The sequence below is a fragment of the Apodemus sylvaticus genome, chromosome 18 (genome assembly GCF_947179515.1).
Source record: "Apodemus sylvaticus chromosome 18, mApoSyl1.1, whole genome shotgun sequence".
In the NCBI taxonomy this organism is placed as follows: domain Eukaryota; kingdom Metazoa; phylum Chordata; class Mammalia; order Rodentia; family Muridae; genus Apodemus; species Apodemus sylvaticus.
This window is the reverse complement of record NC_067489.1, coordinates 18,562,809-18,634,897: the sequence shown is the minus strand read 5'-3', so window position 1 is coordinate 18,634,897 and position 72,089 is coordinate 18,562,809. Positions and strand designations below refer to the sequence as shown.

Sequence of the window (72,089 nt, the reverse complement as noted above, 5' to 3'; positions counted from 1 at the left end):
AATATACACTGAATACAGTTTATATCTATATACAGCTGAAGCAGCAAAATATATCTGTACTCATTCACTAGATTGTAATAATTCATAATACTCAAAACACGTAACTGACCTCAGTGTAGCTTGATTGAATAAGAAATAAGGAAAATGTGGATTACATATATACCAGAATACCATTCCAACACTAAAATTAATAGATTTCTGTCAGTGCCAAGCAGATGAATAGTTCTGGTGTATATTAATCTAAACAAAATCTACCAGACATCACACACACACACACGTGAAAATGTCACACTCATAGAAACAATAAATGAAAAAAGTTACTTACTAATTCATTGGCCAGGTACAATGTGAGAAGAAGCTAGTGGACATAAAATCTAAACTTTAAGTTAGACAGGAGGAATATTACAAAATATGTTGCATATGACTGAATACATGCAGTGATGATATACAAGACAATTGGGATAATGAATCTCACCAAACCCTAACCCTAACCCTAACAGTCTAGACAATGGTCATAGCTGCTACTGTAATTTTGATTTAATAATTATATTTTATAATGAATTTATATTAAATCGTTGCATTCTTTCAATCAAGTTTGCAATTCTGAACCTTTTAATTTAATACATGTATATTATAATATATGGTCACACCTACCCATATCCATCCACTTCTAACTGCACTATATCTGCAAATCTGATCCAATAGGAGATGTAAGACTGGAGGCAAATCTCTTCGGGGCAGACACTGAACATTACCAAACAGTTCCACAAATATTTACCTGGAAAGTGGGTTTTGTGAGTTGATGTTTTCAGATTCCCATTTTGACAAATGAGCTAGGAGTAGACCTCTACTCTTTTTACATTTGAAAAGTATTCCGAAGTCATGAGATACTTGGTCATCACATACTGACCTCCTTAAGGAATTACCAATGGCGAGGGCTCTGCACACTGCTAGGGTTATATCAGTTTTCCCTAGTGTCATTGACATTATGAATTCATCAAATATGGATAACTCCAGAATTTTTTTAGACAATACAGAAAATTCAACTGTAAACGATTAAGGGGAAATAATGGAACAGGAAGGTTTTAATTAGGTTAGAAAATATAGATTATGATAGATGAGGGATATGGAAAGGGATAAAGATTTTTCAGAGAACTCAGGTAAAAGCTGCTACTTTAGAAAAACCATTCTGCATATATCTATGGCTACAAGTTTATATATGGGTTATAGGAACTACAAAGAGAACGATGAAATGGTTAAAGAGAAGTTTCAAGGATGAGTGAAGGCTGATTAAAATGAAACACACTGAAAGTGAGTGGTGAGGGAAATATGAACATGAAAGGGTGTGAAGGAAAGAAAGGCAGAAGAGGTTCACGCAAAAAAGTCTGCAACCACTCTGGAAATCAGTCTGGCGGTTCCTCAGAAAACTGGGCATGACACTACTGGAGGACCCCGTTATACCACTCCTCGGGCTATACCTAGAAGATTCCCTAGTATATAATAAGGACACATGTTCCACTATGTTCATAGCAACCTTATTTATAATAGCCAGACCTGGAAAGGACCCAGATGTCCCTCAATGGAGGAATGGATACAGAAAATGTGGTATATTTACACTATGGAATACTACTCAGCCATTACAAACAATGAATTCATGAAATTCTTAGGTAAGTGGGTGGAACTGGAAAATATCATTCTAAGTGAGGTAACACAATTACCAAAGAACACACATGGTATGCACTCACTGATAAGTGAATATTAGATCAGAAGTTAGGAATACCAAAAAAAAAAAAAAAAAAAAAAAAAAAGCCAATCCACATATCAAATGATGCCCAAGAAGAAAGAAAGAAAGGCCCCTGGTCCTGGAAAGGCTCAGTGCAGCAGTGAAGGGGAATACCAGGACAGGGAAGCAGGAGGGGGTTGATTGGGGAAACAGGAGGGAAGAAGATTAATGGGACTTTTGGGGGGGGGTGAGATCTGGGAAAGGGGAAATCATTTGAAATGTAAATAAAGAATATATCTAAGAAAAAGAAAAAGAAAAAGAAAAAGAAAGTGTGCATGAAGATGGTGTCTTAGTTAGGGTTTTATTGATGCAAACAAACACCATGACCAAAAAGCACATTGGGAAGAAAAAGATGTATTTGGTTTATGCTTCCAAATCACTGGAGGAAGTCAAGACAGGAAATAAACAGGGCTGAAACCTGGAAAAAGGAGCTGATACAAAGGGCAACAATGGAGGGATGTTGCTTACTGACTTGCTGCTCAAGACTTGCTCAGCTTGCTTTCTTATACAACCCAGGACCACAAGCCCAAGAATGGTACCACCCACCATGAGCTGGCCCTCTCTAATTGATCAGTAATTGAGAAAATGCCTTACAACTGCATCTTGTGGAGGCATTTATTCATCTGAGACTCCTTCCTCTCTGATTACTCTAACTTGTATCAAGCTGACACACAAAAGCAGCCCCCTTGTCAACTTGAAACACAAATACATCACTGGTAAGCTACAACCCTACCTTTCTTATTCATCCCCAAGATCTAACATTAAAAACATAAAATAACCTTAAAAGTCTAACAGCCTTTACAAATTAAAGTATAGTAAAACTTCAATCTGTTTTAAATACCCAACCTTGCTAAAAATCCAAAATCTCTTAAAAGATCAAGCTGTGGACACCTGCAAATGTTAAGATTGAATTAAATACCTTCTTCAAGATGGAAGATCCAGGCCATAATCACAATCTAGACCAAGCAAAATTAAACTACAACTGTATAAATAAGTCAATGTCCAATGTCTGTAATCAGAATCCACACATCATCCTCTGGGCTCCTCAAAGGGCTTTCTCTACCTCTGTCCTCTGTAGCAAACACACCTTGTCTTCTAGGCTCCAGAATGTTCCACTCCACTGCTGCTGCTCTTTGGGTGATCATCCTATGGTACTTGCATCTCTGAAATACTGGGATCTTCTGCTACAACTAGGCTGCACTTTCACTAATATTCTCTCTTACATATGTGTCATGGTGCCAAGCCTCAAGTGACACTGAGACTGGAACTGAACCATTTGTCTAGCACGGCCTCTCCCCAGTGCCAAGGCTCCACTACTCTCCATGATAGCTTCAAAACCGTGACCACCCAGGAGATTCTTAAATCACCAGGCTTTGAAAAAGATGTTTATCTCTGGAACATAGCTTCTTTATGCTCTCAGATAACACTTTCCAGAAGATTTCACATCAATGATGCTCGTCTCTTCTTAATAAGTGCTAATTCCTTAGCTCCAGCTAACCAGCATAAATTGTCCCAGTAACCCCTTCTATGCTTGGCTCTAAAGCAAGAGCCACATGACTGAAACTGTCAAGTTCCCCTGCTTGCTGGGGCTGGAACAGGAAACACCTCCCCTTGGTCTATTGCATCTTCACCAGCTTGCTGTTTTCACTGACTTCTTCACTGCCTGAAGCTATGGTGCCCTGAAACTTGCATTATAGATTGACCTTCAACTCGCACTATAGACTGACCTTCAACTCACAGATTTCCATGCCTCTGTTTCATCAGTGTTGGGATTAAAGGTTCTTCACCTGAACCCAAACTTTCCTTTAATTTCTTTCCAAAAGGTCTTTATAAGCATGGCCACTGTGCTTCAAGGCATGGGTCACAATTTGGCCCTCCATTGCTGGATAGCAATTCATTCCAGATAGGGTCAAGTTGACAACCAAGACTATACATTGCAATATATACCTTGTCAATTTCACAGAAAATTATGTTTCCAAAAAAAATAAACAGGTCATGATAATGACTAACATGAAGTAACAATACCTCATAAAGCAGCAAAAAAACATGAATAATAAACTTATCTGGGACAGATCTTGCCCCCAAGGTAACATTCTCTCAGTTTTTACTATCCGAATGTTATCCTGCTCCAATCCACTTCCTGGTGTCCCATTAATACTTAAACCATTTATTATCTATTTTTGCTTTCTAAGCTTGCTATCCTGGAGCAAAATGCTTTTCATTAACAGGTCATGAGTCTAAACTTGGTTATTTTGAGATTCCCTGGGAGATTTCAATTAACTTAAACCTCTTCACCTTAGCTTCAGGCAGACTCTATGAACAAGGGCAAAAGCAGAAACATTTTTCAAGATTATCACAAGAACAATCTCTAGGCAACATATTAAAATACTTCTACTCAAAAACCTCTTGAGCCAGCCCACACACACACACACAATTCAAATTGCCCTCAAGACCACTGCCTTCCACATTCCTACTAAGATATCCCATTAAGCCCCACTTAAATCAATCAAGTGATTTATTTTTAAGATTTATTCTATGTAAGTACACTGTAGCTGTTTTCAGACACACCAAAAGAGGGCATCAGATCTCATTACAGATTGTTGTGAGCCACCATTTGGTTTCTGGGATTTGAACTCAGGACCTTCAAAAGAACAGTCAATGCTCTTAACTGCTGAGACATCTCTTCATGGTCTATATTCCTCCCAACAAAAACATGGTCATGCCTGTCACAGCAATACCCCAGTACCTGGTAATAACTTCTGTCTTAGGGTTTTATTGTTGGGAAGACACGATTGTAACTGGTTCTGTCTTACAGTTTCAGAGGTTTACTCCATTTTCCTCATAGTAGGAAATGGTATCATGCATGAAAACTTGGAATTGTGATAGTCAAGAGTTCTACATATTTGCCGGGAGCCATCCTCAGAACTCAGTGCCAAGAACTCTCCATACCAGGAGCCATCTCCACCTGGCTCTCAATGCCAGGAGACCTCGATACCAGGAGTCATCCTCACTTAGATCTCCATGCCAGGAACCATTCCTACGTAAATCTCAAAACCCCCTCCTTTTGATGTTCATCTGTAGATAGGTTACTATAGCAACCCCTTTCCACTTCACCGCCCCATGATCCCCCTTTTATCATGCCAACATTCCAACAGCAATAACTAGCTTTACCAGAAATTATGAGAAACTGTTCCTTAGAAATGATGCCAACCCCCTGAAATTGTTCCCCCTTTACCCCTCCCAAACCTTGTATGCTTCCCTTTATATTGACTTGTCTGAAAATTAAAGTTTGACAGCTTGATCAGAACTAGACAGGCTGTCCAGCCTCTCTCTTGTGTCTTGTCGCCCCATCACCTTTCCTCTAGGTGGCTTAAAGGAACCCTGTTGACTGTCCTGCGGGTCGGGACACTTTGGGGCCCAACAGTGTGGTACCTGTGGAGCGATCTAGAGAAAGGAGGTCGTGGATCAAGGAGGAGGGCCCTCCGGGTTCGGCTCCCCGAGAGGAGCAGCTCCCAGAGAGAACTGGATTTGGTCGAAGCACGGTTGACCCGCTGGTGCGCTCGGCCAGGGGAAAATCTCCAGGACAACTTCATCTCAGAAGGTGAGACCCCATGGGGCAAGCTTTTACTTAACAATCCCTGCTCATTTCAGGGATTCAGGAATCTCGCAAGACACGGGGCTGGGTTAAGAAAAGGAGATCTTAGGTACTTCTTTGAGAATGCTTAGGGTCTTAAGTATTATGTTGGACAAATTGTCCCTGGTTCCCAGAGAAAGGAACCATAGGTAAGAAAACATGGGCTACAGTAAGAGATTAATATGCAACTTTTGGTCAAGAAAAGGAAAAAAAAGTTCCGGTTACTGCCTTTAACTACTGGTCTCTGATTAATAACATTATTCAGAATTCTTCCTGTTTCCAAGATCTAGTTCTCTGAAAAAGCGCTCGCCCGGACACTGTCTCTGTGCTCTCTTATCCCTCCCGCCTCTGATAAATATGGAGGAGGGACATGTAAAACGGTTTCTGTCTATGTCAGATCTTTTCCCTAATTTCTCAAAAAGACCAAAGTCTATCTTTCTTTACAAATTCTGAAATCTAGTCATAATTCAGGTGCTGACACTCTATCTCCCGGGGAGGAAGCCAACTTGGAGGAGAAGCTGCCAGCAGGAGAGCCACTGAAAAAATTTCTTCACCAAATGATAGCCACAAGGAGCAAGTAGCCCTCTTAAAGGAGCTATGAGACTTAGAGGGACAAATGGTCACTCTAACTTCAAGATTTATTTCAAAGACAAATAGCTAGAAAAATCCAGAGCCAAAACAAGCCCCCTGACTTTAAAATTTTAGAAAAATTAAAGTCCATAGTCACAGCCTATGGGTGGACTGCTCCCTTCACTTTGGCACTTAGAATCTTCCACCGAGGGCTGGCTCACACCTGAGGAATTTTTGCAGCTTACCCAAGCTGAGTTCTCTGAGGGAGAATTTATTCTTTGGAAGTCAGAGGCAGCTAAAATGGCCAGAGAAATCGAAAGTAAAAACCACTCACGGGGCAGAATGTAAGTCCTGGACTATAAAGAAATTCCTGGGCTCTCCTCCCCTCCTACCTCTCGCCACATGGTCATGGCCAGTCTGTACTTATCTACACACACTCTCTCTCTGCCTTTCTCTGTCTCCACTACCCCATTAACTCTCATCCTCCATCCTGAATAAACTTTATTCTATACCATGTCTGTGTGTTTTCGCCTAGGCACTGCCCTTCTCTACCCTGCCATATATCACATTCTTTAAATCTTTCTCTTTTTATGAACCCAATAGGGGTTAAAAAACAGGGCACTATGGAGTAACTATCAGTGGATGCCACTGTGTTTCCCCTCCCTTCTCTGGCAGAATTCCCAGAAGAAAAAGAAGATAAGGAGTTAACTCTTAAACATGAGAAAAAGCAGGTTTCAGAAAAGCAGTTTTTTCCATGTGCAGGACGTGGTATCAGAAAAATTGGTTAAAAACTAATTCAAAACTCTCCTGAAAAAAAAAAAAGGAGACATCCTATTTCCTCTCTGAATCCTACTAGAGATATCCTTAGTTCTGGTTAAGATATTTGGATCTCTTTGGGACATCAAGTTCCATCTCTGTCTGTTGTCTGTCTTTGGTGCACCAAAACCTGTCCACATGTGTGTCAATTTGTTTGTCTATTGTTTGACTGGCTGAATGATTGTTGTGTTTATGTTATATGTTGAAAAGAAAAAAATGGTAAAAAAAAAATGCGTTATCTACTGGTAGTCTTGCCAGTCTGCAATTTACACAGAGGAAGATGATTAAAGGTGCCTCACATACTTAACTACGAGCTAAACACAGCTGGAAAAAAAGCTACTTCTTAAGGGGCCAGCAGCCTCAACCTCAATGGTTAAATTCTTCTAGAAAAATTTCTACCATGGTGATGACTGGGTTCAAAGTGCTTTATTCCCCTGAAATTACACCTGGAAAAAAAATGCTTGGCTTAAATTAATGAGATTTGTGTAATTGCTTCATCTTTATTTCTAATTGGTCTTAAAGGTATAAATGTTTTACATGCCTTGACTATAGAGTATTGGCTCATAAGTTATTGGACATGATTTAAAAAATATAATGATGGTAACAAAAGGTAAGTTTAAAACTGATAATTTAGGGTTAAAGCTATCTTAAGCAACACGTGGCATGACACAATCCAAGAACAACAGGTCTCTAAGATATTTCTAAATTGACACAATGTTTTATGTGACTCTTATCCTAGAAATCAGACTTATAAAAAATAAGATTTAAAATAATATCTCTTCAATAAGTTATACTGTCATACACTCAAACACACAAGCTGATAGACAAACTTTGCAATATGAAAGTAATGTGTTTGCCATTATTTTTAAGGAGAAAAGATTGCTTAAAATTGGGTTTTGCTTTAAAAAAATTGTAGTTATGCTTTGATATTACAAGTTCTTTTTGTTATTTGACCTTCATACAATGGGCTACTCCTTGCAAGACTGATGAGTGTAGGTCTAGCCTTATCTTACAGGCCTCACCTAGAGAGTTCTGGCCAAAAGAACATTTTTAACAGATTCATATAGGTGTGGTTCAAAATAAAGTTCAAACTTATATCTGTGAAAGGTTAAACATAAGCTAACTTAAAAAAAAAACAGTAAAAAATATTTCATTAGAAAGTTCTTCCTCAAGAAATGGCTTGCTTTTAACAATGGGCTTTTAAATTTTTTAAGTAAATAATTTAAAAAAAATGTTAAGATAAATTATTTGGCTAAGACACTGCTTTAAGTTTACCATAAGAAGATTTAAGCCTCTGATGTTCTCAAGGTAAATGCAAAATAAATATTGAGAGACATAACTTGGAGAAAACTACCATAAGTATTTGTTAACAGTTTATGATATATGTTTACTTCCATTCCTTGACAAAGAGAACATTAATGTAAAATCTCTCCAAATAAGGTTTTGACATCCTCCAATGAAGATTTGTTGTAATAATAAAGTGTTACAAAATAAAATCATAGAAATATTTTTAAAAAGAATGTTTTAAGAGCATGATGAAATGTTTGTTCCTTATTTTAAACAGCAATCAAATTGATTTATATTAATTGTTAATCTATTACATGGCAAGCCTCTTTAGACAAAATTAGTAATTGTTATTCAAAAGATAAATTGTTAAAAAATTTGCCTCCATACATGTTTTTAAATTTTTATAGATTTATACATACATCCTATAAAAATGCTTCTACTGTGGGAGTAAAGCTCATATAATTAAATCACATGTTTATTCTTTTGAGTGTCCCCTTGTTTCAGCACAGATAATTAAATTGGGTGCTGTAGCTGCTCTTTCTAAAATGTTAAAAATCAAACTTTTAATTTTTATATTAATAATATATATATATATATATATATCATGCCTTACAATTGCTTAAAATTGTTTCCTTTTTAATGCTACCTATTCTTAACTTTTACAATTATCTATACAAATGCAATTCAAAAGAATTAATTAAAAAATATGCATATGATTATTAACAGCTTCTCAAGCTTTCTAGTTATAAATGTTTTAACAGAAGAAACAACAACAACAACAACAACAAATAAAATTAGTCATCACATATGCTATTTTTCTATATTGGATGTTCCAAATCAGATTGAGACAAATTATAACTGATTATTACAGCCAGTTACTTGAGATGTTTTAACAATTTGATGTTGGTCATATTACTGAGATTCCTCATAATTCTCAAAGACAAGTTATTATGAAACAGGCCCATAGAACCTTAAAACAATATTTTTATAAACAAAAGAGGGGAAAAATCACTTCTCTATATACCACAAAAATTTTAAAATGTTAGTGCCATGGAACTCTCTGAGTGTAGAGAGAGGGCATGTTTGTGTTTTTTCTGCAGGATGCTGAAGGAACATGCTAGCTGCCAAAGTATGCTGATGCTGATTATAATCATTGAAAATGGCCACAGTCCTCAACACCTTTGGATGCCTCTTAATAATGCTGACACCACGGACATCTACGGACTTAACATCCCTCTTTGCATGGCAAATTTATTTAGCTAAAAATTGGACAAATTATAAACAGATTAAAGGGGAGATATTGGCTACTGCTGATTGCCCCCCTTTAGGGTGTCAAAAGGCCATATATTTACAGATTTCAAGTGTAGACCAGATAGAATGTGGCCTGCCATTTATTTTCTTTAAGACATCCACAGCATGTACTTTGGTTGTTTGGGGCCTTTAGGAGAGCCTCTGGACTTCTCCTGTGGGATTACATCTAAGTAAAACACAATGTTACAACCTCAGCTAGTTTTCTAACAGATGATGAGTCCTCAAGACCTCTAATCCTTCTACAAAGGGATGGTACACACCTTTACAAATTAAGTTTACCACCCATGCAAAATCTCCCAATCCACATTGGCAAATAGGCTATGAATGGGATCTTTGCCTCTATGTACTTGGGTTTGATGCAGGTATTATTTTCTCCATTAAGCTCCTTAAAGAGCCTTTATATCATGCTCAGCCAGTCCCAATGGGACCTAATTCTGTGTTAGTACCTCATCCTGTTCCTCCTAAAGGAATTGACCAGGACACCACCCGTACTCCTTCTATTAAAGACACTTCTCTACCTTCTGTATTTCCCCTCCAGCCACCAGCTAAGCCATCAGCTACTACACTGCCTGTAGAGCCAGCTCCCACTAAAAATCTTGTACTTTCTTTAGTTAATCAGACTTTTCTCACTTTAAATGAAACTTCCCCTGAACTTGTTGAAGATTGCTGGCTGTGCTACCATTCCCAACCACCCTTTTATGAAGGAATTGCTGTTCTTGGTGATCCCCCCCATGCTGACAATCCACAGCGCTGCCATTGGCAAAAGGGCGCTTGGCCAGGTCTTTCATTAACCCAGATATCTGGCCTGGGACTTTGTGTGATCTCTAGTGGAACAAATGTCCCCATCACTTTATGCTCACTTGTGTAATGAAACCTATTTTCACCCTCCTGGCAATTATTTTATTCTCCCCCCAGAGGGAACTTGGTGGGCATGCCTTGATGGCCTTACACCTTGCCTCTCTGCCTCAGTTTTTCAAAATCGAAAGAAGGGGAGAAACCTGAGTTTTGCATTCTTATTAAGATGTTCCCTCGTTTAGTTGATTATCGCTCTGAAGAATTTTTTCACTTGTAGGATCAATCCACATCTACTGGAGGCTCCACTTCTTTGAGTCGCCTTCACAGAGAACCTATCTCTGCTGTTACTCTCTCTGTCCTACTCGGCCTTGGAGCTGTAGGAGCGGAGACAGGTATTTCTTCCCTTGTTCTTTCCAACTCTAGGTACACGGAGCTAAGTGCTACCATCGATCAAGATGTCCAACGCCTTCAGCAGGGGATAATTGATCTCTCCGACTCCGTTGACTCCCTAGCTGAGATTGTCCTCCAAAACAGGAGAGAACTTGATCTCCTGTTCCTCCAACAGGGTGGACTTTGTGCAGCTTTAAAAGAAGAGTGTTGTTTTTATGTTAGTAAGACAGGAGTTGTAAAAGACAGCATGAAAATAGTCAGACAAGGCCTAGAAAAACGTAAGAGAGAAAGAGAACAGAAAGAAAGTTGGTATGAAAATTGGTTTTCCACCTCTCCATGGCTTACTACACTTTTACCCAGTGTCCTAGGACCCTTTATAGGTCTGTTATTGTTATTTTCTTTTGGACTATGGGCTTTTAAATGCCTTACAGCCCTAATTAAGAAGCAGATAGATGACTTGGCAGCCAAGCCTATTCAGGTACATTACCATCCTTTGGCTATGGAAGATTGAGAGATAGCTACCTAAACCCTCAGGGCAAAACAGCTCAAACAGCACACTCTAGTGCCTTAACAGAAAGAGCATCCTTGTCACAGCCATTCCAGCCGGGACTCCAGAAGGAGCCCCACAAGCTAAAGGCATCAATAACAATTAACTTGCTGGGCGGTTAGCCAATGACGGGCAACTTCCCAGAGCCACTCCCACCTAAGACAGGTGTTTCTGGAGGCTGGCAGAGATGACCGAACGGGAACGGGATGATGGATGACCAGGTCGATTCCTAAAACAGGCGCTGTCCCATTATCTTGATGCCTTATCTGCTTGCCATCAATGGCTGTTTGACCTCTCCTCTCTATACAGAGAAGGGGGAATTGCCGGGAGCCATCCTCAGAACTCAGTGCCAAGAACTCTTCATACCAGGAGCCATCCCCACCTGGCTCTCAATGCCAGGAGACCTCGATACCAGGAGTCATTCTCACTTAGATCTCCATGCCAGGAACCATTCCTACGTAAATCACAAAACCCCCTCCTTTTGACGTTCATCTGTAGATAGGTTACTATAGCAACCCCTTTCCACTTCACCGCCCCATGACCCCCCTTTTATCATGCCAACATTCCAACAGCAATAACTAGCTTTACCAGAAATTATGAGAAACTGTTCCTTAGAAATGATGCCAACCCCCTGAAATTGTTCCCCCTTTACCCCTCCCAAACCTTGTATGCTTCCCTTTATATTGACTTGTCTGAAAAATAAAGTTTGACAGCTTGATCAGAACTAGACAGGCTGTCCGACCTCTCTCTTGTGTCTTGTCGCCCCATCGCCTTTCCTCTAGGTGGCTTAAAGGAACCCTGTTGACTGTCCTGCGGGTCGGGACACATATTGATCTGAAAGCAGCTAAGAAAAGACTGGAATTCCACACTGGGCAAAGATTAAGCATAGGATCAAACAAAGTCTACCTACACAGTGACAAAGTAGGCCACACACACCCAATAAGGCCATACCTCCGAAGAGCTCCATGGCCTGTGGCCAAGAATTCAAACACACGGATCTATGTTGGCCAAAGATATTCAAACGACCACAAGGGGACAGGAAAAAAATGTAAGAGTAAAGGTAAAATACATCTGCAGGAAAAAGATATTTTCTTAAACACAATAGAGCCTCTGACAATCAAACTCACAGGAGCTGTGGATGAAGGCCTTAAGACAGGATCAAGACTGTCAAAATATCTGCATGGATGGGCACTGTCACATAAAGTCATAAGTAAAAAACTGTTGGAAATTGATAAACAACTGGTGAAAACAGTGAGATTTTTTTCCTCGGGGAATGGCTCCTATACTCCTGCTGTGGCGGATGGCCCTAATGTGGATAGGCCTAATGCTACTTGTACTATAATGTTAATTTTGGTCCCCAAAATCACCTACATGACTCTCTGCATAAAAGACACTGAGGGACCCTGTCCCCAAGTAGTTCTGATTGATCAATAAAGAAACTGGTATCCAATATCTGGGCAGGGCAGATGGAGGTAGGACTTTTTAGGAAGCATGCTTTTTAAGATTTTAGGAATCCCATGCTTGGGACATCGAGGAAAGAGGTAGAAGATGATACACCATGTTGGGAAGAGGAGATGCCATGCCTGAAAACAGTGGAGGACAGGGAGGAGGAGCCCGCATGTGAAGGAGCCAGGCAAGGGTGACCCAGGGCAGCCAAGGCAGAATATAGAATTTAGTTTAAGTAATAACCCAGGATTATCAGTGGGAGGTGGACTAACTGCGTGGAGGTTAGGAAGTGCTCCAGCTGTTACCCTGTTTAAGGCATATCAAAGATAAAGGTTTTATGTGTGTCTTTTATTCAGAAACACAAATCATTGGGGAGGGTAGCAGAAACCCATGATGGGATTTTATTAAATATTTAATTCTATATATCCCCATCTACACAGAGGCAACACTGGTTGATGGGTTGTAATAGGAGTTCATAAAGGAATTTGGGGTGAATTTGATCAAGACATATTACATATGTTTCATAAGTATTGTTGCTAGGTATAACTATTGACCAATTCCCTTTGGACAGCTTGCCTAACACATTTTGGTACAAGTTTTGAACCAAACTTGAATGAAAACAAATTTTGAGAGATAAGTCTCTTGGGTTAAGTACAGTCTTGAAAGATACTCCTAAAGATGTAATAGTGTCGTACATATCTTGGTGGTAACCTAACTAAGCTCTTTATTGAGACATAAGACTGAATCAACTAGAAGCAAGTAATAACAAGTACTAGAAACCTAGCAAACTATCTGGGCTGTTGAGGTCATAGATCTTAGAGGAGTACCTACTCCTGCCAATTTATTGAGTCAGCATAATTTATAAGTGTATTTTCTATCCACAGGTAAGAGTAGCTCTCAGTCCTCATAAAAGAAGCTTCTGTTTGCAGCAGAGATCATCTCAGAAAACACTAAGTGGTCAAAATACAGGAAACCATTTATTGTGGGATTTTTTTCAGCATCAATAGGATGTATCTACAGCTCCACTCGTACATCTATGGCCCTGTGATCACTGCAGTAGATTGCTAAGGCCCAGAAGTTGATTGTGAGTTTGTATCTTCTAGAAATGACAGGGAAGCTACAATTATGAAATGTCAATCGCATGGCTATATAAAATAAGAACTGGACAGTGACAACATTAATAGACATACTAATATGGAAAAGAAAAATCTTAAGGGAGTCTACCCATATACAAAGCATTACAAGCTCCTAATAATTACAAAGAGATAGATAATTATGCTTCTGCAGTGATGAGCCCCAAATTGGTTATCCAGTACCAAGTGCTCAGCTCCAAAATTATGTATATAAAAATAACACTAAATTAACTCACTAGGTTATCTTTACATACTTATGATTTATTATTGTTTCTATGTGTGTATAAGATTATTACATAACTAGAGCAATTAGACAACAAAAGGAGGTAAAAGAGACAGAAATTGGAAAGGAAGAAGTCAAATTGTCCCTATTTGCAGATTGCATGATGGTATATTTAAGCAACCCGAAAAACTCCACAAGAGAAATCCTATAGCTGATAAACAACTGTCAGATATAAAGTAGCCAGATATAAAATTAACCCTGTGGAGTATTTATGAGTCCTATTGAGACATGTGGCATTTAGCATTTCCAGATAGGAGCAAAATCTAGATCCAGGCAACAGAGACAAAATGATCTCAGAATTTGAGATGCCTCAGATAAGCACTGTAGAGCTTAGCTATTGGACAGTCACTCTAGATTGCCATCCCTCCTTAAAGCTCAACTTTGAGGTTACTTATTCCCGCCCCTCTATTATCGCAGAAGCACTCTGTGCTCTGAGTTCATCTTTAAGGAAGCTTTCCAGCACTGGCTCTGACCGTAATCAACTCCGTGTGCAGCAATCATGAAGATCTCCTGCTTTCTGCTGCTGATCCTCTCTCTTTTCTGCTTTCAGATCAACATAGGTAAGTCCCGAGACCTGCTAAACCCCTGACCAGAGCTGGGTACATTGGGTCACAGAACAGGTGAAAAATTAATGTTGGATCTGAGGAGCGATCAATAGGACAGCATTCCAAAGCTCAAAAGCCTGAAGCCAACTGGCAACAGGGCTTCAGTCTGTGTCCTAGGTATCAGGCACTTAGCCTGGCCAGAACGAAGAGCTAGTAAAAGAGATTCCCAAGATTTTCAACCACCTTCTTGTCATGGTCATCTAGAAAATATTCTTTGTAGAAAACATTATTTCTTACCCCCATGAAGACATAGCTCACCAAGAGGCCAGATGTCTATCATGAAATGGACACCCACTCCTTAGCTACGTTTCACAGGAACATTTAACACATGACCACAATAAACTTGGCTAATGAGGAATATGACCTTGATGTTTTAGATAAGGAAACTTAGTGGCAGATAACACATGTCCTGAAAAGCCTCCTCTAGGAAACATAGACCTTGAATGAAGTACAAGGGCTCTCATTTTAACTAATGCCTCACAATGTACTGGTGAATAAAAGGGAGTCAGGATCACCCTTTCTTGGATATTTACCCCAATCATGTGAATAGGGATCAGACATCAAGTGCACAGTTCACAAGATCAGGAATTAAATTAACCATCATCGCTGCATAAGGAGGTCTTGAACTCAAAATGTAACTGAAAGTAAAGCCCATAGTCACTGCTTTGTTCTGATGAACACAATTTGCTAAAGGAAAGCCAGAAACTGATTCTTATGGAGCAGCAGAATGCAGTGGTCAGCTAGGGGAGTACTTGCATTGTATGAGAATCAAAGTGGGGCTGGGAGCATCCATCCTGGTCCAAGTTCTGTCGGTGTGAACATTCTGCTCTGTGAAGAGCAATGGACTTCACAGTTGTCATCTGTCAGATCAGAGAGACCTTGAATGAACTGAGTACTGAGTCTCTCATTGGTTTAAAACGGTCCTACATTGTTTAACCTTCCTCTGCTTAGCAATTGCCTTCATTTATTTATTTTCTGATATGAAGCAATATTCAGAAAAAAAAGCAAATGGGAGAAAATGTTTTATCTCCAAGCTCACTCAGTATATAGTAGACTGTGGCAGGGAAACCAGGGAACTTTAAGTAGCTGCTCAGAGGACAACCATGTGATACTTGTCTACTTGACAAAATCTTAGAACATCATGGAAAAGAATATCAATCAGGGATTGTCTAGATAATCCATAGGTGACTGTCTTTGTTGAATTAACTGAGGTAAGAAGACACGCCCATTTCCAGGGTTTAGGGACTGGACTGTAAAAGATTACAGAAAGTGAGCTAAGCACTGACATTCAAGTGTGCTCTCTCTCTCTCTCTCTCTCTCTCTGTCTCTCTTTCTCTCTCTCTCTCTCTCTCTCTCTCTCTCTCTCTCTCTCTCTCTCTCTCTCTCTCTCTGCTTTTGATGATGGTTGTGACAACTAACTTCAAGGTCCTGACATCTTGTTGTCCTTGTAAACTATAACTTGTAGTTATGAACTAAGTCCTTTCTCTCATAAGTTGTTTTGTCACAATATTTCATCATAGCAACTGGAAAGGAAACTACATTAAGCCACAGTCCAAATACAGAGCAATGAATGAGTGCAGGCTTCCTCAGTTCCTCCATTTTATATATTCCATGATGCATGTCTGGGGAATGTCCTGTCCACACTTAAAATGGGTCACCCCACATCCATTACCACAATCAAGATAGTTTCCCACAAGCATAAAAGAGGCCCATCTCTTCAAGTGACTCTAGATTCTGTCAAATTCATAATTTAAAACAACAAATCCACTGATCAAGAATAAAGAAGAGAAACACATATAGGAATATTTAGATTAATTATGTCATTAAGAAAAACAAACAAATGAATCATTGTGGATCTTTAGCAAAGAGCTTTCAAAACTTAATTTTGACTGCATGTTTTACTACCAGACAATCAGCTGCAAGTATTTCACCAGGGAACATAAACTATGCTACATATGCTTATAGAATCTTCTCAACAAAGACAGCACACAAAAGGAAACAAAATCTGGAGGTCTGACTTCAGAGGACCCAACTTTGGAGGGTCTGACAAAGGATGATCATTGTAGAGGCCAAAATTAGATTTAGAGCATTGCTCTTGCAACAACCATACACAATGGAAGTCAGAACCCCAAAAAACGTAGAGAAAGGCTAGGAGACAGAACTCAGGAAGATGGGTTTAGAGTGAGCAAGTGAGGGGCTTAGGCTGTGGTGCTTCTCTGAGAAAGTCCTGGGGTGGAAAAAGCAGAGGGTCACTCCACTTCCTCCCACCACCTTAGCACCACTGTCCCACTGAAGAGTTTGTGGTGATGAGAAGCTTCAACAGCCAGAGATGGTGCTCCATCCTGTACTCCCAGTATCAAAGAGGATGAGGAAAGAGCATCTCTGTGATTCAGAGCCAGCCTGAGCTAAATAATGGATTCCAAGCCAGTAAAGCCTATAGAATGAGACTTGTCTCAAAATGAATAGAAAAGAAAGTAATCTCCATTTGTTCTTTCCAATGTAATAGCCATAATATATATGACTTTTGAGCAATGGGGCTCCCTGGTAACTGAATTCAATTGGATTTTATTAGTGGTCTTAAACATCACTTGTAGGGGGCTTCTGGGTGGCCATCAGGGAGAAGTCGGTGTGCTCCGGTGAATCCAGCGGGCCCCAGCAGGAGCCTTCAGGTGCCTGCTTAGGGATCTGAACAGCCTGGGCCACAGCACTCGGTCTCCAGGAAGTGCGGGAGACCTGGTGTACATCCAGAAGCAGTCTGGGAGCTCACAGCACAGCTTGCTCCTGTGACACAGAGCTTAGGTTCCAGTCCTGAGGCCTCTGGCAGTAGCCCTCAGACCTCTCCGCTTCCGTATCCAGATCAGCCTGGGTGGCAACACCACATCTCCAGGTCCTGCAAGAGGCAAGAAGGGCTTCCGGGCAGCCAGTGGGGAGTCAGTGTGCTCTGGTGAATCCAGCAGACCCCAGCGGGAGCCTTCAGGTGTCTGCTTCGGGGTCTGAACAGCCTGGGCAATAGCACCCTGTCTCCAGTCAGTGCAGGAGGTAAGCTGTGCACCAGAGGCCACCTGGGAAGGGGCAGCTTGCACTCGTGAGTCCAGCATTGACAAGATCAACTAACACCAGTGAGAACTGGATGGCAAAAGGCAAATGCAGGAACGTCACTAACAGAAATCAAGGCAATATGGCAACATCTGAACAAAATTCTCCTTTACCAGCATGTCCTGGATACCCCATCACACCAGTAAAACAAGATTTGGATTTAAAATCACTGGTCATGATGCTGGTACAGGAACACATGAAGGACATACTTAAAGAAATTCAGGAGAAAATGGATTAAAAGTTAGAAGCCCTTGCAAGGGAAACACAAAAATCATTGAAAGAAATCCAGGAGAATACAAAAGCCAATAAGGAGGAAACGCAAAAAACAAAGAAATACAGGAGAACTTTGGTCAACAGGCTGAGGTCTTGAAAGATGAAACACAAAAATCTCTTAAAGAATTACAGGAAAGCACAAACAAGCAAGTGAAGTAGCGAAGCAAAACCATCCAGGATCTAAAATCAGAAGTAGAAGCAACTAAGAAAACTCAAAGGGAGACAACTTTGGAGATAGAAAGCCTTGGGAAGAAATCAGGGAACACAGATGCAAATAGCAACAACAGAATACAAGAGATAGAAGAAAGAATCTCAGATGCTGAAGATACCATTGGAACCATGGATTCAACAGTTAAAGAAAATGCAAAATGCAAAAAGCTTGTAACCCAAAATATCCAGGAAATCCAGGACACAATGAGAAGACCAAACCTAAGGATTATAGGCATAGATGAGAGTGAAGATTTCCAACGTAAAGGGCCAGCAAATATCTTCAATAAAATTATGGAAGAAAACTTCCCTAACCTAAAGAGAGAGATGCCCATGAATATACAAGAAGCCTACAGAACTCCAAACAGACTGGACCAGAACAGAAATACTTCCCGTCACATAATAATCAAAACACCAAATGTACTAAACAAAGAAAGAATATTAAAGGCAGTAAGAGAAAAAGGCCAAGTAACATATAAAGGAAGACCTATCAGAATCACAGCAGACTTTTCACCTGAGACTATGAAGGCTAGAAGGTCCTGGGCAGATCTCATGCAGACTCTAAGAGAACACAAATGCCAGCCAAAACTACTATATCCAGCAAAACTCTCAATCACCATAGATGGAGAAACTAAGATATTCCATGACAAAACCAAGTTTACCCAATATCTATCAACAAACCCAGCCCTACAAAGGATAATAGGAGGAAAACACCAATACAAGGAGGGATACTTCACCCTGGAAAAAGCAAGATAGTAGCCTTTCATCAAACCCAAAAGAAGTTAACCGATCAAATTTTAAAAATAGCATCAAAAATGACAGGAAGTAATAATCACTATTCCTTAATATCTCTTAACATTGATGGAGTCAATGCCCCAATAAAAAGACATAGACTAACTGACTGGATACGTAAACAGGACCCTACATTTTGCTGCTTACAGGAAACAAACCTCAGGGTCAAAGACAAACACTACCTTAGAGTAAAAGGCTGGAAGACAATTTTACAAGAAAATGGTCTCAGAAAACAAGCTGGAGTAGTCATTTTAATATCAGATAAAATTGACTTTCAACCCAAAGTCATCAAAAGAGACTCTGAGGGACACTTCTTGCTGGTCAAAGGAAAAATACAACAAGAAGAACTCTCAATCCTGAATATCTATGCTCCAAATGCAAGTGCACCCTCTTTCGTAAAAGAAACTTTATTAAAACTCAAAGTACACATTGCACCTAACACAATAATTGTGGGTGACTTCAACACTGCACTTTCCTCAATGGACCGCTCAGGAAAACAGAAACTAGACAGGGACACAGTGAAACTAATTGAAGCTTTGGACCAATTAGATTTAACAGATATATATAGAACATTCTATCCTAAAGCAAAAGAATATACCTTTTTCTCAGCACCCCATGGTACCTTCTCCAAAATCAACCATATAATTGGTCACAAGACAGACCTCAACAAATATAAGAAGATCGAACTAATCCCATGCCTCCTATCAGATCACTATGGAGTAAAAGATGTCTTCAATAGCAACAAAAACAACAGAAAACCCACATACACGTGGAAACTGAACAATATTCTACTCAATGATACCTTGGTCAAGGAAGAAATAAAGAAAGAAATTAAAGACTTTTTAGAACACAATGAAAATGAAGACACAACATATCCAAGTCTATGAGACACAATGAAAGCAGTGCTAAGAGGAAAACTCATAGCCCTGAGTGCCTCCAAAAAGAAAATAGAGAGAGCATATATTACCAGCTTAATGGCATACCTGAAAGCCCTGGAACAAAAAGAAGCTATTTCACCCAGGAGGAGTAGAAGGCAGGAAATCATCAAACTCAGGGCTGAAATCAATCAAATAGAAACAAAGAGAACCATGCAAAGAATCAACAAAACCAGGAGCTGGTTCGTTGAGAAAATCAACAAGATAGATAAACCCTTAGCCAGACTGACCAAAGGGCACAGCGAAAGTATCCAAATTAACAAACTTAGAAATGAAAAGGGAGATATAACAACGGAAACTGAGGAAATCCAAGAAATCATCAGATCCTACTACAAGAGCCTGTACTCAACAAAACTGGAGAATCTGGAGGAAATGGACAATTTCCTAGACAGATACCAAATACCAAAATTAAATCAGGACCAAATAGATCATCTAAACAGTCCCATAATGCCTAAAGAAATAGAAGGAGTCATAGAAAGTCTTCCAACCAAAAAAAGCACAGGACCAGATGGTTTCAGTGCAGAATTCTATCAGACCTTCAAAGAAGAGTTAACAACAATACTCTTCAAACTATTCCACAAAATAGAAACAGAAGGAACCTACCCAATTCCTTCTATGAAGCCACAATTGCGCTGACACCAAAACCACACAAAGATACAACAAAGAAAGAGAACTTCAGACCAATTTCCCTTATGAACTTCGATGCAAAAGTACTCAATAAAATTCTTGCCAACCGAATCCAAGAACACATCAAAACGATCATCCACCATGATCAAGTAGGCTTTATCCTGGGAATGCAGGGTTGGTTCAATATACGGAAATCCATCAATGCAATCCACTACATAAACAAACTCAAAGAAAAAAACCACATGGTCATTTCATTGGATGCTGAAAAAGCATTTGACAAAATTCAGCATCCTTTCATGCTTAAAGTCTTGGAAAGAACAGGAATTCAAGGCCAATAACTAAACATACTAAAAGCAATATACAGCAAACCGGTAGCCAGCATCAAACTAAATGGAGAGAAACTTGAAGCAATCCCACTAAAATCAGGGACTAGACAGGGCTGCCCCCTTCCTCCTTATCTTTTCAATATTGTACTTGAGGTACTAGATAGGGCAATTAGACAACATAAGGAGGTCAAAGGGATACAAATTGGAAAGGAAGAAGTCAAACTATCATTACTTGCAGAAGACATGATAGTGTACCTAAGTGACCCAAAAAACTCCACTAGAGAACGCCTACAGCTGATAAACAACTTCAGCAAAGTGGCAGGTTATAAAATCAACTCAAGCAAATTAGTGGCCTTCCTACACTCAAAGGATAAGCAGGCTGAGAAAGAAATTAGGGAAAGGACCCCCTTCACAATAGCCACAAACAGTATAAAGTATCTTGGGGTGACTCTTACCAAACATGTGAAAGATCTTTATGACAAGAACTTCAAGACTCTGAAGAAGGAAATGGAAGAAGACCTCAAAAAATGGGAAAATCTCCCATGCTCATGGATCAGTAGAATCAATATAGTTAAAATGGCCATTTTGCCAAAAGCAATATACAGATTCAAAGCAATACCCATCAAAATCCCAACTCAATTCTTCACCGAGTTAGAAAGAGGAATTACCAAATTCATCTAGAATAACAAAAAAACCCAGGATAGCTAAAAATATTCTCAGTAACAAAAGAAATTCTGGGGAAATCAGGATCCCTGACCTCAAGCAATACTACAAAGCAATAGTGTTAAAAAACTGCATAGTATTGGTACAGTGACAGGCAGGACGATCAATGGAACAGGGTTGAAGATCCAGAAATGAACCCACACACCTATGGCCACTTGATCCTCGACAAAGAGGCTGAAAACATCCAATGGAAAAAAGATAGCCTTTTCAACAAATGGTGCTGGTTCAACTGGAGGTCAGCATGTAGAAGAATGCGAATTGATCCATCCTTGTCTCCTTGTACTAAGCTCAAATCCAAATGGATCAAGGACCTCCACATAAAGCCAGACACTCTGAAGCTAATAGAAAAGAAACTGGGGAAGACCCTTGAGGACATCGGTACAGGGAGAAAGTTTCTGAACAGAACACCAATAGAGTATGCTCTAAGAGCAAGAATTGACAAATGGGACCTCATAAAATTACAAAGTTTCTGTAAGGCACAGGACACCATCAGGAGGACAAATCAGCAACCAGCAAATTGGGAAAAGATCTTCACCAACCCTATATCAGATAGAGGGCTAATATCCAATATATATAAAGAACTCAAGAAGTTAGACTCCAGAAAAACAAACAACCCTATTAAAAAATGGGGTACAGAGTTAAACAAAGAATTCTTACCTGAAGAACTTCGGATGGCGGAGAAGCATCTTAAAAAATGCTCAACTTCATTAGTCATTAGGGAAATGCAAATCAAAACAACCCTGAGATTTCATCTTACACCAGTCAGAATGGCTAAGATTAAAAATTCAGGAGACAGCAGGTGTTGGAGAGGGTGTGGAGAAAGAGGAACACTCCTCCACTGCTGGTGGGGTTGCAAATTGGTACAACCACTGTGGAAATCAGTCTGGCGGTTCCTCAGAAAACTGGGCACCTCACTTCCAGAAGATCCTGCTATACCACTCCTGGGCATATACTCAGAGGATTCCCCACCGTGTAATAAGGATACATGCTCTACTATGTTCATAGCAGCCCTATTTATAATTGCCAGATGCTGGAAAGAACCCAGGTATCCCTCAACAGAAGAGTGGATGCAAAAAATGTGGTATATCTACACAATGGAGTACTATTCAGCCATTAGAAACAATGAATTCATGAAATTCTTAGGCAAATGGATGGAGCTAGAGAACATCATACTAAGTGAGGTAACCCTGACTCAAAAGGTGAATCATGGTATGCACTCACTAATAAGTGGATATTAAACTAGAAAACTGGAATACCCAAAACATAATCTATACATCAAATGAGGGACAAGAAGAAAGGAAGAGTGGCCCAGGAGTGGAAAGACTCAGTGAAGCAATATTCAGCAAAACCAGAATGGGGAAGTGGGAAGGGGTAGGTGGGAGGACAGGGGGAGAGAAGGGGGCTTACGGGACTTTCGGGGAGTGGGGGGCTAGAAAAGGGGAAATCATTTGAAATGTAAATAAAAATATATCCATTAAAAATATTTTAAAAAAATAAAATAATTAAAAAAACATCACTTGTGGTAATAGTTCTTAAAATGATAAATGTTTTCTACATACTTTGTGTAGAACTCTTCTATATTCCACAAACATGCTAAAAATCATTACAACTATTACAAATGATCTGAGGTTTGTTTATCATTTTCTTGCAGTTTCTGGTGTTGACTCAATAAAATGTTTTTAAAAGAATAAAACCTGCCACACTTCCTAATGCCCATATTTGCAAGATGAGGTTGGCATGTGTTATGATGGAAGAGGCAAGTGTTGCCAAAAACACCTTTTGTATATCAGCGTTCCAAGCAAGAAGAAGGTGTAATCATTGCTATAATAAAGAAAAACATTCTGTCATGTAGCTTCTCCATACTAAAATGAGCCATCTATAAATCCATATTGAGTTAAGAAAATGTATGTTATTTTAGGGAACCTGTAATAAAAGACCGGCCAGTCTAAATCCCTGTCTGATAAAGTAGAAATATGGCCAAAATTAAGCAAATGGGATTTTATTTGATTTTTCTAGAAATATCCTATCTTGTCTGAATAGGAATTCACCTCATTGGCAAGAGGAATCAGGGGCATGGAGCCACTTCTACCTAAATTAGTTTATGTAGTCAGGGCTTGTTCATATCAAACCATCACAACCACTCTGCAACCTCCTTCATATTTTCAGTTTCCTTGTAGCCACAAGGTACCAGACACCTTTGGATCCAATTATAATCATTGTATTTAGGTTTCTGAATCCAGTGGCCACTATTCCCACCCCAAGTTGGGACTGACAAAAAGACTCCTATGACACTCTTCAGAGATACAGATAGCTTGATCCCTTTAATCCACTAACTAGTTTCTCACATGAATCTAAAGACTTTATACATGGGAGGCTCACGGTGTCAGTGAACAGAGATTAAGGGTAATTCTGTGTGCTAACATGAAGAAGAAAACAGATAATGCTACCTTTATAATAGTGAGAACTTTGGGTTTTGATGTCATCCTAATAACTACCCATAGAATTTGAGTCCTTTCTACATCACTGACACATACATTAAAGGTTTAAAAAAATCCACTAGGAAAAGCTATATTATTAGATATGATCTGATTCAAATTTTAGGGGAACAGTTGCAACACCTTCTTAAATTTCATTCTCACGCATTATGTCCAAATTATCTTCTATAAATCAGGAAATGAGAATGGAGTTTTGGAAGACAGTATGCATCCTTGTGAGTAATACTGTATGACTCATCTTGATGCACCAGTTAGAAGCCAAGGCTCTACATATATTGAAGTACAGAGGAGCTGGAAAGGTCCTAAGAAAAGCCAGGATGAGCAAACGCTTTAGCAAAACATGACCATCACCATTTACTTAGCCAAATAAAGTTAGTTTTTCTCACAAGTGGTTAGGGGTTGATTTTAGGAGCCTGAGTCTAGAGGTTTCAAGTTTCCAGTTTCAGAATGGTCTATGTGAAGGCTGACCTTTTTGAATGTACAAAAACTTCATAAGGTAGATACAGAATAACCCTACCTACCTCAGGTGTGGCACTAGAATCTACTTGTTCTTTAGTAAATATCCTTATTGTAATCATATACATATTATGATGCAACAATTCAATGCAGCATTTAACCCAGCCACTCAGGACAAAATCCCAAGTTTCTGTTTCAGCCCATTATCTCATATTATACTGAAAATGAACAAATAATGGATTGAACATGTCAATGTGAAAACTCAGACTAGAAACAAGGAAACAAATATAGTACAAAAATCTCTGTAACTCTGCTTGGTAAGGACTTTTTATGGATCTGACCCAAGAAGGATACACATTTATAACAAAAATAAGCAAATGAGAATAAATCAAACTTTAAAAAAAAGCTTTTTCACAAGAAAGGGGACAAGAGAATAAGAAGAATGTCATGAACTAGTCAAAATGTATACACATCACATATCTAATTACTGTGCAACATCCAAATTATAGTAGGAAATAAGACAATAAAGAGAGATACAGACCCCTTCTGCCCGGTCCTTTCTGCTGGGGCAGACTCCTAGCTGATATGCTCCCATGAAGAAACCATATAGTGACCCATCCCTGAGGAACCGCTGCACTTAGAGCAGTTGAGGATCCACTGCACCTAGAGCAATTGACACCAAATCCTGAGCCATCCCAGAAGATGTTCTGCACTCAGAGCAGTTCAGCAATTGACACCATAGCCTGACTGAGCAACTGATCACCATCTAGTCTGCTCCCCTGAAGACACCACAGCTTGAAGGTATCCCAGGTGCTCCCTGTATACAGGGCAAATGGGCAGCAGACACCAGTCTGGAGACCTCCCAGGGGCTCTGTGGCATGCAGGGCAACTGACCCGACAGACTGAAAACATTCTGGAAGTTCTTCTGCACACAGGGAAACAGAAACCATAGACTCTAGGGCCCCTGGAGAACATTTTCTCACAGGACAACAGCTTGCCTGCTCCTCTGAAGACCAACAGTTTTAAGGCCTCCCAGGAGATCTGTTGCAGCCAGGGCAACAGATCAGCAGATTCTCTGCACCTCTGCAGAGACCCCTGTTGAAATGCCCCACCTGTGGTCTGCTACAGCCAGGGCTGCAGGCCTACCAGATCTGAAGCAACCCAGGGACAAAAGAGGCAGAATCCAGACAGAGTCACCAAGACCAGCAAACCCCAGGGATAACCAGATGGTGAGAAGCAAGTGCAAAGCCATAAGCAACAGCAGTCAATATACACGGACATTACCAGAACCCAGTTCTCCCACCACAGCAAAGCCCGAATAAACCAATGCACCTGAAAATCAGGAAGCTGACCTAAAATACTATCTCATGAAGAAAATAAAGTTCTTTAAGGAGGATATAAATAACTCACTAAAATAAATACAGGAAAGCTCATGTAAACAGGTAGAAGCCCTTAAAGAGGAAACAAATAAATCGCTTAGAGATATACTGGCAAATATAATCAAAAAGGTGAAGAAATTGAATAAAGCAGTCCAAAACCTAAAATTGGAATTAGAGACAATGAAGACAAATGGAGGCAAAACTGGAAATAGAAAACCTAGGAATTACAAATGTAAGAATCACCAACAGAATATAAGAGATAGAAGAGAGAATTTCAGGTGTAGGAGATACCATAAAAGGGATTGACAAAACTGTCAAAGAAAATTCAAAACTCATAACACAAAGCATCCAGTAAATTCAGGACAAAATGAAAAGACCAAATCTAAGACTAATCAGAATAGAGGAGAATGAAGATTCCCGGCTCAAAAGACCCAAAAATGTCTTCTACAAAATCATAGAAGAAAACTTCCCTGACCTAAAGAAAGAGATGTCCATAAAGGTACAAGAAGCCTATAGAACACCAAATAAATGGGACCAGAAAAAAAATCCTCTCATCACATAGTAATCAAAACACTAAACACACAGAACAAAGAAAGAATATTAAAAGCTGCAAGGGGAAAGGGCCAAGTAACATAAAAAGATAGACCTCTCAGAATTACACCAGACTTCACAACAGAGACTATGAAAGTCAGAAGAGCCTGGTCAGAGGTCAGGCAAATTCTAAGAGTACACAAATGCCAGCCTAGGCTACTATACCCAGCAAAACTCTCAATCAACATAGATGGAGAAAACAAAATATCCCAGGACAGAACCAAATTCAAACAGTATCTGTCTACCAATCCAGCCTTACAGAGAATCCTAGAAGGAAAGCTCCAACACAAGGAAGATACCTATGCTAAAGAATAGACAAGATATTAAGCATCTCACAACAAAGCCAAAAGGAGAGAACCACAAGCACACAAAGCCAACTACAAAACCAAGCATATCAGAAACTAACAGTCATCTCTCTTTAATATCTCTCAATATTAATGGACTCAACTCACCTATAAAAAGTTACAAGCTAACAGACTAGATACACAAACAAGATTCAGCATTTTGCTGCATACAAGAAACACACCTCAATAGCAAAGACAAACACTATCTCAGATTAAGAGGATGGGAAAAAGGTCTTCCAAGCAAATGGTCCCAGGAAAGAAGCAGGACTTGCCATCCTAATATCCAATAAAATAGACTTTCAACCAAAAGTTATCAAGCATGATGAGAAAGGACACTTCATATTCATCAAAAGAAAAATCCACCAGGAGGAAGTATCAATTGTGAATATCTTTGCCCCAAAAGCAAGGGCACAGACATTCATAACAGCATAGGCACAGACATTCATAACTGAGACATTACTAAAGCTCAAAGCACACATTGAACTTCACACAATAATAGAGGGAGATTTCAACACTCCATTCTCACCAATGGACACGTAATTGAAACAGAAACTAAATAGAAACAGTGAAACTAACAGAAGTTATGAACAAAATATATTTAACAGTTATCTACAAAATATTTCACCCCAAAACAAGAGAATTTGCCTTCTTCTCAGTACCTCATAGAACCTTCTCCAAAATTAACCATATAATTAGACATAAAACAAGCCTCAACTAATACAAGAAGATTGGGAAAATTCCCTGCACTCTGTTGGATCACCAGTGATTAAAGCTAGACTTCAATAACAACACAAAACACACATACTCCCTGGAAACTGAACAACTCTCCACTCAATGATACCTTGGTCAGGGAAGAAATAAAATAAATAAATAAATAAAAAAATTATAAAATTCAATGAAAATAAAGGCACAACATACACAAACATATGGGACACAATGAAAGCAGTGTTAAAAGGAAATTTTATACCACTAAGTGCTTTCATAAAGAAACTGGAGAAGTCCCATACAAGCAGCCTAACAGTACACCTGAAAGCTCTAGAACAGAAAGAAGCAAATACACCCAAGAGGAGTAGACAGTAGGGCTGTCAAACTCAGGCCTGAAATTGACCAGTTAGAAACAAAGAGAATGAGACATGAAATCAGCAATATCAAGAGCTGATTCTTTGAGAAAATCAACATGATAGAAAAACCCTTAGTCAATCTAACTGAAGGGCATAGAGACAGTATCCAAATGAACAAAATCGGAAATGAAACAGGAGACAAAAACAACAAAAACTGAGGATATTCAAAAAATCATCAGAACCAACTGCAATAGGCTATACTTTACAAAACTAGAAAACCTAGATGAAATTGATAACTTTATAGACTGATACCACATCCCAAGTTAAATCAAGATCTGGCCAACTATATAAACAGTCCCACAACTCCTAGAGAAATAAAAAAAAATAGAAATAGTCACCAAAAACCTCCCAATCAAAAAAAGCCCAGGGCCAGATAGCTTTAGCACAGAATTCTACCAGACCTTCAAAGAAGAGCTAATACCAATACTCCTCAAACTATTCCAGAAAATAGAAATAGAAGGAGGGAACACTAACTAATTCATTCTATGAAGCTACAATTACTCTGATACCTAAATCACACAAAGACCCAACAAAGAAAGAGAACTTCATAGCAACCTTGCTTATGATTGATGCAAAAATACTCAGTAAAATTCTTGTAAACCAAATCCAATAACATATCAAAACCACCACTCACAAAGATCAAATAAGCTTCATCCCAGGGAATACAGAGATGGTTCAATTTACAAAAATCCATCAAGGTAATACACTATATAAACAAACTCATTGGGGGAAAACCACATGATTACTTCATAAAATGCTAAAAAAAAAAAAGCCTCTGAAAATACAACACCCCTTCATGTTAAAACTACTGGAAAGATCAGGAATTCGTGGCAAATACCTAAACATAATAGAAGCAATATATAGCAAACCAAATGCCAACATTAAATTAAATAGAAAGAAACTAGAAACAACCCCAATAAAATCAGGGACAAGAAAAGGCTGCCCACTCAAAGTGGCTGGATATAAAATCAACTCTCTCCCTATGTATTCAGTATAGTACTTGAAGTTCTTGCTAGAGCAATTAGGCAACAAAAGGTTATCAAGGAAATATAAATTGGAAAGGAATAAGTCAAAGACTCACTATTTGTAGATACTATACATAAGCAACCCCAAAATTTCCACCAGAGAACTACTTATAGCTGATAAACCACTTCAGGAAAGTGGCAGGATATAAAAGTAACTCAAACGAATTAGTAGCTTTACTTTATACAAATAAAAAACAGGCTGAGAAAGAAATTAGGGAAGCAACAACCTTTCACAATAGCCACAAATAGTATAAAATATCTTGGTGTAACTCTTACTGAGCAAATAAAAGAACTATATGATAAGAACTTCAAGTCTCTGAAGAAATCAAAGAAGACTTCAGAAGATGGAAAAGTCTCCTATGCTCATGGTTTGGTAGAATTAACATAGTAAAAATGGCCATCTTACCAAAAGCAAACTATAGATTCAATGAAATTCCCATCAAAATCCCAACACAAGTCTTCACAGACATGGAAAGAGCAGGTCTCAACATCATATGGAAAAAATCCAGAATAGCCAAAAAATTCTCAACAATGAAAAAATCTTCTAGGGGAATCACCATCCCTGACCTCAAGCTGTACTACAAAGCAATAGTGATAAATAGCACACAGTATTGGTACAGAGACAGGTTGATCAATGGAATAGAACCAAAGAACCAGAAATAAACCTACACACCTATGGACACTTGATCTTTTACAAAAAAGTCAAAAAACATGCAGTTGAAGAAAGGGAGCATCTTCGATAAATGGTGCTGGTCTAACTAGTAGTCTGCATGTAGATGAATGAAAATATTTATTATTTTGTGTACATCTCAAGTCCAAGTTGGTCAAGGTAAAGTCAAGGACTTCACCATAAAACAAGATACACTGAATCTAATAGAAAAGAAGGTAGGAAAGAGCTTCAAACTCAATGGCCCAGGGGGAAACTTTCTAAGCAGAACACCAATGGCCTAGGCTCTAATATCAACAATAGATAAATAGGACCATAAGAAACTGAAAAGCTTCTCTAAGGCAAAAGACACAGTCATCAGCATAAATAGGCCACCTACAGATTGGGGAAAAATATCTTCACTAACTCTATATCTGATAGAGGGCTAATATCCAAAATATATAAGAAGTAAAAAAGTTAACCTCCAAAAAACCCAAATAACCCAATTAAGAAATGGGATTCAGAGCTAAACAGAGAATTCACAACAGAAGAATCTTGAATGGTTCAGAAGCACTTAAAAAATGTTCAAAGTTCTTAGTCATCAGGGAAATGTAAATCAAAACTACCCTGAAACCAATACCTTTTACCAATCATAATGGCTACAATTAAAAAAACTCAAGTAACAGCACTTGCTGGTGAGTTTCTGTGGAAAGAGGAACACTCCTCCACTGCTGATGGGATTACAAACTGGTACAACCACTCTGGAAATCAATATGATAGTTTCTCAGAAAACTGAAGAGTTCTACCTGAAGACCCAGCTATACCACTCCTGGGAATATAACCAAAATATGCTCTACCATACCACAAGGACACAAGTTCCTCTCTGTTCATGGCAGCCTTTTTTGTGATAACCAGAAGCTCAAAACAACCTAAATGCTCTTCAACTGAAGAATGGATACAGAAAATGTGGTTCATTTACACAGAGGAATACTATTCCGCTATTCAAAGTTTGGACATTATGAATTTTGCAGGCAAATAGATGAAACTAGAAAATATCAACTTGAGTGAGGTAAACTAGACCCAAAAGTATATGTACTCACTGATAAGTGGATAGTAGCCAAAAAGTACAGACTATGAAGGATACAACCCACAGACCTTAAGAAGTTTAACAAGCAGAAAGGGCCAAGTGAGGATGACTCAATCCCAAATGCAAGGGGAAACAAAACATTATGGGAGGCAGAGTGGGGAAGGGACTTGAGTGGGAGAGGGGAGGGAAGGGAAAAAAGGGGAACAGGATAATTTGTGCAGGGGAGGAGAGGAAAGAAGTCCAGAGAGCCAGGAAAATAAATGGAAACATGCAGCCTCTGGGCGGAGAAGATAGGGAAACCCTCCTGAAAGTCCCAGAGAATTGAGAGGTGAGAGACTCTCAAGACTCAAAGGCATTGACCTTATCCAAAATGCCCAACAGTGGGGAGAGCGAACTTAAAGAATCTACCTCTAATAGATAGATAAGGCCTCAAGCAGAAGGAAAGGGTTACCAAGTCATAGTCAAAATTTCAGACCCAGAATTGTTCCTATTTAAAAACTGCAGAGACAAAAATGGAGAACACACTGAAGAAAGGCAGTCCAGTGACTGGAACAACTTGGAATCCATCTTATAGGGAAGCACCAAGGCTCGGTTACTGATGCTATGAAGTACATCCTCACTTGTGACTCACTTACAGACCAGAGCCTAGTATGACTGTCCTCGAGACACCCTACCAGCAGCTGACTGAGATAGGCTTCCCATAATGCCAAACCTCAGCTGTCCGATTCCTACACACCATCAAGACCATCTTTCAGCCTAAGGTCATTATCTGGAACACAACTTCTTTGTGCTCTCCTAAAACACTTCCCAGAAATTTTCACCACCGTGACCCTTGTCTCTTCTGGATCACTGCTAATTTCTTAGCTCCCACTGACCAGCATGAATTATTCAAGCAGCCCCTCTTTTTCACTCAAAGCCAGAGCCATGTGGCTAGAGAGTTGTGCTGCTTGCTAAGGCTGGAACATGGCCCCTTGTTTTATTACATCTTCATTCTTTCTGTGTTCAAAATTTTCCTTCACTGCACAAGTTTGGCTGCCCTAGAACTTGCTCTGTAGACTGACTTTGAACTCAGAAATCTGTATGCCTCTGTCTCCTGAGTGCTGGCTTTAAAGGCTCCTCATCTGAACCGAAGTTTTTCTTTAATTCCTTTACACAAGATCTTTGTAAGCATGTCCAATGTGCCTCAGTATTTGGATCACAAGTGTGATCTTTCCAGATATAGTCAAGGTGACAACCAAGAATAACCATCAAAATACAACTTTGTCAATTTGACACAAATGTATATCTCCAAAATGAAAACAATAGTCAGGTCATAATAATGTCAAACATGATGTTCCTATTCCTGGTTCAAAAATATAAATAATTAGCTTCAGTGGGAGGAATCTTACCCAAAGGCTATCACTCCCTTAATTCCATTTAATACCCTTCAATATGGGATTTAGCTCCATTCCATTTCCTGGAGCCCCTTTAAGTACTTGAATCACACATTGTGTATTTATCCTTTCTAAGCTTGTGAGGCTGGAGCTAAATATTCTTCATAAAGGTGAACCACAGGATAGAGGCTAATAACAAGAATCTTTTTTAGATTTCCTTTACCAACAATCTAAATCTCTTCACTTTAGCCTCAGGCAGACTCTTCAGACAAGGGCAAAAAGCAGTCACATTCTTTAATAAATATATATACATATACATATATACATATATCACAAGAACAATCCCCAAGTCACATACCAAAATCCTTCTCCTGTCAAAATCTCTTCAGGCAGTCTTCCACAGTTTGAATTGCCCTCAGCAACACTGTTTTCCATGTTCCTACTAGGATTGAGTTCCATCTTAAAGCATTCAACCGATTTTCTAATCCACAGTTCCAAAGACATATTCCTCCTAACAAAAACATCGTCAAGCCTATCACAGCAATACTTCCATCTTTCCCTGAATTGTCACAGCTACAAGAAGAGAAACACTGCATGTCAGCAATATACTCATCATATAAATGTAAGATCAGGATATTTTTTCCAACACAACAAAACTATAATTACTTTTCCTACAAACACCCCTCTATGAAATGACTAGTGAATATTCTTTCTCCATACTGATATGCTATTTCAAAAGGAAAGTATACTATGATGTACACGGTTACTTGATATTGGGCGGTATGGACCTCTGACTTTTTCTTAGCATCATTATCTCCATTCCATCTTTATTAAAACTTTTCATAGTAAATAAATAAATAAATAAATAAATAAATAAATAAATAACTTTTCATAGTGAATAGACATCAAAGAAGTAAAGAGCCAGGATCATTTTACCACTCTGAATATAATCACCAATATAAAACAACAGCAGACTGTTATGAGACCAGTCTGTAAAAAGTTCATCCTACAATGGCAGAATCTAGGAGTAGACTAAGACCAACCAGACCAGAAGATCAGCCTTGGCCTGACTGAGAGATACAGGCTCTACTGCACTTCCTCCTATGAGAAACACAGGAGGACACAGACATTCTATGAAACACTCTTGCCTCCAGTTGATATTGATTCTAATTGACTTTCCATATTTTACTGCTAATCTGCAGATAGCAGGAGGGAAGAGAGCAGGAAATGATTCCTACGAGAATCAGTCCAAGAGAGAGTAAGAAAGAGTCTTAAGAAAAGTCACATAGTTTCTCACACAACCTAAAGTTAAGAGAAGGGTGATGAAGTATTTTACACTACAAGACATAAAATAGCCAAAACCACAGTGTGGCCATGTTTGAATCCACGGTAAGAAGGTGTCTGATTCTGTTGTCACTGAGGACATTTATACGCAGGTACCAACAGCATTTCAATCTTAGTCATCTGTAATTATGGGTTGCTTTGGATAATATCAACACCTTGACACCTGAACTGGAAAAATAAGTACCCTATATGGGAATCAAAAATAAATATTTTTATATGTAAGTATTTTCATTTTGCAAGTTACCTAAACATCTATAAAAACTGTTTAGTGCTGTCCCCATAGGCTGAAAAACATAGAGAGCTGTGTGTCAGTGAAATCGTAGGGACATTGGCTGACAGAAACGGAGACAGGATCCAGGCTCCTGATTTACACCCTTCTTTTATTTGGCTCTGACCATGATTTAGAATGCTACATTCCTATCAAACTGTTGATGTAAATGGACATTTTTCAAGGTCTGTTTTCCTCTAAAAGTTTGTGATATGTCCACCATATTTTTAAATTATGGCATTTAAGTCATAAAAATATGAGTCTGTGGAAGACATTTCCCTCTGCTTTCTATCCATGTCCTGTACTGTAAAACCACCAGGGGACAAACGATGAGTGAAACCCAACCAAATGTGTAACTAAAATAAGTTTAAATACATAGTTTTAAAAAGTTGTCTGAGTTTCCTATGGAGAATTTATGAGTCCTGCTTAGACAAGTGGCACTTAGCATTTTCAGTAGAAAAGCAAAAGCCCAGGCAACAGAGACAGAATGCCCTCAGGATTTGAGTTTCCTCAGGATACATACTGAAGCTCAGCTATTGGACAGTTACTCTAGATTGCAACTCCTCCTTATGTCTCCTCTCAGAAGTTACTTATTCCTGACTCTCTTAGGCCAGCTCTGGCCTTGTCTTTAATCAGCTCCGTGTGCAGGAATCATGAAGATCTGCTTTCTGCTGCTGATCCTCTCTATGTATTTCTTCCAGATCAACCAAGGTAAGTGCCAAGACCTGCTGAACTCTTGACCAGACCTGAGTACACTGGCCAAAGAACTGGTGATAAATGAGTTTTGGGTCTGAGGAGCAATCAGCAGGAGAGAATTCCTAGGGTCAACACCCTGCAGCCAACAGCCATCAGGGACTTCATTCTGTGGCCCAGGTATCAGGGCAATGAGCTTGTCCAGAATGAAGAGCTAGAAATAGAGATTTCTCAAGATCTTCAACCACCGTCTTGTCATGGTCATCTAGGAAATATTCTTTGTAGAAACCATTCTTTCTTATCCCCAGGAAGGCAGATCTCACCAAGAAGCCAGATTTCTATCAAGAGTCAGGCACCTGCTCCTTTAGTGCCTTTCACAGGCCCATTTAACACATGACTGCAATACACTTGGATAATGGGGAATATGAACTTGATGTTTTAGATTAGGTAAGTTCAAGACAGATGATGCATGTCTTGAAAGGTCGTTTGTAAGAAGCAGAGATTTAGAATGAAATACAAGTACTCTCATTTTATATTATTCCTCACAGTGTCCCTGTGAATAAAAAGGAAGCCATATGACTATTTCTTGGATAGAAAGTCTACTCTAATCACATAACTTATGTTCAGTAGGTCAAGAGCCCAATCCAAGGGATGAGGGATCAAGTGAACCTTCATCACTGCATAGCAAAATCTTGAACTCCTAATATAACTGAATTACTTCACACAAAGACCATTGCTAATTCTTTCTTCTGATTAGCCCAGTCTAGTAAAGTTAAAAGCCAGAGTTTCATTCTACAGATTAGCAGAAGGAGATGATCAGCCAGAGGTATACTTAGAAGAATGAGAATCAAAACAAGGGCAGGAGATTCCATCATGGTCCAGGCATTGCTTTTCTGGATTTTCTAATCTGTGAAGACAAGGGACACATTTGTCATCTGTTATATCAGGGAGGTATTGAGTGAACTGAGTTCTCAGTCTCTCCTTGGCTCTAAAATAGACCTATTCTATTAAACCTCTTCTGCTTAGCCATTGCCTTGGTTTATTTTTCTGATGTGATATGATAGTCTGAAAAAACAACAAATGGAAAAAAGTTTATTTTATCTCCCAGCTTAGTACATGATACACTGTGGCAGGGAAGCCAGGGGAATGGAAACTGAAGTTGGTAGTCATACTGTATCCACCTAATGGATATTGTTGTCTACTTGACACAATCTATAATGGCATGGGAAAAGAATATCAATTAGGTATTGTCTAGGTTATCTATAGGTGATTGTCTTTGTTGCATTAACTGAAGTAAGAAGACCTGCCCATTAAAAATTGTCACCATCTCCAGGGTTTAGGGCCTGAACTGTAAAAGACTGCAGAAAGGGAACTAAGCAGTGGCATGCAAGTTCTCTATCTATCTATCTATCTATCTATCTATCTATCCATCTATCCATCCATCTATCATCTATCTATTCGTCCATCTATCTACCTATCTATCTACCTATCTATCATCTATTTATCTATCATCTATCTATCATCTATCTATCATGTATCTATCTATCATCTATCTATCTTGCTAATAGTAACTATCTCACTGTCTTACTCCCTCCCTTGCTTGCTGTCTCCCTTGCTTGAACTCTCTCTCTCTCTCACTCTGTCTCTCTGACTGTCCTCTCCTATTTCTTTGTCTCTCAAAGTGTATGTATTCTGTCTGTCTGTCTGTCTGTCTGTCTGTCTCTCTCTCTCTCTCTCTCTCTCTCTCTCTTTCTCTCTCTCTTTGTCTCTCTCTCTGTCTCTCTCTGTCTCTCTCTGTCCCTCTTCTCTCTCCTCTCTTCTTTTGATTGTGGTTATGACAACTAATTTCTTCAACTTCCTGCCACCTTGATATTTTTGTACTAATAAATTGTAACATGTAATTATGAACTAAGCCCTTTCTCTCATAAGTTGCTTTTCTCAGGATATTTTTCCATAGAAACTAAAAAAGAAACTTCAATAAGCCATAGTCCAAAATCAGAGAGCAACGAAAGAGTACATTATTCCTCATTTTCTCCATTTATATGATCCATGATGCGTGCCTGAGAATCGTCCAATGCACAGTTAAAATGGATTATCTCACACTGATTAACACAACCAAGATAATCTCAACAGACATAACGGAGGCCCTTTTTCCAAGTGACTCTTGAGACTCTGTCAAGCCAATAATTTAAAACAATTAAAATTTATCAACATTAAAGAGGAGAAACATATATACATATATGTATATATACAGATTAATGATGCCATTAAGAAAAACAAACTCAGCAATATGCTTTCAAAACTTGATCTCTAGTGCTCATCCTAGTGCAAGTATTTCACCAGGGAACATAGAATACACAAAGCATCCTCTTAGAGTCATGCCAGCATCCACCAGCTCCATAAAAGGAAACAAAATCTGGATATGGTAACCTCTGAAGGGTCTGATTAGGGATGATCATTATAGAGATCAATGTTAGATTTAGAGCATTGCTCTTTCAACAATCATACACAAGACAGAACCCCCAAAATGTAGAGAAAAGCTATGATACAGAACTCAAAAAGATGGGTTTAGTGTTAGGAAGTAGATGGGTTAAGCTGTGATGCATCTTTGAGGAAGTTCTGGGATGGGAAATTCGAGCGTCACTCCCTTTCCTCCCACCACCATAGCATCACAGTCCCACTGAAGAGTTTGTGGTGATGAGAATTTTCTATAGCCAGAGATCATGGTTCTTCCTATAATCCCAACATCTAAGAGGATGAGTCAAAGCCATCCTGAAATACATAATGAATTCCAAGCCAGTGAGGCCTATAGAGTGATACCCTGTCTCAAAATGAATAGAAAAGAAAGTATTCTACAATTGTTTTCTAAAGTAAAAACCACAATCTATGTGGATATTTAGCTGTGGGACTCTCCCTGGTGTGTTAGTTCAAGACATCTCATATTTTATTACATGTCCAGGATACAAGTTATAAAATTATTTCTTTTGTATGTACTTTGTATTGAACTCTTATATGATCATCAGAGTGCTAAGTGTGACCACAGTGATAGCCAAGAGACTAAGGTTTTTCTGTTCTTTTCTTTTCTAACAGCTTTTGGCCATGATACAAAAGAATGTATCCAAAGAAAAGGTTTCTGTCACTACTTTGAATGTCCATGGTTGTATAATTTTGTTGGCTCCTGTTATAAAGGAAAAGGCAAGTGTTGTCAAAAATGCTATTAATATACGAGAAGTCACATAAACAATATGGAATCAATGCTTTAAAAAAATAAACACACTGAGGTGTTGCTTCTTTTTTTCTAGATATTTTCTTTATTTATATTTGGAATGTTATCCATTTTCCTTGTTTCCCTTCTGAAAACCCCCTATCCCATTCCCCCTCCCTACGCCCCACACCCCCACTCCCCACACCCCCCATACCCCACACCACCCCCCAACCCCCCCACCCCCGCTCACTAACCCACCCACTCCTGCTTCCCTGTCATGGAAATCCCCTGCACTAGGGCAACCAGCATTTACAGGTCCAAGGGCCTCTCCTCTCATTGATGTCTGACAAGGCCATGCTCTGCTACATTTGCGGCTGGAGCCATGGGTCTCTCCATGTGTACTCTTTGGATGGTGGTTTAGTTCCTGGAAAGCTCTTGGAGGTATGCTTGGTTGATATTATAGTTCTTCTAATGAAGTTGCAAACCCCTAATTTCCTTCAGATCTTTATCTCCTCTATAGGGAAACCCATGCTAAGCCCAAAGGTTATATGTAAGCATCTGCCTCTGTCTTTGTCAGGCTCAGACAGAGTGCCCCAGGAGACAGCTATATCAGACTCATGTCAGAAAGTACTTCTTGGCATCTACAATAGTGCCTGGGTTGGGTAACTGAATATGGGATGGATCCCCAGGTGGGGCAGGCTCTGAATGGCCTTTCCTTCAGTCTCTGTGTCAAACTTTGTATCTGTATTTACTCCAATGGGTACTTTGTTCCCCATTCTAAGAAGGATCAAAGTATTCAAGGCTGTACTCTCTCTCCATATCTTTTCAATATACTACTTGAACTTCTAGCTAGAGCAATTAGACAACATAAGGGGATACAAATTGGAAAGGAAGAAGTCAAATTATCACTATTTGCAGATGACATGATAGTTTACTTAAGTGACCTGAAAACCTCCACCAGAGAACTCCTATAGCTGATAAACAACTTCAGCAAAGTGACTGGTTATAAAATCAACTCAAGAAAATCAGTTGCCTTCCTATACTCAAAGGATAAGCAGGCTGAGAAAGAAGTTAGGGAAATGACACCCTTCACAATAGCCACAAACAATATAAAGTATCTTGGTGTGATTCTAAGCAAACAAGTGAAAGATCTATACGACAAGAACTTCAGGTCACTGAAGAAGAAAATTGAAGAAGACCTCAGAAAATGGAAAAATCTGCCATGCTCGTGGATTTACAGGATTAATACAGTTAAAATGGCCATCTTGGCAAAAGCAAAGTACAGATTCAACACAATCCCCATCAAAATCCCAACTCAGTTCTTCACAGAATTAGAAAAGGCAATTCTCAAATTCATCTAGAATAACAAAAAACCCAGGATAGCTAAAATTATTCTCAACAACAAAAGAAATTCAGGGGGAATCAGTATCCCTGACTTCAAGCAATACTACAGAGCAATAGTGTTAAAAACTGCATGGTATTGGCACAGTGACAGGCAAGTGTACCAATGGAATAGAATTGAAGACCCAGAAATGAATCCATGCACCTATAGTCACTTGATCTTCGACAAAGTATCCAAAAACATCCAGTGGAAAAAAAGATAGCCTGTTCAACAAATGGTGCTGGTTCAATTGGAGGTCAGCATGCAGAAGAATGTGAATTGACCCATTCTTTTTTTTTATTGATATATTTTTATTTACATTTCCAATAATTTCCCCTTTTCTGGGTCCCCACTCCCCGCAAGTCTGATAAACCATCTTCCCTCCCCTGCTCCTCCATCCACCCCTTCCCACTTCCCTGTTCTGGAATTCCCCTATACTCTTGTACTGAGTCTTTCCAGAACCAGGGGCCACTCCTCCATTGTTTTTGGACTTCATTTAATTTGTGGATTATGTCTTGGGTATTCAAAGTTTCTAGGCTAATACCCACTTATCAATGAGTGCATGCCATTATTGATCTTTTGAGACTGGGTTGCCTCACTTAGTATGATGTTCTCCAGCTCCATTCATTTGTCTAAGAATTTCATGAATTCATTGTTTCTAATGACTGAATAGTACTCCATTGTGTAAATATACCACATTTTTTGTATCCATTCATCCGTTGAAGGACACCTAGGTTCTTTCCAGCTTCTGGCTACTACAAATAGGGCTGCTATGAACATAGTGGAGCATGTGTCCTTATTGCATGCTGAAGAATCCTCTGGATATGTGCCCAGGAGTAGTATAACAGGGTCCTCAGGAACTGTCAAGCCCAGTTTTCTGAGGAACAGCCAGACTGATTTCCAAAGTGGTTGCACCATCTTGCATTCCCACCAGCAGTGGAGGAGTGTTCCTCTTTCTCCACATCCTCGCCAACACCTGCTGTCTCCTGAGTTTGTGATCTTAGCCATTCTGACTGGTGTGAGGTGAAATCTCAGGGTTGTTTTGATTTGCATTTCCCTAATGATTAATGATGTTGAACATTTCTTAAGGTGTTTCTCAGCTCTCCGAAGTTCTTCATGCGAAAATTCTTTGTTTAGCTCTGTACCCCACATTTTAATGGTGTTATTTGGTTCTCTGGGTTCTACTTTCTTGAGTTCTTTGTACATATTAGATATTAGCCCTCTGTAGGATTCAGGGTTGGTGAAGATCCTTTCCCAATCTGTTGGTTGAAGTTTTGTCCTTTTGACAGTGTCCTTTGCCTTACAGAAACTTTGTAGTTTTATGAGGTCCCATTGGTCAATTCTTGATCTTAGAGCATAAGCTATTGGTGTTCTATTCAGGAAGTGCTCAACATCATTAGTCATTAGGGAAATGCAAATCAAAACAACCCTGAGATTTTACCTTACACCAGTCAGAAAGGCTAAGGTCCAAAACTCATGAGACAGCGCGTGTTGGCAAGGATGTGGAGAAAGAGGAACACTCCTCCACTGCTGGTGGGCCTGTAAAATGGTACAACCACTTTGGAAATCAGTCTGGAGGTTCCTCAGAAAACTGGACATGACACTTCTGGAGGACCCTGCTATACCTCTCCTGGGCATATACCCAAAGGATTCCCCGGCATGCAATAAAGACACATGCTCCATTATGTTCATAGCAGCCTTATTTATAATAGCCAGAAGCTGGAAAGAACCCAGATGCCCTTCAAAGGAGGAATGGATACAGAAAATGTGGTATATTTACACAATGGAATGCTACTCAGCAATTAGAAACAATGAATTCCCAAAATTTTTAGGCAAATGGTTTGATCTGGAAAATATCATCCTAAGTGAGGTAACCCAGTCACAAAAGAATACACATGGAATGCAATCTCTGATAAGTGGATATTAATTAGCCCAGAAGCCCTAAATACCCAAGGCACAAATTGCATAACAAATGACTCCCGTGAAGAAGTATGGAGAGGGTCCTGATCCTGGAAAGGATTGATCTAGTATTGGAGGGGAGTATCAGGACAGAGAAAAAGGAGAGAGGTGATTGGAGAATGGGTAGAGAGAAGAAGGTTTATGGGACATTTGGGGGGGGGGGCGGATCTGGGAAAGGAGAAATCATTTGGAATGTAAACAAAGAATATAGAAAATAAAAATATTTTTAAAAAGAGCTAACACCATCACTCCTCAAATTCTTCCACAAAATAGAACCAGAAAGAACACTACCTAATTCCTAGTTACTCTGATACCTAAAGCACACAAAGACTCCAAAAAAAGAGAACTTCAAGACCAATTTCACTTATGATTTCACTATTTCACTTACCAATTTCACTATTGAAGCAAAAATTCTTAATAAAATCCTAGCAAACCAAATCCAAGAACACATCAAAACACTTATTCATCATGAACAAGTAGGCTTCATCCCAGAGATGCAGGGATGGTTGAATATACAAAAATTCATTAACATAATACCCTATATAAACAAACTCAAAGGGAAACCCAGGGAACTGGGTGAGAGAGGGAAGGGGCAGGGAAAAAGGGGGCAGGACCAGGTATCAGATGAGACAGGAGAGAAGTCCAGAGGGCCAAGAGAATGAATAAATATAAGTAGCATTTGGAGGTAGGGAATGAGGGAAATCACTAGAAAGTCCCAGATGCCGGGGATGCAAGAGGAATACCCCAGGACCCAAACCAGATGGCATTAGCTGAAATACACAATATATGGGAGATAGAACCTGAAGAGACCCTCTCTAGTAATTAGACATGTCACCCAATGGAGTGATGGGGCCACCCACACATCTCAAATATTTTAACCCAAAATTGTTCCTGTCTAAAGAAAACTCAGGGACAAAAAATGGACTAGAGATCAGAAGACAGGTCATCCAGACATCACTCCACCTTTGGATCCATCCCAACTGCAGACACAAAACCTCTACATTACTGCTAACAAGAAGTGCTTACAGACAGGAGTCTGGTATGGCTATCCACTGAGAAGTTCTGCCAGCACCTGACTAAGACAGATGAAGTTCACAGCCACCACTGGGCTGAGACTAGGGACCTTAAGGGAAGAGTTAGGGAAGGACTGAAGGAGTTGAAGGGAATTGAAACCCCATAGAAAGAACAACAATATTAACCTACTGGAACCCACAGAGCTCCCAGGGATTAAACAACCAAAGAGTATACATGGATGGGTCCATGGCTCCCACTACATATGTAGCAGAGGACTGCCATATCTGGCATCAATGGGAGGAGAGGTATTAGGTCCTGTGGAAGGGATGCTTCCTTGTTGTCCTATCAAAAGGGATGCTGGATGGGTGAGCCTGGAGTGGGTAGGTGGGTGGGTTGAGGAGCACCCTCTTAAAGGCAAAGGGGAGGGGGAAGGGAGAGGTTTTTGGAGGAGAGACCAGGAAGTGGGACAACTGCCTCTAGAAAAATCAACAATAACAAAGAACAACGAGGGCTGGCCCCGGCACCTGGGCATATACCCAAAAGATGCTCTGACATCTCACAAAGGCTACTCAACTATTCATAGCACTTTTATTCTTTTTTCTTTATTCGATATATTTTTTATTTACATTTCAAATGATTTCCCCTTTTCTAGCCCCCCACTCCCTGAAAGTCCCATATGCCCCCTTCTCTCCCCCTGTCCTCCCACCCACCCCTTCCCGCTTCCCCGTTCTGGTTTTGCCAAATACTGCTTCACTGAGTCTTTCAGAACAAGGGGCCACTCCTCCTTTCTTCTTGTACCTCATTTGATGTGTGGATTATGTTTTGGGTATACCAGTTTTCTAGGTTAATATCCACTTATTAGTGAGTGCATACCATGATTTGACTTTTGAGTCTGGGTTACCTGACTTAGTATGATGTTCTCTAGCTCCATCCATTTGCCTAAGAATATCATGAATTCATTGTTTCTAATGGCTGAATAGTACCCAATTGTGTAGATATACCAGATTTTTGCATCCACTCTTCTGTTGATGGATACCTGGGTTCTTTCCAGCATCTGGCAATTATAAATAGGGCTGCTATGAACACAGTAGAGCATGTATCCTTATTACATGGTGGGGAATACTCTGGGTATATGCCCAGGAGTGGTAAAGCAGGATCTTCTGGAAGTGAGGTACCCAGTTTTCGGAGGAACCGCCAGACTGATTTCCACAGTGGTTGTACCAATTTGCAACCCCAGCAGCAGTGGAGGAGTGTTCCTCTTTCTCCACACCCTCTCCAACACCTGCTGTCTCCTGAATTTTTAATCTTAGCCATTCTGACTGGTGTAAGGTGAAATCTCAGGGGTGTTTTGATTTGCATTTCCCTAATGACTAATGAAGTTGAGAATTTTAAGATGCTTCTCCGCCATCCAAAGTTCTTCAGTTAAGAATTCTTTGTTTAACTCTGTACCCCGTTTTTAATAGGGTTGTTTGGTTTTCTGGAGTCCAACTTCTTGAGTTCTTTATATATATTGGATATTAGCCCTCTATCTGATGTAGGGTTGGTGAAGATCTTTTCCCAATTTGTTGGTTGCCGATGTGTCCTCTTGATGGTGTCCTTTGCCTTGCAGAAACTTTGTAATTTTATGAGGTCCCATTTGTCAATTCTTGATCTTAGAGCATATGCTATTGGTGTTCTGTTCAGAAACTTTCTCCCTGTACCGATGTCCTCAAGGGTCTTCCCCAGTTTCTTTTCTATTAGCTTCAGAGTGTCTGGCTTTATGTGGAGGTCCTTGATCCATTTGGATTTGAGTTTAGTACAAGGAGACAAGGATGGATCAATTCGCATTCTTCTGCATGCTGACCTCCAGTTGAACCAGCACCATTTGTTGAAAAGGCTATCTTTTTTCCATTGGATGTTTTCAGCCTCTTTGTCGAGGATCAAGTGGCCATAGGTGTGTGGGATCATTTCTGGATCTTCAATCCTGTTCCATTGATCTGCCTGCCTGTCACTGTACCAATAACATGCAGTTTTTAGCACTATTGCTCTGTAGTATTGCTTGAGGTCAGGGATACTGATTCCCCCAGAATTTATTTTGTTGCTGAGAATAGTTTTAGCTATCCTGGGCTTTTTGTTATTCTAGATGAATTTCATAATTGCTCTTTCTAACTCTGTGAAGAATTGAGTTGGGATTTTGATGGGTATTGCATTGAATCTGTATATTGCTTTTGGCAAAATGGCCATTTTAACTGTATTGATTCTACCGATCCATGAGCATGGGAGGTTTTCCCATTTTTTGAGGTCTTCTTCCATTTCCTTCGTCAGAGTCTTGAAGTTCTTGTCATAAAGATCTTTCACATGTTTGGTAAGAGTCACCCCCAAGATACTTTATACTGTTTGTGGCTATTGTGAAGGGGGTCATTTCCCTAATTTCTTTCTCAGCCTGCTTATCCTTTGAGTATAGGAAGGCCCCTGATTTGCTTGTGTTGATTTTATAATCTGCCACTTTGCTGAAGTTGTTTATCAGCTGTAGGAGTTCTCTAGTGGAATTTTTTGGGTCACTTAGGTAGACTATCATGTCATCTGCAAATAATGATAGTTTGACTTCTTCCTTTCCAATTTGTATTCCTTTGACCTCCTTATGTTGTCGAATTGCCCAAGCTAGTACCTCAAGTACAATATTGAAAAGATAAGGAGAAAGGGGGAAGCCCTGTCTAGTCCCTGATTTTAGTGGGTTTCCTTCAAGTTTCTCTCCATTTAGTTTGATGCTGGCTACCGGTTTGCTGTATATTGCTTTTACTATACAGTTTAGGTATGGGTGTACCCTTCCCCCCCTGCAACTAGTTGGCTAGCGGGCACCCAACTCTTCCGATGGCTACCTCCGGCCTTTGTTCTACAAACAAAGGGACTCCACACCTCGGCTATCGACACCGCCCCCAGGCCGGCGTTCACCTGAGCTCTCAGGCAGTAGGCAGACGACCCGCTGAGACTTGGAGCCAGAGAATTCACAGCACCGCCTTTGAAGCTACCGACTTCTGGGGGGTTGGCCGATCCCCCAAATGTCTATAAAACCTGTCTTCAATTTATTAAAAGCAGTCTTGACCAGAATCCTAGGCTTGACTCAAATCCCTTGTCTGTGTCCCTGTTCCCCAAGATTCTTTCAACAGGTAACCTGGTTCACATGTAGCCGCTGGCGGTTACATACTGGCGCCTGAACGTGGGAGACCTGGCACGAGAGAATTCCTGAGGTGGCCCTATCCAGCGAAGCTTCGCAGAAAAAAGGTGAAAATTAATGGTATCTGCACGGTAAGCAACATAGAAGTTAAAACTAGCGCTAGTGAATTCGTGTCTATCGTTGTGAGTGCAAGGAAGAGATACAGTTTTTCAAGCATATTGTGTGCACCCGACACAGGAGTTGCTTGGGTTAAAAGGATAGGAAAAAATGGGACAGGAAAGTTCGCGCGAGATCTGCGCACGCAACATTCAAGAGTTGCTTCAGGCAAAAGGGATTGGGTTTGAAGAGGAAAGATTAGAAGATTTCTTGGACCAGATATATTCCTGTTGTCCTTGGTTCCGAGAAAAACGAACGTTAAATGAGAGAACTTGGCTGAGAATTGGTAATTCGCTAAAGGCAGCCAAGGCAGACAATATCACCCTCTGCCTTTGGACTCTGATTAAGGACATCATAGATGAAGGGAGTTTGGAAGAATTAGGTGTTATTCATGAAAGTGAGGATTTTCAGGTAAAAGGCCATGTGGAGAGGATCCCTGTTATAGAAAATTCTCCACAACCTGAGTCTCGTAAACAAAGAGACAGTTCTGATGAGTCTGTGGTTAGGAAAAAAATAGCTCATCCCGAGAAAGGAGCAATTGAAGTTCATGGAGAAACTTGGCCCTCTGTAGCGCCATCCGCGCCGCCTGTGACCTTGATGGCAGAGGCCGAAATCCAGAAGGATATGCAATTACAAAAGTTAGAGTTTGAAATTAAATTGCAGAAATTGACTAATGAGTTACAGGAGCTAAAAAGGGTCTCTAATACTAGAGAGAACAATAACTCGGAGACCCGCCAGTCGCCATTAGAAAGAGTTATAAACCAGGCCCGCGGAGAGGGGCAGGATACGTCAGAAATCTTAGCTTTTCCAGTCCTTGAGATAGAAGACCAGGACAATGTGGTCAGACAATATCAGACCTTGGAATTTAAGGTGATAAAAGAGTTAAAGCTAGCCGTAGCCCAGTACGGCCCGACAGCTCCCTTTACACAGGCGTTGTTGGATACTGTGATTGAGTCGAATCTAACTCCACAGGATTGGAAAACGCTGTGTAAAGCTACGTTGTCGGGGGGAGATTTCTTGCTCTGGAGTTCTGAATGGCGTGAGGCTTGCAAAAGAACCGCTGCCACTAACACTCAAGCAGGCCATCCAGAATGGAATGCGGAGATGTTGTTGGGGGAAGGCCTATTTGAAGGAAATAATAACCAGATTGGGTTTCCCATCGCAGTGTATGCGCAGATTGCGGTGGCCGCCCGCCGTGCTTGGACTCTGTTACCAGCTAAGGGAGATATTAGTGGAAATCTAACAGCTGTGAAACAGGCTCCCGACGAACTCTTTCAGGATTTCGTAGACAGATTGCTGAAAACGGCTAATAGAATTTTTGGAAACTCTCAGGCAGAGAATCCGCTGGTTACGCAACTAGCCTATGAGAATGCTAATGCGGCCTGCCGAGAGGCCATTAGACCCCAGAGAGGAAAGACAGACCTAGCCGGTTACATTCGCCTTTGTTCTGAGATCGGTCCTTCCTATAATCAGGGTTTAGCTATAGCTGCAGCGCTGCAGGGAACAACTATTCAAGGAATTCTGTCACAAAGACGAGGAAATAGGAGATGTTTTAAATGTGGTAGTCTGGGTCATTTTAAGAGTGATTGTCCTGATAATAAGCCCAGTATAAACGGGCAATCAGGTGGTCCACCAGGAACGTGCCATAAGTGTAGAAAAGGAAATCAATGGGTTAAGAGAGACAAGTCAAAAAATAACTTCCAAGGTAGACCCGTGTCGGGAAACGGGGGGAGGGGCCAGCCCCAGGCCCCGATGCATCAGACTGTCTGTGGGGCACAGCTACTGCCGAGCCAAGGAAATCCATCCTTGACCTCACCAGAGCTACACCAGGAAGTGCAGGGCTGGACCTCTGTTGCATCTGCAATGCCGTACTAACTCCAGAGATGGGAGTTCAGGTTTTGCCCACGGGAGTTTTTGGGCCATTACCTGAAGGTACTTGGGGATTGTTGTTAGGACGAAGCAGTTCTACTGTGAAGGGACTACAGATTTATCCAGGAGTCATAGACAGTGATTATGAGGGAGAAATTAAAATTATGGCTGCTTCCTCTCGTGGTGTCATAAGTATTCCAGCTAATCAAAGAATTGCCCAGTTAGTCTTGGTGCCCTTACATGCACTGCCTTCCAAATTCATTAAAGATAAGAGAGGGGAGGAGGGCTTTGGCTCCTCCGGAGTGTTCTGGGTTCAGTCTATTACTAATAAAAGACCTAACCTTAAATTGACTATTGAAGGAAAGAGTTTTGAAGGATTAATAGATACGGGAGCTGATGTTACAATTATTAAGGGACAGGACTGGCCGTCTAATTGGCCTTTGACAGAGACCCTAACGCATCTGCAAGGAATCGGTTATGCAAATAATCCGAAACAGAGCGCTAGACTTCTAACTTGGAAAGATGCAGATGGAAATTCAGGACAAATTCGGCCTTTCGTGATGCAGAAGTTGCCTACCACGCTCTGGGGCAGAGACCTGTTATCTCAGATGAATTTAATTCTGTGTAATCCTAATGAAATTGCCTCTAAGCAAAAGACAGTGTCGGAGGAATCCGAACCTACTCGGGGGCTTGGATATGAAGGACAAGGCACTAGTAGGTTTAAAAACCCCCAGGCAAACCCTAACTCTAGAAGTCTGGGGCATTTTCAGTAATGGCCACTATCTCTCCTGCACCCCACGCCGATAAAATTCAATGGCTTAGCGACATTCCAGTGTGGGTTGATCAGTGGCCTTTAACTAAAGAGAAATTGGAGGCTGCCTCGCTTTTGGTGCAGGAACAGTTAGAGGCAGGACATCTGATAGAGTCATTATCTCCATGGAACACGCCGATATTCGTAATTAAAAAGAAGTCCGGCAAATGGAGATTGTTACAGGATTTAAGAAAGGTAAATGAAACAATGTTGCCCATGGGAACCTTACAAACAGGTCTTCCATCTCCCGTGGCTATTCCAAAAGGGTTTCATAAAATAGTCATAGATTTAAAAGATTGTTTCTTTACCATTCCTTTGCACCCTGAAGACTGCAAAAGGTTTGCGTTCAGTGTTCCTTCTATTAACTTTGCAGAGCCTATGAAAAGGTTTGAATGGACCGTGCTTCCCCAGGGCATGGCAAACAGCCCCGCCTTGTGCCAGAAATTCGTAGCACAGGCCATTCAACCTGTGAGACAGAAATGGCCAGATATTTACTTTATCCATTTCACAGATGATTTTCTAATTGCAGGAAAAAATCCTCAGACCTTGCTTTTATGTTTTAGAGATTTGCAGCAAGCCCTGGTCGCTAAAGGGCTGCAGATAGCTCCAGAGAAGATTCAGATTCAGGAGCCATATAACTATCTAGGTTTTAAACTTACGGACCAGTCAATTTTTTCCCAGAAGATAATTATCCGCAGGGACAATTTGAAAACTTTAAATGATTTTCAGAAATTATTGGGTGACATTAATTGGCTTCGGCCGTATTTAAAACTTACCACAGGGGAATTACAACCTTTATTTGATATTCTTAAAGGAAATGCCGATCCGACATCCCCTAGGGTATTAACTTCAGAAGGACTTTTTGCCTTACAGACAGTGGAGAAGGCTATTGAGAACCAATTTATTACCTATATAGATTATTCCTTACCTCTGCATCTGCTAATTTTTAATACTACTCATTCGCCTACAGGATTATTATGGCAAAAGGCTCCTCTGATGTGGATTCATTTGAGGGTGTCTTCTAGGCGTAATATCTTGCCATATTTTGAAGCAGTGGCCCAAGTAATTATGCTTGGTAGAAAGCAGGCATTGACTTATTTTGGTAAGGAACCGGACTTTATTATACAACCTTACAGTGTAAATCAGGATGAATGGCTAAAACAGCATAGCACAGATTGGCTGCTGGCTCAGATTGGTTTTAAAGGGTGTATAGACAATCATTATCCTCAAGACAAGTTAATAAAGTTTTTAAATATGCATGAGGTCGTATTTCCAAAAATGACATCTCTACAGCCGCTGCAGAATGCACTCCTAGTGTTCACAGATGGTTCATCAAAAGGAAAAGCCGGATATCGTGTTAACAATCAACAGGTGGTCGTAGAAACGCCTGGGTTATCTGCTCAGTTATCAGAGCTTACAGCAGTGCTGTGTGTTTTTCAAACTGTAAATAGTACGTTTAATCTCTTTACTGACAGTGCTTATGTTGCATTTTCGATACCGCAACTAGAAACCTGTGGCATGTTTAATTTTAATACGCCAGCTGGATCCTTGTTTTCACAATTGTAAGGTATCATTCTTGCTAGAAAAAATCCTTTTTATATAGGACATATTAGATCTCACTCGGGTCTCCCTGGACCTCTGGCTCAGGGCAATGAGTGCATTGACAAAGCACTAATTGGTCAAGTCTTGGCACTCACACCCATAGAATTGGCAAAACGTGATCATGATAAATTTCATCTTTCGAGTCATACGTTGAGACTCCGCCATAAGATCACAAAAGAACAAGCTAGAATGATCGTAAAGCAATGCCCTAATTGTCTCACTTTAGCACCAGTGCCCCATTTAGGGGTTAATCCACGTGGCCTGGTGCCCAATCAAATTTGGCAAATGGATGTAACTCACTATGCGGAGTTTGGGAAATTAAAATTTATACATGTTTGCATTGATACGTGCTCAGGACTTATTTTTGCTTCCCTGCATACCGGAGAAGCCTCTAGAAATGTAATTGATCATTGTTTACAAGCCTTTAATACCATGGGAGTACCCAAGGTCATTAAGACAGACAATGGACCAGCCTACACTGGTAAGAACTTTATCTCATTTTGTAAAGAATTTAATATAAAACTTAAAACTGGAATTCCTTATAATCCAATGGGGCAAGGAATAGTGGAGCGCGCCCATCGCACGCTTAAAAATTGGCTTATTAAAACTAAGAAGGGAAATTTATATCCCCCTCGGTCCCCAAAGTCACATCTTGCCTTTGTTCTATTCGTTTTAAATTTTCTCCAAACGGATGCGGAAGGCCAGTCTGCCGCTGACAGGCATTGGCATCCGGCTACTTCCAATTCCTACGCCATGGTTAAGTGGCGGGATCCTTTAAATAATTCTTGGAAAGGCCCAGACCCCGTTTTGATATGGGGAAGAGGCGCGGTATGCGTTTTTTCACAAGAACAGGACGAGGCGCGTTGGTTGCCAGAAAGATTGGTAAGACAAGTGGATTCGACCCCAAAAACGGTTGGTAAGTATATTTAGGTCAGAAGGCTGTTTTCCAAGCCGCCCCACTCATTTGGGGAGATATAGTTCCTTTGTCTCCTTGCAAATTAAGTTGCAAGCCAGGCCTTTTGCCTGAGTGGATTCCACCCCCAAACTGTAGGTAAGTATAATTAATTCAAAGGCTGTTTTTCAAGCCACCTCCCAGTTGCTTGGGGAGGCATAGTTCCTTTGTGTTCATGCAAACTAAGTTGCCGGCCAGGGCTCTTCCCTGAGGCCACTGAATTTCAATTAAACCAAAAACCGGTTTGACCTCCCAAGACTAACCAGACAGGTTCTCTTAATCTCCTTTTATATTTGAAGCAGATAACACTCAGAAGACGAAATTCCTTCAGCAATGGCCCTAGGTGGAGGATGGGTTGCCTTTTCAGCTAGCCAACGCTTAGCCGCAGAGAATTTACTCTGCCAGTGGAAGTCCTCGGAGATGAGGCTGCTTGATACTCGGAATCATGCGTGTTTGTTGTCACAACAAACATGGGCATCAGTTGAGGTGCGAGGCGAGGCACTGCAAGGGAAAGGGAAAAAATTCCTGGCTCCGAGTTTCCCTGAAAAGCACGCCCAGCTGCATGGGGGTTTGACATCGTAAGACCGTCCTGAAAAAGGCGGTCTAGCCCCCCCCCTGAAAAAAGATGTCGGTAACACTTAAGGGGGCTGTGGCCAATGCTTTCACTCACTGATGAATGCCCGTCATCCATTGGATGAACTTAATCATTTCCACTGAGTGATTTTAAATTTAATAATTAAGGGGGAATTGTACCCTTCCCCCCCTGCAACTAGTTGGCTAGCGGGCACCCAACTCTTCCGATGGCTACCTCCGGCCTTTGTTCTACAAACAAAGGGACTCCACACCTCGGCTATCGACACCGCCCCCAGGCCGGCGTTCACCTGAGCTCTCAGGCAGTAGGCAGACGACCCGCTGAGACTTGGAGCCAGAGAATTCACAGCACCGCCTTTGAAGCTACCGACTTCTGGGGGGTTGGCCGATCCCCCAAATGTCTATAAAACCTGTCTTCAATTTATTAAAAGCAGTCTTGACCAGAATCCTAGGCTTGACTCAAATCCCTTGTCTGTGTCCCTGTTCCCCAAGATTCTTTCAACAGGTAACCTGGTTCACATGTAGCCGCTGGCGGTTACATATGGGCCTTGAATTCCTGTTCTTTCCAAGACTTTAAGCATGAAAGGATGCTGAATTTTGTCAAATGCTTTTTCAGCATCCAATGAAATGACCATGTGGTTTTTTTTTTTTTTGAGTTTGTTTATGTAGTGGATTGCATTGATGGATTTCCGTATATTGAACCAACCCTGCATTCCCGGGATAAAGCCTACTTGATCATGGTGGATGATCATTTTGATGTGTTCTTGGATTCGGTTGGCTAGAATTTTATTGAGTACTTTTGCATCGATGTTCATAAGGGAAATTGGTCTGAAGTTCTCTTTCTTTGTTGGATCTTTGTGTGGTTTTGGTGTCAGCGTAATTGTGGCTTCGTAGAAGGACTTGGGTAGTGTTCCTTCTGTTTCTATTTTGTGGAATAATTTGAAGAGTATTGTTGTTAACTCTTCTTTGAAGGTCTGATAGAATTCTGCACTGAAACCATCTGGTCCTGTGCTTTTTTTGGTTAGAAGACTTTCTATGACTCCTTCTATTTCTTTAGGTGTTATGGGACTGTTTAGATGATCTATTTGGTCCTGATTTTATTTTGGAATTTGGTATCTGTCAAGGAAATTGTCCATTTCCTCCAGAATCTCCAGTTGTGTTGAGTATAGGCTCTTGTAGTAGGATCTGATGATTTTTTTGGATTTCCTCAGTTTCCGTTGTTATATCTACCTTTTCATTTCTAAGTTTGTTAATTTGGATACTTTCTCTGTGCCCTTTGGTCAGTCTGGCTAAGGGTTTATCTATCTTGTTGATTTTCTCAAAGAACCAGCTCCTGGATTCGTTGATTCTTTGTACGGTTCTCTTTGTTTCCAATTGATTGCTTTCAGCCCTGAGTTTGATGATTTCCTGTCTTCTACCCATCCTGGGTGAATTGGCTTCTTTTTGTTCCAGGACTTTCAGGTGTGTCGTTAAGCTGCTAGTGTATGCTCTCTACATTTTCTTTTTGGAGGCACTCAGGGCTATGAGTTTTCCTCTTAGCACTGCTTTCATTGTGTCCCAAAGATTTGGGTATGTTGTGCCTTCATTTTCATTAAATTCTAAAAAGTCTCTGATTTGTTTCTTTATTTCTTCTTTGGTCAAGGTGTCATTGAGTAGAGTATTATTCAGCCTCCATGTGTATGCGGGCTTTCTGTTGTTTTTGTTGCTATTGAAAATCACTTTTACACCATAGTGATCTGATAGGAGGCATAGGATTAGTTCGATCATCTTATATTTGTTGAGGTCTGCCTTGTGTCCCATTATATGGTCGATTTTGGAGAAGGTACCATGAGGTGCTGAGAAAAAGGTATATTCTTTTGCTTTAGGGTGAAATGTTCTATAAATATCAGTCAAATCCAATTGGTCCAAAGCTTCAGTTAGTTTTACTGTGTCCCTGTTTAGTTTCTGTTTTCCTGATCGGTCCACTGAGAAGAGTGGAGTGTTGAAGTCCCCCACAATTATTGTGTTAGGTGAAATGTGTGCTTTGAGCTTTAGTAAAGTTTCTTTTATGAATGAGGGTGCCCTTGCATTTGGCGCATAGATGTTCAGAATTGAAAGTTCTTCTTGGTGGATTTTTCCTTTGACCAGCAAGAAGTGTCCTTCTGTGTCTCTTTTTTAATGCCTTTAGGTTGAAAGTCAATTTTATCTGATATTAGAATGGCTACTCCTGCTCGTTTCCTGTGACCATTGGCTTGTAAGATTGTCTTCCAGCCTTTTACTCTAAGGTAGTTTTTATCTTTGACACTGAGGTGTGTCCTCCTGTATGCAGCAAATTGTAGGGTCCTGTTTCCTTATCCAGTCTGTTACTCTATGTCTTTTTATTTGGGAATTGAAACCATTGATGTTAAGAGATATTAAGGAATAGTGATTATTACTTCCTGTCATTTTTGATGTTCTTTTTATATTTGAGTGGTTATCTTCTTTTGGGTTTGATGAAGGAAGGTAACTATCTTGCTTTTTCCAGAGTGTAGATTCCCTCCTTGTATTGGAGTTTTCCTCCTATTATTCTTTGCAGAGCTGGGTTTGTGGAAAGATATTGTGCAAATTTGGTTTTGTCATGGAATATCTTGGTTTCTCCATCTATGGTGAAAGAGAGTTTTGCTGGGTATAGTAGTCTTGGCTGACATTTGTGTTCTCTTAGAGTCTGAATGAGATCTGCCCAGGATCTTCTAGCTTTCATGGTCTCTGGTGAGAAGTCTGGTGTGATTCTGATAGGTCTTCCTTTATATGTTACTTGGCCTTTCTCTCTTACTGCCTTTAATATTCTTTCTTTGTTTAGTGCATTTGGGGTTTTGATTATTATGTGACGGGAGGTATTTCTGCTCAGGTCCAGTCTGTTTGGAGTTCTGTAGGCTTCTTGTATATTCATAGGCATCTCTCTCTTAAAGTTAGGAAAGTTTTCTTCCATAATTTTGTTGAAGATATTTGCTGGCCCTTTCTGTTGTAAATCTTCACTCTTATCTATACCTATAATCCTTAGGTTTGGTGTTCTCATTGTATCCTGGATTTCCTGGATGTTCTGGGAGACAAGCTTTTTACATTTTTCATTTTCTTTGACAGTTGAGTCAATGGTTTCTATGGTATCTTCAGCATCTGAGATTCTTTCTTCCATCTCTTGCAATCTGTTGTTTATATTTGCATCTATGGCCCCTGATTTCTTCTCAAGGTTTTCTATCTCCAAAGTTGTCTCCCTTTGTGATTTCTTAGTTGTTTCTACTTTTGTTTTTAGATCCAGGATGGTTTTGCTCAGTTCCATCATTTGTTTGTTTGTGTCTTCCTGTAATTCTTTAAGAGATTTTTGTGTTTCCTCTTTCATGACTTCTGCCTGTTCACTCAAGTTCTCCTGCATTTCTTTAAGTTTTTTTTTGCCTTTCTTCTCTATTGGCTTCTATCTCTTGGGCCTTATTCTCCTGCTTTTCTTTAAGTGATTTTTGTGTTTCCATTGTACGAGTTTCTAGTTTATTCATGTTCCCCTGTATTTCTTTAAGAGATTCATTCATGTCCTTTTTGTGTTCTTCTAGCAGCATCATGAACAGTGATTTTAAATCCAAATGTTGTTTCTCTGGTGTGTTGGCATAACCAAGACTTGTTGATGTTGGAAAGTTTGGTTCAGATGCTGCCATATTGCCTAGATTTCTGTTAGTAGCATTCTTGCATTTGCCCTTTGTCATCTTGTTCTCTGGAGCTAATTGGTCTTGTCTCTGGCTGGTGTTTCAGCCTACTGAGAGGCTCTAGGACTATTTCTGCAACACTGGATGGCAGGGTTTCCCCTGTTGCAGATTGTTGATGTGCTGTCCTCCTCTTGGGTTCCCTTGCAGTCCTAGTGTTCTTTGCCCCAGATTGTATCTGTGAACCAGATGGTGCCTGTTTGCTCCTTCAGGGAGTGCTGAGGCTGTATGCTGCAGGGACCTTTTCTGCGTGCTGATTACTCTGCTGGGCAGAAGAACTCCCAACCGGGTTGGTGCACACAAGGCTAGCCTAGCTCCTCAGGCCCTGAGTCTAAGCAAAAGCCTGGCAGGCCAATGTCCGAGCAAAGTTCCCCTCAGCTGTGAGTGTTAATTGGGTCTGTCAGGTGGCTAGGATGGTGGCATGTGCGTGCTCCCTGAGAGTGCTGGGAGAGTCTGCTGGGTAACAACCTCCTGGCCGTGTCGGCACACAGATGGCCCTCTAAGCAGCCCACAGCCTGGGGGCAGTCCAGGGCCTGACCGTGTTAGACCCCTGCTATGTCCTCCTCGGGCTATGCCTGTTAGCCGGTTTGGTTCTGCATGCTAGGAATCTCTGGCTTCCAGTAGGCAAAATGGTGGAGGTGCATGCACGCTGGCCCGGGCAAACAACCTCCTGGCAGGGTTTGCACACCGGTGGCCCCCCGATCAGCCCAGGGCCTGGGTGCAGGCCAACGCCCGTCCGGCTTAGACCTCCGCGATGTTGGTCTCGGGTTATATTTGTGGACCTCAGTCTGTCTGATGTCTCTGGCATCCGAGAACCAACATGGAGGCCTCGTAACTGACTGGCGGGAGGCAAAGTTTTGATGTGGCTTCTATGTGGTGGTGAAGTGCGCTGTAAATCCGCTGCTGCTTGCAGCCTGGCTGGCCAGCGATGGCCAGTGGTCCTGGGAACAAGGTCTGCCTGGACCCTGTCTGCTTGGTTCTACTGCTGATGGCCCTACCTCTGGACCAGCTGCTGCTGCTGTTGCTGCTGCCGCTCCAGTTTTATTCTTAATATCCAGAAACTGGAAAGAACCTAGATGGTCCTCAACTGAAGAATAGATAAAGAAAATATGGTTTATCTACATAATGGAATGCTATTCAGCTATTAAAAGCCAAGACATCATGAATTTTACAGGTAAATGGATGGAACTTGAGACTATCATACTAAGTGAGGGAACCCAGATCCAAAAGGATATGCATATACTCACTTGTAAGTGTATATTAACTATAAAATACAGGATGCCAATGCTATACTCCACAAACCCAAAGAAGCTAAACAAGAAGGAAGGCCCAAGATTGGAAGCTTGAATTTCAATTAGAAGGGAGAATACAACAGTCATAAGAGGCAGATGGAGAGAGGGAACAGGGTGAAAGAAGGAATGAGGAATGGGATGTTCAGGATCAGGTGTTGGGAGAGACAGGAACGATAACTAAATGACCATGAGAATGAATGGAAATCTACAACTGATGAGGGCAAGAGGGGGGGAGGATCTCCAGGATGAGACAGAGATCTTGGATAAGGGAGGCACCCAAGAATCAGTGGGGGTGACCTTAGCTGTGACTCACTGCACTGGGGATATAGATCATGAATAGGCCACCTTCTGTATCCAAACAGGAACCCCAGCAGAGTGATAGAGACACCAATGCACCTACACAAACTTTCAACCCAGAATTTGTCCTGTTTACAAGTAATGCAGGCATGGGGGAAGGAACAGAGACTGAGGGAATGACCAATCAACAACCAACACATGAATTCATTGCTTTTAATGGCTGAATAGTACTCCAATGTGTATATGCACTTTTTCTGTATTCATTCCTCTGTTGAGGGACATCTGGGTTCTTTCCAGCTTCTGGCTGTTATAAATAAAGCTGCTATGAATAGAGTGGAGCCTGTGTCCTTATTACATTCTGGAGAATCCTCCAGGTATATGCCCAAGAGTGGTATAGCAGGGTCCTCCCATAGTATGATGCCCAGTTTTCTGAGAAACTGCCAAACAGATTTCCAGAGTGGTTGTACCAGCTTGCAATCTGGCCAGCAGTGGAGGAGTGTTTGCTTTTTCTCCAAAACTTCTCCAGCACCTGCTGTCTCCTGAGTTTTTTATTTTAGGCATTCTGACCGATGTGAGATGAAATCTCAGGGTTCTCTTGATATGCATTTCCCTGATGACTAAGGATGTTGAACATTTCTTTAGGTGCTTCTCATCCATTCAATATTCCTCAGGTGAAAAATCTTTGTTTAGCTCTGTACCCCATTTTTAATAGGGTTATTTGGTTCTCTGGAGTCTAACTTCTTGAGCTCTTTGTATATATTGATATTAACCCTCTGTCAGATGTAGGGTTGGCAAAGATCTTTTCCCAATTTGTTGGTTGTCATTTTGTCCTATTGATCATATTCTTTGCCTTACAGAAACTTTGTAATTCTATGAGGTCCAATTTGTCAATTCTTGTTCTTAGGGTGTAGGCTATTGGTGTTCTGGAAACTTTCCCCTGTGCCCGTGTGTTCAAGGCTCTTCCCAAGTTTCTTTTCTATTAGTTTCAGTGTGTCTGGTCTTATGCTAGTAGATGGAACTGGAAACTATCATACTGAGTGAGGTAACCCAATCACAAAAGAACACTCATGGTGTGCACTCACTGATAAATGGGTATTAGCCTAGAAGATTGGAATACACAAGACACAATTCACATATCAAATGATGCCCAAGAAGTAGGAAAAACAAAGTATGGATCCTTGGGTCCTTTGTAGAAAGGGGGAAAAATACCCACAGAAGGAGTTACAAAGACAAAAGGTTGAGCAGAGTCTGAGGGAAAGACCATCCAGAGACTACCCCACCCAGGATGCATCCTATACACAGTTACAAAACCCAGACACTATTGTGAATGCCCACAAGTGCTGGCTGACTGGAGCCGGATATAGCTATCACCTAGGAGGCTCTCCTAGTGCATGACAAATACAGAAGAGGACACTCTCAACCAGCCCTTGAGGTGAGCACAGGATCCCCAATGGAGGAACTAGAGAAAGGACGCAAGGAGCTGACAGGATTTGCAACATCACAAGAGGAACAGTACTCCCAGAGCTCCCAGGGACAAAACCATCAACTAAAGAGTACACATGGAGTTACCCATGGCTCCAGACACATCGGCAGGAGAATAGGGTCTTTTTAGACACCAAAGGGAGGAGAGGCCCTCTATCCTAGAAAGACTTGATGCCATAGTGTAGAGGAATACCAGGACAGGGAAGTGGGTGAGGGTTGATTGGGGAAAGGGAGATGGCTGATAGGATTTTCAGTGGAGAGGGGGAATCAGAAAAGGGGACAACATTTGCAATGTAAATAAAGAATATACCAAGACTGCCCAGTACTTGGAGGAGCGCTATACCATCATGGCTCCCAGACATCAATGAGATCTAACAGACAGTTCCAGCTATGCAGTCTTAGCCCGAGGCTAATATCACTTAGGTCTCAGCCTGTCAGGCTTTTGCCTGTACCCAGGGCCTGGGCAGCTCTGCGGCCATCTGTGAGCCAACCCTGTCAGGGGTAATTTGCCCTACAGAGTGATCGGCACTTAGAAAAGGTCCCCCGCAGCAACTGCCATCTTCACTCCCTGATGGAACAGACAGACAGCGTCAGGTTCACAGAGACAACCCAAGTATAGCATTGCTTGGGGCAAGACACACCAGGGTTCCAAGGGCACCCAAGAGGAGGGCAGCACATCAGCAATCTGTGCCAGGGGAAACCCAGCATCCAGTGGTGCAGAAATATCCTTACAGGCTCACAGGAGGTTCAAATACCAGCCAGTGACAACAAGACCAACTAATGCCAGAGATAACCAGATGGCAAAATGCAAACGTAGGAATGTTTCTAACAGAAATCAAGGCAGTATGGCAGCATCTGAACCCAATTCTCAACAACAGCAAGTCCTGGATACCCCAACACACCAGAAAAACAAGACTTGGAATTAAAATCACTGGTTGTGAGGCTATTAGAGGAACACAAATCGTACATAAATAAATCTCTTAAAGAAATACAGGGGAACACGAATAAGTTAGAAGCCCTTACAATGGAAACACAAAGATCACTTAAAGAAATTCAGGAGAATAGGGGTCTTTTTGACTTTCAACCTAAAGTCATCAAAAGAGACACGGATGGACACTTCTTGTTGGTCAAAGGAAAGATCCACAAAGAAGAACTCTCAATTCTGAACATCTATGCTCCAAATGCAAGGACACCCTCATTTGTAAAAGAAAATTTACTAAAGCTCAAAGCACATATTACACCTAACACAATATTTGTGGGTGAATTCAACACTCCACTATCTTCAATAGACTGATCAGGAAAACAAACTAAACAGGGACACAGTGAAACTAATTGAAGCATTGGACCAATTGGATTTAACAGATATATATGGAACATTTCATTCTAAAGCAAAAGAATATACCTTTTTCTCAGCACCTCATGGTTTCTTCTCCAAAATCAGCCATATAATTGGTCACAAGACAGATCTCAACAAAGATAAGAAGATCAAAATAATCCCATGCATCTATCAGATCACTATGGAGTAAGAGTGGTCTTTAATAGCAACAAAAAGAACAGAAAGCCCACATGCACATGGAGGCTGAACAATACTCTACTCAATGATACCTTGTCCAAAGAAGAAATAAAGAAAAAATCAAAGATTTTAGAATTTAATGAAAATGAAGGCACAACATACCCAAATCTATGGAACACAATGAAAGTAGTGCTAAAAGGAAAACTCATATCCCTGAGTGCCTCTTAAAAGAAAGAGGAGAGAGCGTACACTTGGAGCTTAATGGCACACCTGAAAGCTCTGGAACAAAAAAGAAGCTAATTCCCCCAGGAAATCATCAAACTCAGGGCAGAAATCAATCAAGTGGAAACAAAGAGAACCATAAAAAGAATCAAGAAAACCGGGAGCTGGTTCTTTGAGATATTAACCTAGAAAACTGGAATACCCAAAACATAATCCACACATCAAATGAGGTACAAGGAGAAAGGAGGAGTGGCCCCTGGTTCTGGAAAGACTCAGTGAAACAGTTTTTGGCAAAACCAGAACGGGGAAGTGGGAAGGGGTGGGTGGGAGGACAGGGAAAGAGAAGGGGACTTAAGGGACTTTCGGGGAGTGGAGGTCTAGAAAAGTGGAAATCATTTGAAATGTAAATAAATTATATCGAATAAAAATAAAAAAAAAAGAATACACTTCCTGTATTCTATAGATAAAAAAAAAAAATTCTTGCCAATCCAATCCAAGAACATATCAAAACGATCATTCACTTCAGAACTCGGCTTCCCGCCAGTCAGGAGAGACTCACCTCCATCTTGATTCCGGGATCCAGAGATCGGACAGACTGAGGTACACAAACATAATCCTAGGCCCAACACCGCAGGGGTCTGAGCCTGACGGGCGTTGGCCTGCACCCAGGCCCTGGGCTGTTCGAGTGGCCATCGGGGAGCCAACCCAGCCAGGAGTTTTTTTTGCCCTGGCCGGCGCACAAGCCGCCATTTTGCCTACAGGACCCAGAGTGCTCGGGAGGGCAGAGACTGCTAACAAGCGTAGCCTGAGGCTAACAAAACGGGGGTCTAGGCCCCAAAAGGCACAGGACTGACCCCAAGAACTGGGCGGCTTGGTGGGCCATCTGTGTGTCAACCCACCCAGGAGGTTATTAGCACAACAGACTCTCCCGGTGCTTTTGGGGAGCGCGGACGCGCACGCCCGCCATCCGGGTCACCTGGCAGACCCAATTAACAGTCATAGCCCTAGGGGAACTTTGCTCGGACCTTGGCCTCCCAGGCTTTTGCCTGGACTCAGGGCCTGGGCGACAAGGCTAACCTAGTGTGCGCCAGCAAGGTTGGGGAAATCGGCTGCCCAGCGGAGTGTGCGGAACACAGGGGAGGTCACAGCAGCGTACACCTTCGGAGCTCCCTGGGGGACACATTTGTCATCTGTTATATCAGGGAGGCATTGAGTGAACTGAGTTCTCAGTCTCTCCTTGGCTCTAAAATAGACCTATTCTATTAAACCTCTTCTGCTTAGCCATTGCCTTGGTTTATTTTTCTGATGTGATATGATAGTCTGAAAAAACAACAAATGGAAAAAAGTTTATCTCCCAGTTTAGTACATGATACACTGTGGCAGGGAAGCCAGGGCAATGGGAACTAAAGTAGGTAGTCACACTGTATCCACCTAATGGATACTGTTGTCTACTTGACACAATCTATAATGGCATGGGAAAAGAATATCAATTAGGTATTGTCTAGGTTATCTATAGGTGATTGTCTTTGTTGCATTAACTGAAGTAAGAAGACCTGCCCATTAAAAATTGTCACCATCTCCAGGGTTTAGGGCCTGAACTGTAAAAGACTGCAGAAAGGGAACTAAGCAGTGGCATGCAAGTTCTCTATCTATCTATCTATCTATCTATCCATCTATCCATCCATCTATCATCTATCTATTCGTCCATCTATCTACCTATCTATCTACCTATCTATCATCTATTTATCTATCATCTATCTATCATCTATCTATCTATCATCTATCTATCATGTATCTATCTATCATCTATCATCCATCTATCTTGCTAATAGTAACTATCTCACTGTCTTACTCTCTCCCTTGCTTGCTGTCTCCCTCTCTTGAACTCTCTCTCTCTCTCTCACTCTGTCTCTCTGACTGTCCTCTCCTATTTCTTTGTCTCTCAAAGTGTATGTATTCTGTCTGTCCGTCTGTCCGTCTCTCTCTCTCTCTCTCTCTCTCTCTCTCTCTCTCTCTCTCTCCTCTCTCTCTCTTTGTCTCTCTGTCTCTCTGTCTCTCTGTCTCTCTCTCTCTCTCTCTCTCTCTTTCTATCTCTCTCTCTCTGTCTCTCTGTCCCTCTTCTCTCTCCTCTCTTCTTTTGATTGTGGTTATGACAACTAATTTCTTCAACTTCCTGCCACCTTGATATTTTTGTACTAATAAATTGTAACATGTAATTATGAACTAAGCCCTTTCTCTCATAAGTTGCTTTTCTCAGGATATTTTTCCATAGAAACTAAAAAAGAAACTTCAATAAGCCATAGTCCAAAATCAGAGAGCAACGAAGGAGTTCATTATTCCTCATTTTCTCCATTTATATGATCCATGATGTGTGCCTGAGAATCGTCCAATGCACAGTTAAAATGGATTATCTCACACTGATTAACACAACCAAGATAATCTCAACAGACATAACGGAGGCCCTTTTTCCAAGTGACTCTTGAGACTCTGTCAAGCCAATAATTTAAAACAATTAAAATTTATCAACATTAAAGAGGAGAAACATATATACATATATGTATATATACAGATTAATGATGCCATTAAGAAAAACAAACTCAGCAATATGCTTTCAAAACTTGATCTCTATTGCTCATCCTAGTGCAAGTATTTCACCAGGGAACATAGAATACACAAAGCATCCTCTTGGAGTCATGCCAGCATCCACCAGCTCCATAAAAGGAAACAAAATCTGGATATGGTAACCTCTGAAGGGTCTGATTAGGGATGATCATTATAGAGATCAATGTTAGATTTAGAGCATTGCTCTTTCAACAATCATACACAAGAAAAGACAGAACCCCCAAAATGTAGAGAAAAGCTATGATACAGAACTCAAAAAGATGGGTTTAGTGTTAGGAAGTAGATGGGTTAAGCTGTGATGCATCTTTGAGGAAGTTCTGGGATGGGAAAGTCGAGTGCCACTCCCTTTCCTCCCACCACCATAGCATCACAGTCCCACTGAAGAGTTTGTGGTGATGAGAATTTTCTACAGCCAAAGATCATGGTTCTTCCTATAATCCCAACATCTAAGAGGATGAGTCAAAGCCATCCTGAAATACATAATGAATTCCAAGCCAGTGAGGCCTATAGAGTGATACCCTGTCTCAAAATGAATAGAAAAGAAAGTATTCTACAATTGTTTTCTAAAGTAAAAACCACAATCTATGTGGATATTTAGCTGTGGGACTCTCCCTGGTGTGTTAGTTCAAGACATCTCATATTTTATTACATGTCCAGGATACAAGTTATAAAATTATTTCTTTTGTATGTACTTTGTATTGAACTCTTATATGATCATCAGAGTGCTAAATGTGACCACAGTGATAGCCAAGAGACTAAGGTTTTTCTGTTCTTTTCTTTTCTAACAGCTTTTGGCCATGATACAAAAGAATGTATCCAAAGAAAAGGTTTCTGTCACTACTTTGAAAGTCCATGGTTGTATATTTTTGTTGGCTCCTGTTATAAAGGAAAAGGCAAGTGTTGTCAAAAATGCTATTAATATACAAGAAGTCACATAAAAAATATGGAATCAATGCTTTAAAAAAAATAAACACACTGAGGTGTTGCTTCTTTTTTTCTAGATATTTTCTTTATTTATATTTGGAATGTTATCCATTTTCCTTGTTTCCCTTCCGAAAACCCCCTATCCCATTCCCACTCCCTACGCCCCACACCCCCACTCCCCACACCCCCCATACCCCACACCCCCCTCCCCTCCCCCCCCCCACCCCCGCTCACTAACCCACCCACTCCTGCTTCCCTGTCATGGAAATCCCCTGCAATAGGGCAACCAGCATTTACAGGTCCAAGGGCCTCTCCTCTCATTGATGTCTGACAAGGCCATGCTCTGCTACATTTGTGGCTGGAGCCATGGGTCCCTCCATGTGTACTCTTTGGATGGTGGTTTAGTTCCTGGAAAGCTCTTGGAGGTATGCTTGGTTGATATTATAGTTCTTCTAATGAAGTTGCAAACCCCTAATTTCCTTCAGATCTTTATCTCCTCTATAGGGAAACCCATGCTAAGCCCAAAGGTTATATGTAAGCATCTGCCTCTGTCTTTGTCAGGCTCAGACAAAGCGCCCCAGGAGACAGCTATATCAGACTCATGTCAGAAAGTACTTCTTGGCATCTACAATAGTGCCTGGGTTGGGTAACTGAATATGGGATGGATCCCCGGGTGGGGCAGGCTCTGAATGGCCTTTCCTTCAGTCTCTGTGTCAAACTTTGTATCTGTATTTACTCCAATGGGTACTTTGTTCCCCATTCTAAGAAGGATCAAAGTATTCAGGGCTGTACTCTCTCTCCATATCTTTTCAATATACTACTTGAACTTCTAGCTAGAGCAATTAGACAACATAAGGGGATACAAATTGGAAAGGAAGAAGTCAAATTATCACTATTTGCAGATGACATGATAGTTTACTTAAGTGACCTGAAAACCTCCACCAGAGAACTCCTATAGCTGATAAACAACTTCAGCAAAGTGACTGGTTATAAAATCAACTCAAGAAAATCAGTTGTCTTCCTATACTCAAAGGATAAGCAGGCTGAGAAAGAAGTTAGGGAAATGACACCCTTCACAATAGCCACAAACAATATAAAGTATCTTGGTGTGACTCTAAGCAAACAAGTGAAAGATCTACACGACAAGAACTTCAGGTCACTGAAGAAGGAAATTGAAGAAGACCTCAGAAAATGGAAAAATCTGCCATGCTTGTGGATTTACAGGATTAATACAGTTAAAATGGCCATCTTGGCAAAAGCAAAGTACAGATTCAACACAATCCCCATCAAAATCCCAACTCAGTTCTTCACAGAATTAGAAAAGTCAATTCTCAAATTCATCTAGAATAACAAAAAACCCAGGATAGCTAAAACTATTCTCAACAACAAAAGAAATTCAGGGGGAATCAGTATCCCTGACTTCAAGCAATACTACAGAGCAATAGTGTTAAAAACTGCATGGTATTGGCACAGTGACAGGCAAGTGTACCAATGGAATAGAATTGAAGACCCAGAAATGAATCCATGCACCTATAGTCACTTGATCTTCGACAAAGTATCCAAAAACATCCAGTGGAAAAAAAGATAGCCTGTTCAACAAATGGTGCTGGTTCAATTGGAGGTCAGCATGCAGAAGAATGTGAATTGACCCATTCTTTTTTTTTATTGATATATTTTTATTTACATTTCCAATAATTTCCCCTTTTCTGGGTCCCCACTCCCCGCAAGTCTGATAAACCATCTTCCCTCCCCTGCTCCTCCATCCACCCCTTCCCACTTCCCTGTTCTGGAATTCCCCTATACTCTTGTACTGAGTCTTTCCAGAACCAGGGGCCACTCCTCCATTGTTTTTGGACTTCATTTAATTTGTGGATTATGTCTTGGGTATTCAAAGTTTCTAGGCTAATACCCACTTATCAATGAGTGCATGCCATTATTGATCTTTTGAGACTGGGTTGCCTCACTTAGTATGATGTTCTCCAGCTCCATTCATTTGTCTAAGAATTTCATGAATTCATTGTTTCTAATGACGGAATAGTACTCCATTGTGTAAATATACCACATTTTTTGTATCCATTCATCCGTTGAAGGACACCTAGGTTCTTTCCAGCTTCTGGCTACTACAAATAGGGCTGCTATGAACATAGTGGAGCATGTGTCCTTATTGCATGCTGAAGAATCCTCTGGATATGTGCCCAGGAGTAGTATAACAGGGTCCTCAGGAACTGTCAAGCCCAGTTTTCTGAGGAACAGCCAGACTGATTTCCAAAGTGGTTGCACCATCTTGCATTCCCACCAGCAGTGGAGGAGTGTTCCTCTTTCTCCACATCCTCGCCAACACCTGCTGTCTCCTGAGTTTGTGATCTTAGCCATTCTGACTGGTGTGAGGTGAAATCTCAGGGTTGTTTTGATTTGCATTTCCCTAATGATTAATGATGTTGAACATTTCTTAAGGTGTTTCTCAGCTCTCCGAAGTTCTTCATGCGAAAATTCTTTGTTTAGCTCTGTACCCCACATTTTAATGGTGTTATTTGGTTCTCTGGGTTCTACTTTCTTGAGTTCTTTGTACATATTAGATATTAGCCCTCTGTAGGATTCAGGGTTGGTGAAGATCCTTTCCCAATCTGTTGGTTGAAGTTTTGTCCTTTTGACAGTGTCCTTTGCCTTACAGAAACTTTGTAGTTTTATGAGGTCCCATTGGTCAATTCTTGATCTTAGAGCATAAGCTATTGGTGTTCTATTCAGGAAGTGCTCAACATCATTAGTCATTAGGGAAATGCAAATCAAAACAACCCTGAGATTTTACCTTACACCAGTCAGAAAGGCTAAGGTCCAAAACTCATGAGACAGCACGTGTTGGCAAGGATGTGGAGAAAGAGGAACACTCCTCCACTGCTGGTGGGCCTGTAAAATGGTACAACCACTTTGGAAATCAGTCTGGAGGTTCCTCAGAAAACTGGACATGACACTTCTGGAGGACCCTGCTATACCTCTCCTGGGCATATACCCAAAGGATTCCCTGGCATGCAATAAAGACACATGCTCCATTATGTTCATAGCAGCCTTATTTATAATAGCCAGAAGCTGGAAAGAACACAGATGCCCTTCAAAGGAGGAATGGATACAGAAAATGTGGTATATTTACACAGTGGAATACTACTCAGCAATTAGAAACAATGAATTCACAAAATTTTTAGGCAAATGGTTTGATCTGGAAAATATCATCCTAAGTGAGGTAACCCAGTCACAAAAGAATACACATGGAATGCAATCTCTGATAAGTGGATATTAATTAGCCCAGAAGCCCTAAATACCCAAGGCACAAATTGCATAACAAATGACTCCCGTGAAGAAGTATGGAGAGGGTCCTGATCCTGGAAAGGATTGATCTAGTATTGGAGGGGAGTATCAGGACAGAGAAAAAGGAGAGAGGTGATTGGAGAATGGGTAGAGAGAAGAAGGTTTATGGGACATTTGGGGGGGGGCGGATCTGGGAAAGGAGAAATCATTTGGAATGTAAACAAAGAATATAGAAAATAAAAATATTTTTAAAAAGAGCTAACACCATCACTCCTCAAATTCTTCCACAAAATAGAACCAGAAAGAACACTACCTAATTCCTAGTTACTCTGATACCTAAAGCACACAAAGACTCCAAAAAAAGAGAACTTCAAGACCAATTTCACTTATGATTTCACTATTTCACTTACCAATTTCACTATTGAAGCAAAAATTCTTAATAAAATCCTAGCAAACCAAATCCAAGAACACATCAAAACACTTATTCATCATGAACAAGTAGGCTTCATCCCAGAGATGCAGGGATGGTTGAATATACAAAAATTCATTAACATAATACCCTATATAAACAAACTCAAAGGGAAACCCCACATGATCATCTCATAAAATACTGTAAAACCCTTCAAAAAATACAACACACCTTCATGTTAAAAGTCCTGGAAAGATCAGGAATTCATGGAAGGTACCTAAACATAATAGAAGATATATAGCAAACCAACAGCCAACATCAAATTAAATGGAAAGAAAATAGAAGCAATCCCACTAATATCAGGGACAAGACAAGGCTGCCCACTCTCTCCCTATTTAATATAGTACTTACAGTTCTAACTAGAACAATAAAATAACAAAGGGAGATCAAAGGGATATGAGTTGGAAAGAAAAAGTCAAGGTATCACTATTTATAGATGATGTGATAGTATACATAAGTGATCCACCCCCCCAAAAAATCTACCATAGAACTACAGCTAATAACTTCAGCAAAGTGGCTGGATATAAAATTAATTCAAACAAATCAGTAGGTTTTCTTTATACAAAGGACACATGGGTTGAGAAAGAATTAATGGAAACCACACCCTTCACAATAGTCACAAATAGTATAAAATAACTTGGTGTAACTTTGACCAAAAAAATAAAAGATCTGTAGGGCTAGAACTTCAGATCCCTGAAAAAAGAAATCAAAGAAGACCTCAGAAGATGTAAAGATCTCCCATGCTCATGGATTGGTAGGATTAACATAGTAAAAATGGTCATCCTACCAAAAGCATTCTACAGATTCAATGCAATCGCCTTCAAGATTTCAAAACAGTTCTTCACTCATAGAAAGAACAAGTCTCAACTTCATCTGGAAAAACAAAAGACCCAGCATAGTGAAAACAATTTTGAACAATAAAAGAACTTCTGGAGATATCACTATCCCTGACCTCAATCTAAACTACAGAGCAATAGTGATAGAAACCACATTTATTGGTACAGAAAAAGGCAGGTAGATCAATGGAATAAAATTGAAGACCCAGAAATAAACCCATACACTTATGGCCACTTGATCTTTGACAAAGAAACCAAAGCCATACAGTGGGAAAAAAGAAAGCATCTTCAATAAATGGTGCTGGTCTAACTGGCAGTCTGCGTGTGGAAGAATGAAAATTTATCCATATTTATTTTCTTGTACAAAGCTCAAGTCTAAGTGGATCAAGGACCTCAACATAAAACCAAATATGCTGAATCTAACAGAAGAGAAAGTGGGAATGAGCCTGAAACACATCTGCACAAGGGAAATTTTCTTGAACAGAACACCAATAACTCAGGCTCTAAGATCAAGAATTGATAAGTGGGAACTCATGAAACTGAAAAGCTTCAATAAGGCAAAGGAAACTGTCAACAGGACAAAATATCAACCTATAGATTGGGGAAACCTATAGATTTGGGAAAGAGCTATAACAACCCTACATCTGATAGAAGGCTAATATCCAAAATAAACAAAGAACTCAGAAAGTTAGACTCCAGAAAACCAAATAACCCAACTAAAAAAATAGGATACAGAGCTAAACAAATAATTCTCAACTGAGGAATCTTGAATGGTCCCCAAGCACCTAAAGAATTGTTCAATATCCTTAGTCATCATGAAAACACAAATCAAAATGACCCTGAGATTCCACCCTATACAAATCAGAATGGCTAATATCAAAAGCTCAAGTAACAGCACATGCTGGTGAGGATGTGGAAAAAAAGGAACACTCCTCCATTGCTGGTAGGACTGCAAACTGGTACAACCACTTTGGAAATTAATCTGTCAGTTCCTCAGAAAATTGGAAATAGTTCTACTTGAGGACCCAGCTATACCACTCCTGGACATATACCCAAAAGATGCTCCAACATATAAGGACACATGCTCCACTATGCTCATAATAGCCTTATTTATAATAGTTAGAAGATGGAAGCAACCCAGACGTCCCTCAATGGAAGAATGGATACAGAAGATGTGGTACATTTACATATTGGAATAATATTCAGCTATTAAAAATGACTTCATGAATTTTGTAGAGAAATGAATGGAACTTGAGTGCGGTAACCTAGACCCAAAAGGACATTCATAGTATGTGGTATAGTATCCTCACTGATATGTGGATATTAGTCCAAAAGTTCAGAATACCCATGATACAACTCACAGAGCATATGAATCTTAACAAAAAGAAAGGCCAAAGTCTAGATGCTTAAATCCTACTTAGAAGGGGGAACATAGAAATCACAGGAGGCAGAGGGAGCCAGGGAACTGGGTGAGAGAGGGAAGGGGCAGGGAAAAAGGGGGCAGGACCAGGTATGAGAAGAGACAGGAGAGAAGTCCAGAGGGCCAAGAGAATGAATAAATATAAGTAGCTAGCATTTGGAGGTAGGGAATGAGGGAAATCACTAGAAAGTCCCAGATGCCGGGGATGCAAGAGGAATACCCCAGGACCCAAACCAGATGGCATTAGCTGAAATACACAATATATGGGAGATAGAACCTGAAGAGACCCTCTCTAGTAATTAGACATGTCACCCAATGGAGTGATGGGGCCACCCACACATCTCAAATATTTTAACCCAAAATTGTTCCTGTCTAAAGAAAACTCAGGGACAAAAAATGGACTAGAGATCAAAAGACAGGTCATCCAGACATCACTCCACCTTTGGATCCATCCCAACTGCAGACACAAAACCTCTACATTATTGCTAACAAGAAGTGCTTACAGACAGGAGTCTGGTATGGCTATCCACTGAGAAGTTCTGCCAGCACCTGACTAAGACAGATGAAGTTCACAGCCACCACTGGGCTGAGACTAGGGACCTTAAGGGAAGAGTTAGGGAAGGACTGAAGGAGTTGAAGGGAATTGAAACCCCATAGAAAGAACAACAATATTAACCTACTGGAACCCACAGAGCTCCCAGGGATTAAACAACCAAAGAGTATACATGGATGGGTCCATGGCTCCCACTACATATGTAGCAGAGGACTGCCATATCTGGCATCAATGGGAGGAGAGGTATTAGGTCCTGTGGAAGGGATGCTTCCTTGTTGTCCTATCAAAAGGGATGCTGGATGGGTGAGCCTGGAGTGGGTAGGTGGGTGGGTTGAGGAGCACCCTCTTTAAGGCAAAGGGGAGGGGGAAGGGAGAGGTTTTTGGAGGAGAGACCAGGAAGTGGGACAACTGCCTCTAGAAAAATCAACAATAACAAAGAACAACGAGGGCTGGCCCCAGGCACCTGGGCATATACCCAAAAGATGCTCCGACATCTCACAAAGGCTATTCAACTATTCATAGCACTTTTATTCTTTTTTCTTTATTCGATATATTTTTTTATTTACATTTCAAATGATTTCCCCTTTTCTAGCCCCCACTCCCTGAAAGTCCCATATGCCCCCTTCTCTCCCCCTGTCCTCCCACCCACCCCTTCCCGCTTCCCCGTTCTGGTTTTGCCAAATACTGCTTCACTGAGTCTTTCAGAACAAGGGGCCACTCCTCCTTTCTTCTTGTACCTCATTTGATGTGTGGATTATGTTTTGGGTATACCAGTTTTCTAGGTTAATATCCACTTATTAGTGAGTGCATACCATGATTCGACTTTTGAGTCTGGGTCACCTGAATTAGTATGATGTTCTCTAGCTCCATCCATTTGCCTAAGAATATCATGAATTCATTGTTTCTAATGACTGAATAGTACCCAATTGTGTAGATATACCAGATTTTTGCATCCACCCTTCTGTTGATGGATACCTGGGTTCTTTCCAGCATCTGGCAATTATAAATAGGGCTGCTATGGACATAGTAGAGCAAGTATCCTTATTCCATGGTGGGGAATACTCTGGGTATATGCCCAGGAGTGGTAAAGCAGGATCTTCTGGAAGTGAGGTGCCCAGTTTTCGGAGGAACGGCCAGACTGATTTCCACAGTGGTTGTACCAATTTGCAACCCCAGCAGCAGTGGAGGAGTGTTCCTCTTTCTCCACACCCTCTCCAACACCTGCTGTCTCCTGAATTTTTAATCTTAGCCATTCTGACTGGTGTAAGGTGAAATCTCAGGGTTGTTTTGATTTGCATTTCCCTAATGACTAATGAAGTTGAGCATTTTTAAGATGCTTCTCCGCCATCCAAAGTTCTTCAGTTAAGAATTCTTTGTTTAACTCTGTACCCCATTTTTTAATAGGGTTGTTTGGTTTTCTGGAGTCTAACTTCTTGAGTTCTTTATATATATTGGATATTAGCCCTCTATCTGATGTAGGGTTGGTGAAGATCTTTTCCCAATTTGTTGGTTGCCGATGTGTCCTCCTGATGGTGTCCTTTGCCTTGCAGAAACTTTGTAATTTTATGAGGTCCCATTTTTCAATTCTTGATCTTAGAGCATATGCTATTGGTGTTCTGTTCAGAAACTTTCTCCCTGTACCGATGTCCTCAAGGGTCTTCCCCAGTTTCTTTTCTATTAGCTTCAGAGTGTCTGGCTTTATGTGGAGGTCCTTGATCCATTTGGATTTGAGTTTAGTACAAGGAGACAAGGATGGATCAATTCGCATTCTTCTGCATGCTGACCTCCAGTTGAACCAGCACCATTTGTTGAAAAGGCTATCTTTTTTCCATTGGATGTTTTCAGCCTCTTTGTCGAGGATCAAGTGGCCATAGGTGTGTGGGTTCATTTCTGGATCTTCAATCCTGTTGCATTGATCTGCCTGCCTGTCACTGTACCAATAACATGCAGTTTTTAGCACTATTGCTCTGTAGTATTGCTTGAGGTCAGGGATACTGATTCCCCCAGAATTTATTTTGTTGCTGAGAATAGTTTTAGCTATCCTGGGCTTTTTGTTATTCTAGATGAATTTCATAATTGCTCTTTCTAACTCTGTGAATAATTGAGTTGGGATTTTGATGGGTATTGTATTGAATCTGTATATTGCTTTTGTCAAAATGGCCATTTTAACTATATTGATTCTACCGATCCATGAGCATGGGAGGTTTTCCCATTTTTTGAGGTCTTCTTCCATTTCCTTCTTCAGAGTCTTGAAGTTCTTGTCATAAAGATCTTTCACATGTTTGGTAAGAGTCACCCCCAAGATACTTTATACTGTTTGTGGCTATTGTGAAGGGGGTCATTTCCCTAATTTCTTT

The 72,089-nt window shown here is 40.6% G+C and overlaps 2 protein-coding genes and 1 pseudogene across 2 annotated transcripts; all 3 read left to right on the top strand.

Moving 5' to 3' along the window:
- Window positions 1-14,494: 14,494 nt before the first annotated feature.
- On the top strand, window positions 14,495-23,394 carry LOC127668340 (beta-defensin 39-like; annotated as a pseudogene).
- Window positions 23,395-34,361: 10,967 nt separating this feature from the next.
- LOC127668331 (beta-defensin 38-like) lies at window positions 34,362-37,622 on the top strand. The gene is made up of 2 exons (XM_052161849.1): window positions 34,362-34,419; window positions 37,492-37,622. Exons 1-2 carry the CDS (start codon window positions 34,362-34,364, stop codon window positions 37,620-37,622), a joined length of 189 nt encoding a protein of 62 aa, XP_052017809.1.
- An 18,804-nt stretch (window positions 37,623-56,426) lies between these two features.
- LOC127668970 (beta-defensin 38-like) lies at window positions 56,427-63,149 on the top strand. Its single transcript, XM_052162862.1, has 2 exons — window positions 56,427-56,529; window positions 63,019-63,149. Exons 1-2 carry the CDS (start codon window positions 56,427-56,429, stop codon window positions 63,147-63,149), a joined length of 234 nt encoding a protein of 77 aa, XP_052018822.1.
- Window positions 63,150-72,089: the final 8,940 nt, after the last annotated feature.

Coding starts and splice junctions, on each gene's coding strand:
- LOC127668331 (XM_052161849.1), top strand. CDS start 34,362: ATGAAGATCTGCTTTCTGCTGCTGATCCTCTCTATGTATTTCTTCCAG. Junction 34,420..37,491: donor TTTCTTCCAGATCAACCAAG/GTAAGTGCCAAG, acceptor CTTTTCTAACAG/CTTTTGGCCATGATACAAAA.
- LOC127668970 (XM_052162862.1), top strand. CDS start 56,427: ATGAATAGGCCACCTTCTGTATCCAAACAGGAACCCCAGCAGAGTGAT. Junction 56,530..63,018: donor AGAATTTGTCCTGTTTACAA/GTAATGCAGGCA, acceptor CTTTTCTAACAG/CTTTTGGCCATGATACAAAA.